The following is a 72,089-nucleotide window of genomic DNA, read 5'->3' on the forward strand; positions in this document are numbered from 1 at the left end:
TAGTTTTGCTCCAGTGCAGCTACCATAGCCGCGTTCACACCGCAGGACTTTCCCTGGTACTTTAGTTCTTTAGTTCCGTTAGTACCAATAATGTCGCCGGGACTACTCAGTGCCGGGAACTCTTTTGGAACTCTTTTGGTACTTTTTAGTCCCTGCTAGAGAGGTGGTACGAACCTGGTGACAAAAGAGTGCCAATTTCTATTCTATTTCTATTGGCTGGGCGAATTGCAAACCACGCCCCGTTAGACTCTGAATTTGTTTTGTTAGGCAGCCATTTTTTTCCTCGCTACAAAACCACATCCACACCTGAGCGAGTAGTTTTTTTGTACTTTAAAGCAGTTATGACCACACGTACTACAACACCGGAGCGGTGGAATGATGAGGAAGTGTCGGCGCTTCTGGCAATTTACTCCAAGGACGGGATGCAGCAGCTTCTACAGAAAGCAGTTCCCAACTCCAAATGTTTTGAGCGATGTTAAAGATAAAGTCCATTGTTATAATGGGGTATTTTATTTGTAAATTACCCTTATGAACTCCATCATGTCAGAGGTCGGAAAGTAAACAAACGCCTCATACAGCGGATGGGCTTTATACCCCCTCCCCCCCCCTGTGTAGTTCTTCTTCTCTCGTTTTTTTGTTGTACTCGCCGTGAAGTGGTTTTGCGGCCTGCCAGTAAACCCAGAGAAGAAGAAGACGAAGTGACGTCAGCGAAATCGTGCCTCAGGGAAAGTACTGCGGTGTGAATGCGATTGGCACTATCCCCCTGGCGGATTTAGTGCCGTGGTACTTTAGTGGTACTTTAGTGCCGCAAGTCCTGCGGTGTGAAAGCGGCTAATAAAAGATGCCAATTAACACCACACATTTGCTCTAAATGTTACCATGTCCATTGGGGGAGGTTGCTTCCTGGTTCAGCAAAGGGTGTGGCCGAGCGCTGAGGACTCATAAATACTGCAAGGAGCCAATTGGGACAGATTGGGACAAACCACCTGCTTCCATGTCAAAGGGGGGATTTGGTTTTGTCAGTGTCCTTTGTATGATGTGACTCTTAATTATCCCTTGAGTTCAACTTGGTTTGACCAAGCCACTATATAGGTTCCTTGGTTTTTCATTGTAGGAGGTCCGTTTGTTGAGTTAACACCTGTTATGTTTCTTTGAGGTATTTTCTGTTGACCTCTTTTATAGGCCTTTTATGATGTTTTGTGGATTTTTGGGTAAATAAAAACCCTAATTTATTTAAACCACTCCTGTGTCCTGTTGTCTTACTGCTTGGTCCCTGACAGACATGTTAGAATAACACACGCCGTATTTTTCAAAAGCCTTTTGCTTTAAAAAGAGAAGACCCTGATTCTTCATTATTTGTTGTTTATCATGACCAACCCAGATAATTGTCACCTGCAATCTGCAGTTCACTTCCAATTTCTGAAGTGGAACATTCATGGTCAAGTAAAAAAAAACCGTTTTGTTGTTTTGAGGTGGAGGCCGAAATCTCAGACAGATATCCCAAAACCTGAGCAGATAAAAACAAAACTGTTTTTGTTTTCTCATACTGTGCTGCAGCACCTCTTTTCACCCTCTGTCTGAAACCAGAGCCCAGCCTGCTCTGATTGGTTAGCTGGCCAGCTCTGTTCTTATTAGTCAACTGCTTAGAGATTTAACGAAAATGTCCCGCACCCTTAGCATATCATGTACTATGTGTTGGAGAGCTAGCCAATAAGAGGACAAGTGTTATATAGTGATGTCACTATGTTCCCGGGAGTAAACAAAGGAGTCCAATGGTTGAGTGTGTGAGAAAGAAACTCCCTCTGGAAGGAACACAGGGATTTTAGCCTTTGCAGACCATTTAGACGCACACAAATCTATATCACACTACAGGGAAAGGGAAAAGCCTATCAAACATAACTGGGCCTCTTTAATTGTCTAGCTGTGATACAATGTATCACATTCTCGGACATTTGCCATTATAACTTTAATGCCATTTCTTTAAGCACCCAACTATCTTGATCTGCATCAAAATTATCTCCAGTTGGAGCTCTCTGCTGGCTGATATTTTGCAGATGTATATCTGATGTATATTGCTGTTAAAAAGCTTCTCTCAGAGGCAGAATTGTTCTGTTCCATCTGCCTTTGGCTTCACTCCTATAACAGCCTGGCTTTCATTTTCCCTCCAGTCCTGTGACTGTCCTTTCCTGTTACACTCCTATCTGCTTTGTAATTGGCAAGAGTGCCCCGCCACCTGAGACTCCCTTTAACCTCCCCCGAAAAAAACAACAAAAAGAGTGAAAGGAAGGGGGATTATATTTTCCCTCCAAAAATCAGCTTGTTGAAAAGTAGGCCACTGAGCCAGCTGACACTTTTGTGATTATGGGACCCACATACAGTTACCAGGTATTACTTAGTGTATATTGCAATTTCAATTCAATTAAGAAAACATATTACTGTATATGTCTGATCTAATGTTTTCTTGTCATGAATATATACGAATATATAGTATTCGTTTATTAGTGTCGGCTTGACTCGGTTTGCATTCATAAAGAATGCACAAAATGTGTTTAATCGCACGGGGTGGGCCCCTGCTGAAAAGGAAACCCCCCCCGCAGGACTTGAAACGCCCCCTTGATAAATACATTTAATTATAATGAAACCAGCTGCAATGGATCATGGATCCACTAGGGGGAGCCGTGAAAAGCTGCCACACTGGAACTCATGTGAAATAAACAGCTGATCTACAGGTATCTGATATAGCGGATATTTGTTAAGATCCATATGTCACGGATAGGATCATATTCTGTGCTAAATAAGAGACATGTAATCCTTTACTAAACATCACCATGTTTTTATTTAACAAAATAATGTTTAATTCACGTTGGCGTAAGTACAAAACCATCGCTATGTTTTTAGAACAGGAAATGCATCCAGGCTCAAATAAACGATTTTCAATCATCATCCTCACAATCATTTAATGTATCATATGTTCGCGAGTTGAAATGAATGCATTACATTTAATCTTCAAGTTTAATCTCCATAGCCGGGGTAAAATGAACTAAACTTTAGTTATCTCACGAAAAGTAAATGACTTGAGAAAAATAATATAAAGATGTAAAGCAACATTCTGGTAGTATAAATGTGCTGCAAAATGAAAATAAATAGAAAAAGAGTGTTTTTATGTCCTGCACCTGAGTGTACAGAGAAAAATGTAAACAAGAAGCGCACTGTTCAGGGTGTGCGCTGTAGGTGTAAGAAGAAAAGAAGATTATATTGCTTTAAGAATCCATTCTTAAATGGTATTGCTGGTATGTTAAGATATGTTTGTGACCTTGTATAAACCCTATGCCCCGTCCTGCGCCTCGAGACCCTCAGAGGCATCACTGCTGGTCGTAAAGACCTGCCTGAGGAGATCAGGGTTGCAAAATCTGTTTTTTTAGGTCAATGTTGTATTATTTGTTTAATTTATTCTTAAATCTATGTATTGTATGGTAATAATGAATAAAAACGTAATGTATTGAACACATTCCGAAACAAAGCAGATAAGACAGAACTAGACTCAGACATAATACTAATTGTTGTTGAAACCTTTTGCGCTGTTGCTGCAAAATGGAAACTTTGTTGATTATCTATTCCAACTGGCCACTGGAATCAGATAATTAATATAAGTTGAAGTTCAATTACAGTTTTAAAAATAGTTTATTCTCGTATTTATTTCTCGTATCAATCAATTGGTCTCCATAGACATTACTAAAATTAAAATAGTTGTTAAACTACAGACAAGTTTTCTGAAACCGAGCTTATGAACAACAGAGTAAAGGTCGCTGGTTAAGCCAGGATCAATATATTTGTTGAAGTTTTTATTGTGTGCATAATAAATGTGTTAAATTAATTGAGTAATTCTTTAAAAAGTATAATGTTGCAATCTCTTTAAAATAAGTAATTACAGTAAAATAGATGCTGTTTTCCATGGACCTCTGTTTCACAGGCCCACACTTTGAATCATGACACTTCCAAGTCCTACAGAGATCAGTATCACTTTTGTGTTGCAAGCCAAATCCAGGGGCTCTACTCGAGCCCAATTTTAAATACCATAAAGAAAAGTATTGAACCCAGCTCGAGCTAAATGTCAAATGTATTTAATTCATGTGCAAGTGTTTTGATTTATTTAAAATGTTCTAGTCTAGCTTCCTTCGAGTTTAGTCTAAGCAACATATTGGTTCTCATAATATTCTCACTGCTGTGCTGCCCCAAATGTTTTAAACCCCTTGGGCAGACAAGCACACACACACACACACACACACACACACACACACACACACACACACACACACACACACACACACACACACACACACACACACACACACACACACACACACACACACACACACACACTTTGGATAAGTATTCATCTTATCCAAATTGTAAATTGTTGCCTTCTTTAAAGTTATTAGTAATTCAAGATTAATTATTAAATTAAATGTGGGACATAACATAGAATAAATAAAATAACTTTGACTTGATAATTTTGTTCACAACATTAGACCTTGTCCTCTAATCTCTACTAGAATAAGATACGTGTGCATGTTTGGGTGTGTTAACACTCCTGTAATGTACCTAATCTTGTTATCCTTTTCATTACAGAGCTGGGAAAATGGTGTTTTGCTTAGATTCTGATCCGTGCAAGTCCAATTTTGACTGACTTTAGTTCTAATGTTAATGTTAATTTGATTTCAACCCATAAGTAATTATTTAGATTAACTCATTATTTCACATGATGGATTAGTGTTCCACATTTTTTTTTTCACTCATTTGTTGTGCAATTAGGCCAATGGTAAAGAGAGACATTGATGACCTTGTGTCCCTTTTGTTGGTACGTGGTTCCATTTTGTCTATGGCCTTGGACGGCTTCACTAAGAGTCACCCAGTTCTGCCCTGCTACAGTCCGGCTGAGTGCAGTCACAGAGATGCTATGGCTGCTCTACATGACATTAATGGTCTGGTCCAAGAATGGACACCATGTCCTGCTCCCAGAGAGAATGACGCTCCTCAAACTGAACATTACAGCCGTTGATACTGTCTCACGTGGGTCTGCTCCCCCCCACCGAGCCATGAACTGAAAGCTTGACATCTGCTTTGAACACCTGGAAGCCTCCCTGTCACACCAGCACCGACCCTTGGGTCAGTCAGATGAGACTAACGGCTTCACTTAGGGCATTTGGTTCAGATACATGACTCTCGTTACCGCAGAGTGGGTTGTTTTTTTAAGGCTATTCATACTGCTATGCAGAGGATGCCTGTAAGTTGGCAAGCTGTTAAAAGCCCCTACTATTTTTAAAATAGGCCTAATGTCAGGGGCCTCTTAGTTCTACATGTATTCACATTATATGGACCATGTTTCCACCTGGTAAAACTAGAGGCTGCACGAAACTCAGGCTACAATACGACCATTCCTTGCCTACAAGGATACTGGACAAGCATTTTCAATCACCTTACTGAGGCGTTGGATGTGGTATTGACACCATGTGCAGAAACTGCCATTTCTGGAGTAATACCTGGTCACCGAATGTTGAAGAGGAAAACTAAGGACAGTATAGCCTTTGCATCTCTTTTAGCACGAAGAAGAATACTCCTAGAATGGAAATCTTCTATACCACCTAAAGCATCTCAATGGCTTAAAGATCTAATGTTGTACCTGAACTTGGAGAAGATTAAATATAACCTGAGGGGCTCCTCAAAACTATTTTAATCTGTCTGGGGCTCTATGATAGCCTACATAGCTGAACTTAAGACACTACATTAAGGAGAAAGAGGGGGAACTACGAATGTATGTTTTTTTTTTCTTTGTTTTTTTTTTCTTGTGTCTCTTTTTATATTAATTTTTTATTTATTTATTTTTATTTATTTGTTCTGTCTTTGTATACATGTATGTATGTAGGTAGGTACGTGTATGTATGTGCATGTGTACATGTGGGTATACATATGAGTATATGGGTACAAGTATTACTGTTACTATTCTTTATTCCCTTATCTATACATTTTCTTTTAATATTATCTTCTATGTTACTTTACTTTTACCTATACAGGTATCTATCTTATTTATTTAGTTAGTTATTTATTTTTACTAGCTAGGACCGGGAGGGAGGGAAAGGGGAAAAATAAATAAAAATATTGACTGTATAAATGTAAACTCATTGTGCCTGACTCAATAAAATAAAAGTTAAAAAAAAACAATACGACCATTCTGTTCTGCTCTAACGATTCAATTGATAGCTTCTACATCAAAACAATTAGTTGTTATTGTTTCCAATGATAACGTCACTTTAGGTGGAGGAATGCAAAACTGTTTTCAAATGTAAGGTTTTGAATTTGTTTGACGTTTCTCAGTAATAACACCCTCAGACACCCAATTCCATTCATGCTATGCCATCAGTAATAACTCAGATGTTAAGGGGGATGAAGCTTTTCCTCCCAAATCAGATATGCTTTGTTTTTCAACAAATGTATACATTTCCTGCATAATATATGTTTCTCACAATTGTTTTTTTGTAAGCTGCACACAGGTGATACTGAGTCTTCTTGAGTAATAGATTATAAACTACACCATGCTTAAATAGACTCCTAAGTTATTATTTCATATGTGACATATGTAAGAAAAGGGAGGGAAGAGTCAATTATATTGTGTAATTCTATGATATCTCTCCTTTTCCGTAGGATTTATATGTTTATGTATATATTTAACATTGATGTATGTTAATGTTATAAGGCAAATTTTAGGAATGATAAAAAGTAGTCTAAATCCTATAGGCTAAATGTCTTTCCCTGATATATCTGGTTTAAATATAAGAACAATAATAGACTTTATAAAGCAAATTTGACTAAATGCTGTGTATGTATTTTGAATTTATGGTTTAATTTTAACTAATGTTTGATTTGTTCAGTCAAAAATGCTGTCATGCAAGCCTGTTGGCTCACAGTAGGCCTATCGCCATGTTAATTCAAAGATTAACTAAATATAAAGATAAATGCATTAAGAATGATAAAGATGGTTTTATTATTATATATATATTATATAAAAATAATTATATTAAATCTTGTTTTTTGCTTTAATCTATGGTCTGTGTCCTTTCGTTCATCCATTTACACCTATAGGGCCCATTCTATGTGTCAGTTTGAAGACCTTGCTGCACTAGCAACCTGTTAGGGGCTGGTGACAGAAGAGGTTACCAGCCCCTAATAGTCAAATAACCAACTTGTATCATAAGATAACACTCTTTGGTACATATAAATAATTTTTTTTGGGGATTGGTCTCCTAACTTTAATAATGACAGAAAAGTATAAACATACCTTTTGGATTTTTCCTTTCAAATGTCCTTTCCGCCTAAATTGTATCAGTGTTTGATTGTATATCTTACAAAGATGGACAAAGATATTGGTACAAAATGTGCTTTAGTGTATGCTTTGCCTCACCCTGAACATATAAACCAAAGTTGGTGACATTCTGATCCTTATTTCCAGATATACACGTGATAAGGTTGACATGGCCCCCTTCAGAGGAGCCTACCCATTCTCTTAGTATCACAGTTTTCTTTCTCCTAAATCCTAATGAATTCCCCTTCACATCTTTCCTTAAAGGCCCTGTCACACTGTCCCGAAATTGACACCCGATGGACACATGATAAAGGAAATGTTCAAATTCGGCTCTGATCGTAGCAACATCGGGCCATTCGTGAGGGCATCTTAATCCATCGTATGACCGCCGGTGGAGTTTTTCAGGCTCCGGCAGCAACTTCATGAGCGGCAACTTCGTAAGGCACTCGTGAGGGCATCTTGTCAAATCGTGTTATCTTCGTGTTATCATCGGTGCATTCACATTCACTCTGATCGGGGCGAATGCCCGATGGCACCGAGGATAACAAGATGCCCTCACGATGGCCTTACGAAGGGCAAAATGGACACACGAATTCAACACGAAAATGAACCTTCGCAAGGTCCTTCGGCAATTTTTTGGCATGCCAAAGATTTTGCCTCCGCTCACGAAGTTGCTGCCGGAGCCTGAGAAACTCCGCCAGCGGTCATACGATGGCTTAAGATGCCCTCACGAATGGCCCGATGTTGCTACGATCACAGCCGAATTTGAACATTTCCTTTATCGTGTGTCCATCGGGTTGTTTTATTGCACAACAAAATCATGTAAACATATTATGTAAATAACCCAATTTGTGTTCTGTGAAACTAAAAAGGATATAATATATTATTTTGAAGGACAGTTGACAGGAAGTTGTTGTTGTTATGGAAACAACATTACGGAGAAAACGTAATATTTTCTACATATAAAGAAGGAGAAAGTAAAGAACAAAGTCTGAACATATCAGTACAGTATCATAGTACTGTAACATAATTGTTTTTGGTACTTTCATTGCAGTTGTATGTCTTAAATGTAATGTAAATGTTGCCTTCGTGTGTGGCTCGGGGCCATCTTCGTGCGAAATTCACAATTCCATATTCGTGTGTCCATCGGGTGTCAATTTCGGGACAGTGTGACAGGGCCTTAACCCAATTATGTTTTTCCCAAGGTTAAGGAAAAGACACAGGACTATTTCTCTCACTATTCAACTGCAGCCAGAAGCTTTCACAAAAACGTGCCTCTAGATCAGGGGTGGCCAACCAGTCAGAGGTTAAGAGCCACATTTGTTCTATGTTACTGCAAAGAGCCACATCAAACACACAGTCACTGATACCGCTTGTTTCAGTTTTTTGTTTTCTGGAGACAAGATTTCAACCAAGTCACTGATGCATTTTTGTGGCATTGGGATATATATTTTTTAAATCCTCTGGAGCAGAGAGAGGAGATTATTGTTATTGATTATTGAACATCAGTGTTTCTTTGGGTCAAAAACACTAAACTCACAACTTAAAATGAAAGCGTTTAGTTTATTTAAGAAAAGAGCACATGTTCAATGTGAAAAGTGACAGTAGTTATAGATTATTTGCAATTTGGTGCTATATATATTTAAAAAAAAAAAAATATTTAAATTTTTTTTTTTTTAAACACCGTGAATTTCAGGGGGGGCGCGGGGTTCCCTTAGCGGGGCGCAGCGCCCCTCCAAGACAATGGTAGGGGAAACACTGAATAGTGTTTAATCAACGATAGGTTTCCCCCCCCTCAAAGGTGATTGGTTCACTGCATCGCAGGTATTATTGTGATTGGTTCTTGGGCCACATCAAAATTAGACGCGCTGTCATTCTCTCATACTGACTAAATATCAGGTTTAACTGTCAGGAGTAGTGTTGTCACGGTACCAACATTTTGGTTTCGATACCAAGTCAAGAATTGCGATTCCGATTATTTTTCGATACTTTTCTTAAAAAAAGGGAAACAGTCTTAAATGTAATTATTGTGCTTTATTTCACACCAGAACCATAACCATAACACAAACTTTTAAACAATGAGAACAATAAATGAAATAAATGACAATAATACGTATTAAATAAAATTAATACATTTCTCACAGACAGGCCTCGTGGTGTCCGTAGGCTTGCCCTCACTGTCAGAGATATCGCTAAAATACTTCCAAATTTCGCTTCTGACGTCTTTTTTGTCAACAAGCCGAGGCGCAGTGGCAGTTGCACTCCCACTTGCAGCCATGCTTCTCGTTTTCTCACATGCTCTGGCAGCTAGCGCGTGTACGAGAGAGGGGAGGCACTTGAGCGTGCTTGAGAGGGGCGGGACTGGAGGCACGGCTGCAGTGCAGGGAGTGGAAGCAGAGCGCTGAACACACACAGCTCTTATTAAAACGGCGCTTTCTGACCGGAGTACTTTCCCCCGTCATTCTTAAAGTACCGATACTAATGAAACGGAGGAATCGTAACGTTTTTAACGGCAGGGTATCGCGGTACCTTTCAAGTATCGGTACACCGTGCAACACTAGTCAAGAGTCAGTGTCTCTCCCCCAAACTCACACATATACAATTCGATATGAACTGAAGAGCCGCATAAAACTAGGCAAAGAGCCGCATGCGGCTCGAGAGCCGCGGGTTGGCCACCCCTGCTCTAGATGTTTTCTACACTAAGTATGTATTTTCTAGAAATGTTGAATGTTCTTATGTGAATTATTTTTGTAAATATGTACATCTTGGCTACTGCGTATCGGTTTGCCTGAGCTGGGAGGAAGACAGTGGCACGCGTCTCTTCCAGGGAGGTAACAAGTTAGACATTATTGTCAGCCGTAAATCGCATTTGAATTACTACCTGAGGGGGGATTAGTTTATTAGGAAGAGAAGCTCTGACATTCAGCAATGACAGAGTGAGAGACTGACATGCAGACTGACATGCTCCCTCTCACGTGTTCACATTTATGCAGCATTAATATGCACACACACACACACACACACACACACACACACACACACACACACACACACACACACACACACACACGGACAAACAAGCTCTCACTGGAAATGCACACACACACACACACACACACACACACACACACACACACACACACACACACACACACACACACACACACACACACACACACACACACACACACACACACACACACATACCCCGGACACGGACAAACAAGCTCTCACTGGAAATGCACTTCATCAACCTTGAAATAGATTGTCCATTTCCCCAAATGAGAGGCATTAGAGCTGTGAGTCATTACGGGAGCTCACAATCAGCTGGAGAGAGCGGACATCATCAGTGGTGGGAAACGTGGAGGAGATGAGATAACTGGGGTCTGGGGGGGAGGGATTATAAGAGGACAAGCTCATCGGGAGTGGCCAACCATCTCGACACAAAGCAGATGGCTGAAGGTGGACTGGATGTGATGAGCCGTGTCCACTTCAGGGAGCTGAACAGTGGAGACGAAGGGTGTCTGTGTGTGAGGAGGGTAGTGTGTCCATTGTATGTCTACAGATAATTAAGACATAGTGGGAAACAAAGAAAGTTAATGACCTCACTAAAAGATGACGATGTTTTGGGAAATGTGGGTACATTAAATGCAACATTCAAACTAAGTTATAATAAGAAGACAATCATTATTTGTCCTACAAGGGGAAATTCACACTGCAATAAATGCAACATTTGAATCAAATATACATGAAAGAAGAGGACATTGTTTATTAATCCTATAAGGTGACATTTACTATGTTTAAGTTTATATAGTACATTTTGGTGCAATAAATGACAAATGTGATAAACATTGTAAGAAAACATTCTTATAATATATCTAAATACACACATGCATTTTGAGGAGAGTGTTAGAGCAAATGGGCTGGCATGTTTCGGTGTCAGGGGGCAGTAGGGGTTTCGGTGCCTTGCTCAAGGACACCTCTGCAGTACCCAGGAGTGTCACAGTCTGCTCCAGTAGTTTTCCATTCACCTGTCTCACCCACGTCTTTGCTCACTCTATTTCTCTTCTGCACCCATTAGCTTCACAGCCAGTATTTAAACCCTCACCAGACACACACCCGTTGCCAGATCGTACTTTGCCTTCATGCTAGTCTTTCACACGTTTGTCATCAGATTGCCTACCCGGTTCCGACCCTGCCTGTCCCCGACCTGCCTGCTCTGCCTGATCCCTGATCCTGCCTGTCCTTGGACTATCCTGCCTTGCCTGCTGTCTGACCCTGCCTGTACGTACGCTGACCGCCTCGCCTGCTGTCTGACCCTCTGCCTGGCCCTGACTCACCTTCTGCCCGCTGTCCTCCGGTTTGTTTGCCTGTACATCATCCGGTATTCCTCTGCTCTGGTATTATTACCAATAAAGTACATTACCAATACTCCGTGGTTTCTCGAGTGCTGCATTTGGGTCCTTCATAAGATTGTGACAAGGAGTTGAACTGGCAATACTCCAGTTACCAGTCCACAACGGCTTATAAAGCCTTATAACCGCGGTATGGCCAATTATGTTCGCACACTTGAATGTTATCATGCTATATATATCGCGTATGTATAGTGCTACTATCATCAGCTTTATTTAAAGAGACTCTAGTCCATTATTATATTAGTTTGACATTATCTTTTCAACATGAACACCTACTGGAAGATTCTTGCTCTCACACTTTTAATGAATGAGCTTCACCGCTCAATCTGACAGCTGTAGAGCGAGCAGGATGATCTGCGTACAGGAACAATGACAACTCACTGCCAACAGAGTCCCCCTGGCCAATCTGCTCCAACAAAGGGGGTTTTCGTTCATGAACAAGCCTTTCATCCAATGTCTGTTTCGTCATTGTCAATTTTTTGAACAGTTAAAATGTTTTAATCTAAAAGTGCTCAGAGATGCCTGAAAAAAAGATAGAGCTCTCAGAACAAAATGCTGGGTGTGACGTTTCTTTTCGATGTGGCCGTATGTGACGACATTACTCTGCTCATTGGAATACATTGCAAAAAGACAAAGGCACTAGGTGGGAATGGGCTCTTGTGCATTTTAGCAGATACATCCTATAAAAAAAAGCATCATTAACTTTAGCATAATTAACTTAGAAAACAATCACACGTTGACTCCGAAAATACCAAAACTCCACAGCTACAATAAGGACATGGGAATGTGCAGCTTTAGCACAAAACCCATGACAGCCTTGCCATTCTTAATGCATACTTGGTGCTTTACTGTTCTGTATGTGAATGTTCATGTGAGGCGGGTCTATTTATTGCTTTACGTGTGTGTGTGTGTGTGTGTGTGTGTGTGTGTGTGTGTGTGTGTGTGTGTGTGTGTGTGTGTGTGTGTGTGTGTGTGTGTGTGTGTGTGGTGTGTGTGTGTGTGTGTGTGTGTGTGTGTGTGTGTGTGTGTGTGTGTGTGTGTGTGTGTGTGTGTGTGTGTGTGTGTGTGTGTGTGTGTGTGTGTGTGTGTGTGTGTGTGTGTGTGTGTGTGTGTGTACGGCATGTATACTGTCAGTGGAGAAGGAGCAATTATGTAAATTGCTGCATTTGAGGAGTGAGAGGAATGAGTCGGCTGCCAGCATCTGTCACAGTCTAGCTGGAGCTCCGACTTATTCACAGACATTAATAAACAAAGACAGAGACGGGCCGAGGGAATGCAGAGAGAGAAGGAATTGGAGAAAAGATGGAGAGGAGGGGAGGACAGGAAGTGACACCTGTGAATTTATCTTCTTGCGTACACATTCAGAAGCACATTTTCACAGCCTGTGAGCAGGGCCGCCTTAATGCACGGGCTGACCTGGGCTAAAGCCCAGGGGCCTACGGAGATCAGGGGCCTATCATGAGCCAATACAAAAGTTAAAAAAAAAAAAAAGTATTTTATTTCGGATGTTTTTAAAAAACATTTAAATAAACAAAGTCTTGGCTTTCAGAATATGAAACTTTTATTTCCAAAATCACACGATAAATACATTTTTGAAGCTTGTAAAGGGAAGATGACAGCTCTCACTCGCCACTCACTCCCCCTCCCTCCGGCTGACATTATGAATGTAAGGCGTATAGTAATCATAGATAACACGGCAGGGTCCGTTACAGTTTGTTTTCATCTGGTTTCAAATAAACAAAGTCTTGGCTTTCAGAATATTAAAATTGTTTCGGCAAATTCAGATGATAAATACAACGTTGAAGCTTCGGCATAAATACAAGCGGAGAACGGAGTAACTTGACGTCACAGCAGGCATAACAACAGCCTGTGTTTCTCGTTCCCCGGGAAACAAACACAATACACACAAACGCAAAATTACACAAACACACACACGTATACACACACACTCGCGAGCTTCCCCCAGACCAGTAATCCAAACGAAAATATCTTCCCTCCGTAGTATTTTGATCATTTGCTCCGCTAATCAATCAGATCGATGGATTCCAGAGATTTTTCTCAAACATGATGACTCCGTAACAGTCACTTGGCACCACTTAACAGCCAATCAGAATGAGAATATGTTTCACATGTGACTTATTCAAATTGCGAGTGATTGAGTGACAGATGAAGGTTGTTTAGGAGAAAAAGTTTGAGAAAAAAAAGTTTGAGAGTGGTGCTCGGGAAAGGAAATTGTTGAGGGAAAAGGAGTTTCGAGACAAGCAGCTATTACAAAAAATGCCGAAGCTTACAGGTTATTTTAAACCTGTAGGCCAGGATGAGGAGGAAGGACAGATTAGTTCTGTACCGAGCGGTAGCGGTGCCGGCCGCGGGGCCTCGGAGCCAAGTAGGCCGTCTGGTTCTGATAGCGATGGAGTAGCGGGAGAGGAAAAACAGACAGGAGGGACATTATCTGTTGGAGGAGATGGAGAGGACGAAGAGGACTTGCTACGTGGAGGGGAGCCAACGGCAACCGGACAGATACATGAGGGAGGCCCGATACGTCACTCATCTGGAGGAGAGGACCAGGCGCGCGTAGAGCAGAGTGGAGAAGTGCGATCACAGAGCCTGCCGAGGCTATAAATGACTTTCATTTGTTGTTTAAATAGGGGGCCCCAGCCCCAGGGCCTGATGGCAGGTTAAGGCGGGCCTGCCTGTGAGGCCTGTCAGGCGCCTTTAGGCTGCTTCCACACGAGGACGAAAACGGTCATTCGCGTTACTGTTTAGTGTCATATAGACCGTTCGGCCACACGAGGACGACCGAATACGGCACTAAACGACTGAGGAAACGATAACGGGTCCCAAGGTGGATAGAACGGCATACGCAACGCTCTGGGGGGTCCAACGGCTCCGTGTGTACACCCTATACGATCATTTTCTGATAATGATGAGGCAATAGCCCCGCCTCTCCCCACCTCTGCTGCTCACCCCCGCGTCAAAGTAAACTGCACACTGAATTCAGATTATTTATCTTTCTCTCGATATGGACCTAAACGTGAGTGAAGTCTAATCTGACAGGACGGAGACACGCAGCTCTGCTCACCTGCAGCTCCTCCCGCTGTAGCAAAACACACACTTCAAGTCAGATCATCACCCTTAGCTATTTTAATTACCTCTCAAACTCCCTAAACTAGTTATACATATGTTTATTTTTACTGTCGGCCGGGTCACTGATTACTGGATCAGCTGCTGCATGAGACAGACACCGACGCTGAGAGAGAGGGAGGAAAAAGAGAGGCTCCGTGTATTTTATTATTATAATATATAGAGTCGTTATTCATTTGTTTTAAAGCTCAATAAATAACAAAGAAGAAAGACATTTTATAATTTTGTCGGAAGATTTAAACTTTTCAATACACGTTGACTGGCGAAAAACTCTGCCCGGTTCCCTCGGCCCCCACCGCGGAGAATAAACAGAAGGGCAACCATGACAACCATGCTTCTTCGCTGCTTTTGTGGAGGAAGTTACAGCGCCACGTAGAGGCTCCTGCATATGTACTGCAGCTTCTCCAGCGGTTGGAGCTAAACGGAGCGGTCTCGTGTGGGCAGACACTATCCGGATAACTATTGCGTGTGGACGGAAGCTTGTTTGCGTCCTATGCGTTTAGCCGTTTTCGTCCTCGTGTGGCCGCAGCCTTAATCAAACAAACAGATTTCTTTATATTTATGGTGGAAATCTGTTCTGCAAATCGCACCCCAGAAGGCAGGTAGCGTATGATAATTCAATCACCTAAATGAAACTTGAGGTATTATACAGCCACATAAACTATGCATTTTATTCAAATGAGCCTTTAAGATATGAAAGAAAAAATATCTAGAATACTGCCATACATTAGACTATAAAATATGTCTGCTTTCTCTGTAATCCACTTTTTCATGTATTTTATACATACTCATGTGTCCCTTCTGTGTAAAGAGATTATCTCCCTTTTTGTCCTGATCCATTTATATAAAATCCTGTCTGAAAATGAGCTGATCAGATTTTGGCCACTTTATGATGTCATGATGATTTTTTCGCTTGTGTAAACATTAGGTACTTTCATGGGAGAAAAAGGTTCCCATTTCTGATTGGCTGGATGGATTGCGGCCAGTGAAACTCCCAAAAAGTTTTGTGAGGCCGCCATTTTATTTTCCTCGCATTCGCATTATTAGCATTAGCATTAGCCCAGCACACAAACGCAGAGAGACTAACTTATGGCAACACAAAAGAAAACATGGGAGCGGTGGAGTGATGAGGAGGTGTCGGCATTTCAGGCGATTTACTCGGAAGTCCCTGGAGTTGGGGACTGGCTTCAATAGAAGCTGCTGGGACTTCCGGCCGGGGACTTCGGGTGGCAGTATACGCCGTGAAGTTTGAAGAAACACACTCCTCAATGTCAGTCTTGGTACTTTAATGACAAAGATGACGACACCCTGAAACAGAGCAATGCCGCAGGATAAGCTGACAAAGTATTACATACATGCATATCATGACCAATACACATATATTCAATTACATATATTAAAGACACACTAAACAGTAGTGGAAACAGTCTTACATGAGTGAGTGGATGAACGTCTCAACTCGAGGCGGAGTGAATGAACAACATGTGAACTAAAATGGCCGCTAGGCACTACCGGGTCAAAGCACGGCATATACGGGCAGCGACAGCAGTGACGCTGCCCTCTAGTGGCCGGCGATAAACTCTTCAAAGTTGTTTGCGGCTTCATTTGCCTAATCCTCCCTCAGGGACTTATTCCGGTGTGAACGCGATCTGTACTTAGTTCATCAGAACTCTTTAGTTCTGATGAACTAAGTTCTGATGAACTAAGTACGGCAAAGTACTTGGTGTGAAAGCGCCTATTGTTTCTTTTTAACCAAATATCTCTAAGAGGGGTGTGGGTAGTGGCTCCTTATTTTCATCGTAACAGACAGAGAAACAGAGGGGATTATGGGATGCTGAATGCATGATCTGTTTGCCAAACACTTCAGAGACATGTTTTGTATATATCTGAAAACTATAATATATTGATGAAAAACAGAATAATAGGGACCTTTAAGTTGGGAAGTGCAATACTATACTGAAAAAGGGGTATCTGAAAACACTTGGTTATGCTTTGGGAAAGATTGGGGTTAGAGTAAAAAAAGGTTAAGCGTTAATTGCAGGACTTGAATGAACGGACTTCAGTCTCCGGCAAAAAAGTCAGACCTCAACACCCTTAGTTTCCACATGTGATAAATGCTCACTACTTCCTGCATTGACACTGAAACACCTCCCTACCCCTAACCATTGGGTGAAAATCACGAAAAGCTAAATTGTTGAATATAAACCCAATTTTGATGGAAGCTAGGCTAGTATTAAGAGCATTTTCATTAGCATTGACAACCCCACAACAGTATGTCAGTTTAAGATTTATTTCAGGGGCTCTTGGTTGTTACGCACTGATGGTTTTGAGGAGAAGAGGGTGTAGAAGGATGAGTGATGCATCTGTCAGGCTGGTCTGGAGGACGGACCGAAGTCGAGGCAGAGGTCGAGGTTCTGTCTCATGTGTTTCTACCCGATCTGAACACAAGCACCAAGACGGTACCTAAAATGAGATTAAAAGTACGCATCTGCATTTAAAATAAATAGATAAGGTGACACAGGGAAGGAGGGGGAAATGAAGGGATGTAGGGAGGGAGGGAGGAATGAAAGGCATGTAGGGAGGGATGAAGGGATGTAGGAAGGGAAGTAAAGAGGAATGAAGGGATATGGGATAAGGAGGGTGGATTATTAAATCAGAGACAAACGATGCCGGATGTGTGGGCATGGTTAAAGTCGGAGGTGATTGAGGCGTGTCCCTGCTCCCAAACCTCAGTTCACTTCATATATAGGCATATTAATGATAAATAAATGTATATAACTTCTTGCAGTTTATGTAAAATAGAGCACCAATAATGGATGACCACCTGAACAATAAGCACCGTAACTTACATTAGTTGGGGCTGTTTCTGTGAACTGCTTAATGGTGCGTCACTTTAATGTAGCGGGTGTAGAAGGCATTATCTCTTTTCCTTTTGTTAAGGATTTTGTAAAGGATCCAGTGTATCCTTTTAAAAGGGGATAAGAAAAGAAGCATGCATTTACAGAATTGTAACGGCTCTTATCATGGCTGCCTCTTAGGTACTTTCAGCTCACTTAACTATGCGATGAACCATCCTAATCGACCACAAGCCCTTATTCAGAACATGGCGCTATCACCCTGAAATGAACATTGTTGGGGCATTTAGTAATTCAACGGATTTTTTCTTTCTACCATGTGTTAGACGGGCTATATTCTGCTCATTTTCAGGTTCATATTTGTATTTAGTGTCTCCACTGGGACATGTCTCCATGCTTTAATGTTCAAAAAGCTCTTTCTTTTTCTCATACTGCCTGTGCTGCAGCACCTCTTTTCACCCTGTGTCTGAAACCAGAGCCTGGTCTACTCTGATTGGTTAGCGAGCCGGCACTGTTGTGATGGATCAACCACTTACAGATGTCCCCCCCCTTAGGAAATCACGTGGAATGTGTTGAAGTACTAGCCAATAAAAGTGTGAGGGTTAGTGATGTCATTATGTCAGGGAACTCAACAAAGGAGTCCAATGGAGGCGTTTCAGGCAGGGGGGGAGTGTGTGGGAGAGAAACTCCCTGTGCGGATCATTTACATGCACAAAAACATATTACAGGTAAAGGGAAACCCAACATAGCATAAAAAGGCTCCTTTAATAAGGGCTTCTGTAAAGCAGAGTGCTTCTGATCTTCCTATGAAGAAGAATTTAAACGTATGAAAAATCCAATCACACATCTGAAAAAGGCTGATGATAGCCGATTGAGAAAGTGATCACTCTCCTATGGAACATGCTTTGACCTCAGCGCCTTCTCCTCTGACAATATTTACCGTGAGCCGGCTACGCTAACCAGCCCTGCCGCGGTGAGAAGATGAAACATCTCCAATATCAATCTCTCTGTCTGAATTGCCTCACACTTCCATGTCAGGGCCCTGCAAGGTCACCACGTGTGATGAGAATCAATGGCACCGCCTGTCCTTGGAGTTTTTCATATGTCGCTCTGGGGTGCGGGGGGAGGGGAGCGTTGGCCCTGGCCCTCGGCAAGATATTCCAGAGAGTGATCCTCCACGAGGTAGCAGGATCAAACCGTCCGTATCTATCCTGTAGACACTGCCATTCACTACTGATTACCCCTCGCCCTGTGGGAGTCATGTGACACAGAGACAGAGCATACATCACTGATATGAATTATGGTTGGACGCTTGGAAGAATGTAGAGGGGGGTGAGATCGACCGACCGTATTGTAGAGCTTCAATGGGGTACATCAGCTTTAAAATGCTGCACTGATGTGGGTGTGTGCGCGTGTGTGTGTGTGTGTGTGTGTGTGTGTGTGTGTGTGCGTGCGTGCGTGCGTGCATGTGTGTGTGCGTGCGTGCGTGTGTGTGTGTGTGTGCGTGTGCGTGTGTGTGTGTGTGTGTGTGTGTGTGTGAAATGGGTTGGTGCGGGTCAGAAGAAGGGGTAAGGCAAGGCGGTAAGAATGATGACTTCGGGGACAAACGTTTGCAGTTCTCCGACAGCCTACTAAGTCACACATCCCCATGTCACTGTCACTCTCTCACACACACACACACACACACACACACACACACACACACACACACACACACACACACACACACACACTATACTACAGCATGTAGCAGAGGAAATTACTGATGGCCATCACAATGTGCCGAACATCCTCAGACAGGCAAATACAAGCTGGAGATAACAGCCATCACTCTCAGGACAGTGTGGGTGTTAACTAGCCTCACGCTGTCACACCCTCATGGATGCATGTGTCTCTCTGTGCCTGATTGAAAGCTGTCCATCCTGACCCGACACCAGCAGATCGTCCCTGGGAGCAATTGCACAGAGGTGGTAACTGTCAGCAGTCGGCTCATGTTTTGGGTCAAGCAGTTACTGTGGTGTCTTTCTGATTCTAACAGCTTTTCCTTCTTCAAACTTAATCTCATTTTGATTTTAAATCCTCTCTCCGTCTCCCCTGTTTATACTTCCCTCTGCTTCTACATTTACTCATTTACTTGTTTCGCAGACACACACATATCCCTTTGTGCTATTGACAGAATTGTTAGTTGTTAATGTGGTTTGTGCCACAACCCTTAAACGGATAGAACAGCTGTACAAGAGAGCGATCAAGGTGTTTGACGGAAAGCCAGATTCATACCATCCTTGAGAAACACCATTTCTTGAGTTTTGACAATTGTAAGTCTAAGTATTGTTTTTATAAATGTTTACATTTACCCTTAGGGGAATTCATCCACACACAAAAAACTGGACGCTGCAGAGGAATGGTAAATGGACTGTACTTATATAGCGCTTTATCCAGTCTTTAAGACCCCTCAAAGCGCTTTACATACATGTCGTTCACCCATTCACACAGAGCAGTGTATGTTACTCTAGGACCTAACATGCACACACACACGACGGCCATGCCATCGGGAGCAACTCAGGGCCCAAGGATACATCGACATGTTGACTGCATGGGCTGGGATCGAACCCACAACCTTCTGGTTGAAAGACGACCGCACTCCCTCGCAGCCACAGTCGCCCTGTGGAGGAGACTGTGGTCCACTGCAGACAGACCACTTTTGGACAAAATGTCCTCTCGATTAAAGGCAGCTCGTCGTGGAATAGCCTCCCAACTGAGATATGGGATCGTCCCGCTCTCAATAGCTTTAAAGGTCAACTCAAAGAATGGCTGAGAAACAACCAGACGTGCGATCAGCGCTAAATGCACTTTAACACAGGGGCATCTCCTCGTGCACTTTATGCAGCTCTTTTATCTCCTCCTGCACTTTATATGTCGTAGCTGCTACATTGTACTGCCTTGCTGCTCATGCTCTTTCTGCATAGCATGTATTTCTGTTTGCCATGTATATAAATGTTTTGTTCATAAATGTTGCATGTGACGGGACTACGGATGGAAATTAGCTCAAAGCTAAAATCTGGCTCATTTACATTTCAAAGCATTATTTTGTTTAAAATGTTCATTAATGTGCATTGTCCGGGTTCTAATAAACGGTTAAATGATGTTTCTTGACTGTATGCAAGACATTTGTTTTATTTAAGGTATTTTTGATTGTGCTATAACCCTCCCACATTTTAAAACTTAACTAGGCACACCATGGGGACCATCATCATATCTGTATTATCCTAGAAGGAATATAACATTCTAACTAATAAATTCAAATGGTCAGAGAGAGGTCGAGTGGGTCAATGTACCCCCAGAACAACAGCTCAGGGAAAAGCCTGCCTCCAGTCCCTCAACACAAGAGAACATAATGCTCTCAGGTGTGCAGTATCCGTCAGCATAATGAGGTAATATATGAAAGTGTTTGCCTTGTTGTCAAATATTCATTCTGCACATATTTGCCAAAAGTTCAAAGACTTTGGAATGTTCTAATGTGTTCGTATTTGTTAATAGAGCATGTTAGGAAAACACTGCGTAAGGTTTATAGTTTTATTTATTCCTACTCGGTTCTGTATTATTGGGGCAATGGTAATAAATAAGCCCCTCTTTCTTACTATTACTTTCCATTGTAATTCTCTAGATTAAAAGTAATGATTTAAACTGATTCAAATCTGGACCATTCTATTTTATCTATCTCTTTAAAGTCCCCCAGCTTTATAGAAAGGCGATACTAAATAATGTATGTGGCCCCTTAAAGAGAGGCGTGTGTGAGGGGGTGTGTGAGGTGAGTATCGGGGGTGGCAGCCTACAAAAGGGGAATCAGCAGCGGTGGAGGAGCAGATGTGAGACACACATCGCAGGGGCCAGACCATAATTAGCCGCGGATATACTGCCGGGAATAACCGGATTATTAAAATTTGAGGAGGGATCGAGAGAATTCGGTGGCATACAAGGCTAAGGGATTAAGTTACGCGTTGTCACTCCTCCGGTCGCCGTTATGGGGATAGACCGACGCCGGAGAGCATCTATGGCTCTCACCTTGAACTTCCTGGCTTTGTTCCTGGCGGTGTCGGCTCTCACCACCAGCTACTGGTGCGAAGGGACGCGCAAAGTGGTGAAGCCGTTCTGCACTGGCCCGTTCACCGCCACCAGGCAGTCGTTCTGCATCAGGTTCAACAGCTCCAACCTCAACGACACCAGGCTGGTGCAGTACATCTGGGAGACCGGGGAGGATAAGTACGTGATGAGGAAGTTTCACACCGGGATCTGGTTCTCCTGCGAGCAGAACATTAACATGACCGGTGAGTTTTTGAAAAGAAACCAGCAGCGAGGATGAGTGGGTGCACATCTGGTTTAACACAGATTAGATTTAGTTATCGATCCCAGAAATGTATTTAAAAGTGAAATGTATAATACCATCAGAAACGCACAGCACTATCCATTTGTGCTGAACTGAGAATAAGGATTGTAGGTCTATAAATGTGTCAGAAAGGTACATTTAAAAATGTACAATATTCAAGTTAACATATTGGAGTTGCTTAATAATTGAATAATAATCCAAAAACTAAAAGGTTTTTAGTGCAATATTAAAATTCAGGAAGAGGAAAAACTGTTACTTTTCACATTTAAGAAGATTACACTTTGACACATTGTTTTGCCATTTTGATTGAACGAAACCTCTCACATGCATTGCTGATTTCACTTTCTGTCAGATCTTTTTCAATGTATCGGGAAAATATGGAAATAATCTTACTGTCTCATTTCAAGGTTGATGTTTTATTCTCTGAGCTACATCTTTTAGTGTTGTGTGTGAAAGCTGCTGGTCCCATGGCCCCACCACACTACATGCTGGATTTACGGCTGTTGAGCTTGTTTTCGCACAAGTTGTTGAGCTTGTTTTCGCACAACACAAAGGAAATCCGTTCACAGATTGGATTAAATATTGATTTTGTTTTTGACATCTCAGCTCTATCTGTGGATAGAGCTAGACTTTCTATCTCAATCTGATAATACAGTAATACACGATGGATTTCCTGTCTCACTTATCAGCATGTTGCATAGTGCTTATACACCAACTGTCAATTAAATGTCAAATTATTGTTTTCTAGGTGAAAACTGCAGAAGTTTCCTTAATGTCGCACCTTCAAATGAAAGAGGTAAGCATATTCATAAAATGTTATCACTCACACGCACATAATTCATACATCCTTAGGTCCCCGATTCAAGTAAATGTACGTACCATACGCAGTGTGGACCGGTACCTTGAGAGGTGCCAGTTGGTCCACTGGTTAAACAACCCAGTCTCACGGCATTTTGTGTTATAGTCACGAAATACATTTAATCTATTGATTCGTGTTCACCAACACCATTTTTTTTTCGTGTCACACAGAACGATTTTAAAGGCAATGTATTTCTATTGGTAGTATGTTTCTGCACCACGTCTTTTTGTCCGGTCGGGTCTTGGTTCATAAAAACATTTTCTTACTCAATCAAGCCACGATTATTGTCAGAATACTGAAACCTGTATTTTTTTATTCTTTTGTTCCTTCTAATTTGTTATTATTTGGTGCAGGCACGAAACATACTACCAATAGAAATACATTGCGTTTAAAATCGTTCTGTGTCAGAATACTGACATTGAAATGGAATTGAACATCTTTTGTCACTGTGATGAAATACTGGCAATGCTTGCACCACTGAGACAGTTGTTAGAACATCTGTTGGCTGCCATACTTCTTTCATCTGTGAGCCTACATTAAATCTGAAGCTTTATAAGTAGGCTAACTGTTGATTATTAATAGAATGAATGACTATAGCACGGAGTTAGCTCTGCAGTAGTTAACCCCGGTCTCAAACAAATACATCTTCCTTTTTATCTACATCGATGTTCAAATGTAATACCAAGGCTAAAACAATGTCTCTCGTGTTGTTGTTTTGTTGATCTCTATTAAGAAGTGCGTGATGAGGGGCTAAACCTTTACATTCGTTAGCATTTTTGTCATTCAACTCCTCCTGTTAACAAAATCTTAAAAGATATTTACATTTTGTTCTATGATTTAAAATACGTCTGAGCTTTGAGGTGTCTTGAAAACGGCGGTTACTAACAAGCGACCAAATGAGACCAAACTTCATCACGTCGAACATTAGCCACCTTTAGCTTAGCGGTGGTGATGCGCAGCCATGCAGCATAACGTCCGCTTCTTACTGCCGATTGCTTTTACGTTTGAAAAATCGAAAAACGAATCCAGGCGACCTTTCACCTCCACTTAATTCAATGCATGGTTGCAAGATAAAAATGTGAGTTAATTGATTTAGATACACATTTGAAGTTGCAAACATTAATTTAAAAGTTGTGTTGACGTAATAATGTTGGTAATTACATCAACTTAATATTGTGTGTAATTTGAACTCTGATTTCTGCGTTAAGTGACTTAAAACTAAATTCAAGTTGTAGTAAGTAATGCAATTGGCTTGATAACTTAATTGTTCTACACCTTGAGTTAAGGATTTCAAGTCCACTCCCACTTAACATGCCGGGACAAGTTCCCACAGTTAAGACAAATAGAAATACAAAGGACATTTTAAGGTGAGTGTCATCTGTTGTCATTCAGATACAGCAGATAGCCTTGTAGTTGCACTGTAGGCAAATTGCTGTTTGACCAAAATTAGCAGCCTTTGAACTGTGGATAGTTCTGTGAGAGGATACAAAGTATAGAGGCTACTGTGAGAGTACAAATACTTTGGTTTCTATTGTGCTATCGCTTTTTATTCAAAATGAATCTCGTGAAGCAGATCAAGGATGCTTCTTGAGGTAGGATCGTTATTTAGAGTTGTCATTGAAATGCAAGTTGTTGGCAGTCACCCATTCAGAATATATTCCTTTAGGTCATTTCTCTTTTTTTCCTTTTTCAAAAATAGCACAATACAATTGAAGTACGCAGAGAACTAGCCATCCGCTGCCTTGTCGTGTGCCTTGGAGAAAAGGAAGAGGACCTTTTCAAGGAGTTTAGCGACGTCATTACAAATCTTGAAATCAAATAAAATCCACGGCACAGTGACACAGGACAAAAGCACTGCTCTCTGTCAGCTACATTCTGAAGCATATTGCACTTTTGGCCACACCCCAATCAATAATATCTTAGCAACGTTCAGCGTGGATAGGTGTTGACAGCGATGGCATGGGAAAAGGGATTGTGTAACATGTGAGAAGTGGCTTCTGCTCTTCACCTAACCAGTTCACATGTCGTATGGAACCTGCAAAACAGATGAGAAGGGACACTAAAACTTGCACGGTTGTGATTGACAAAATCTGTCCACATGCATTTAAACACTAGTCAACATATTCAAAAGCACCTCTGTGTGTCTTCAGGACCACATTGCCATGACGACACACACATGCAGACTCAATAGGTGAACACAATAGCAGCGTTGCTTTAGCAGCTGGTAATAATGGCTCTGAATTCGCTAACAGTGACAGTTTAAAAAGTATGCAGTTACCTAATTCATTATCTCTTATGCGCTAACCTATGATTTAATGTGCTTCAAAAGGACATGAATATCGCCTTCATCAGAGACCGGTCCACCCAGGGTCTGACCACACGATGCAGCCATCGTGGTCGAGGGAAACACATGAATGAGCATTCTGCGTTAAATGTGTTCATACTGTTTGAAATGACGACTGTCGGCAGTGCAAACATCTTTGTTACATCTTTTGTGAAATGGATGTGAGATCTGCAGACTGGCGGCCATTGAGAGTTTGTTTCTGTAGTTTTACAAAGACTTTACAGATGTTACATATTTGGCGCTGGTTTTAAAAATGCAAAGGCCTCTAACTTCATGTGATGGCAGCATGTATTAGCTGTGTCCCCGTGTCCCATGGTAATACGGCTAATGTGTTTATTTATTATTTATGGGTCAATTTAAATTTGTGTTATTTATCTTTTTTTTCAAATTGAAATGAAGCTCAGCGCAAGTTCTTTCAGGAAGACGGGGTGTGTATACATTCACTCCGCAGCTGAATATAATCAGCTCATCACAGGCGTTCTCTTTAACCTATTACATTTCACCTCGTTCTCCAGCAGCCAATCAGCGAGCTGCAGCCACATTATAAAACGGTTCTCCTCTCTCCTGCAGTCAGCTGTGAGTTCAGGTGTTCATGCACCTTATCATACTGTGTGGCTTGTGTCAATACATGTTCAAACTAAATGAATTCTCTCCTGATGGAAACATCAGGTGTTGAAATAAACGACTGCAGTTCAAAATAAAAAGTGAATTGCCTAATAGTTTTGTTGTGGAATCAATTAATCTCTTTCTTTCAAGGCAAAAACATGAAAAAGCTAAGAAAAAAACTACACTATTTAATACAATATATTTGGAGCAACTTAATTTATAAATGGTTATCAACTTAAAAACGTGTGTTCACAATGATGGTAATTAAGTACATACAACTTAAAATTCCTTTTAAATCATATGGTAAAACTAGTCGGAAAAACTTCATCTTTTGAGTACTCAACTTCAAAACTTGTGTTTATGCTACCAATTATGAAGTAAGTGGTAATTAAAAACACCTCTGACTGTAGAGGAAAAGCCTTCTCCCCTAACTCAAATAACTTTGTTGCTTTAAGACAATTTCATTAGAAGTTGTCTTAACTCAATAAACATCGATGCAAACTGTTGCGTTGATTTTCTTTGTTGAGCCAAGGCATCTGTTTTTAGAGTGTGGTGTTCAAATGTTGAGATTCTTCGAGTATCATACACATTTGTTCGTCATCGAGTTAGCTTTCCAAATGCAATGGTAAGTCGTTGCCGTTGTCAAAGGAGCCCTTGCGATGCTAACTTCCTTGTTGGCCGACAAAACGTCATCCCTGCAACAAAAACCTTTTTTGTCTACATCAAATTAAGTGTGTACACTTATCCATATTACTTATATATTTCCAGTACTAACAATAGAAATTAATTGAACTCAGAAGAGGTTGACGAGGATTCATTGTAAGGTTATTAAGTTATAACCCAATATACTGTATACAATAGTAAACCCTACATGTGGGCAGCAATGTAAAGGTCTGTAACAGGGCAACTACGTAAGTGATTGCCTCTCCTCAAGAAAACCAAACACTGACCCTGAAAACAAAGAGATCTTCAGACAGCTTAGATGCCAGTGCATTCAGAGGGTATTACGTTCTGTTATCACTGGTCCCCTTATGCTTCACATTCACTTGAGAGCATTTGTCTTTTCTGCCGGTATGATTAAAGTTTTACTTGTATCAAAATGAAAAGATATACTTTAACCAAATGCTTTCAAGACTAGTCTAATAAAATGTTCCTTAATCCCCTCTGCCCTAATTATATGCATTTAATAAAGACATCTGTGTGTGGAATTCAATTGAGAGCAGTTAAAAATAAATCTTTAGCTCAGGGATGAACATTTAAAATTCACTCTAAATGATTCTGAGTAACAGGCACAGTACAGTAGTCCACGTTGTGATTAATTGAGACACATCAGTACCTGCCCTTGGGTGATTCATGCAATTACACCGCTGTGTACATTTATCGGTTTCTAAATCCGCTGATATTTAGTCTCCTCGCTCTCAGACCTGAGCTCCGGATGCTGTCCCTCCCTTGGAGGATGATATATCCTCTCCGTGACTGTGAAGGTTAATGATATGGGTCACTTGTCAACCTCACTCGTCTCCTTCTCGTCCCCATCCTCCTTCTCCTCCAGTCTCTTTCCTCTCCTCTCTTCACCCCTACTTACCCATATTATTGTCCAAGTCCCCATCCCCCATCGCTCCTTTCTCCATTCCTGTCACTACACCCCCTCCGTCATTCCCTCAACCGTGTTCACCCCTGCACCCACAATTTGAATAGGTTTCTCCTCTTTGCTATTCCTTTGCCCTAATCCATTGTATCCACAGGAGTGCTGTGGCTGTGCATTGTTGCTGAGTGCCTATACATCCTCCTGTTGGCCACCGGAGGCCTCCTCATGTCCATAGAGGTGTGTCACTTGGGCAATGTCATCGACGGCCTCAAGCTCAACGCCTTCGCTGCCATATTCACTGTGCTCTCAGGTGAGTAGCTTCATTATTTGTCATATTTGCCATAAAATGAACCACAGTTATAGGATTCAAATCTAAATGTTGAATATACAGCAGATGGTTGCAGTTAACATACACTTACTGAAGTGAGTGAAAACTTAATTTCTTTAGAAGTAGAAATATGTTTTCTTATGTTTCTGAAAGAAACATACTCGTTGTCTTCTGTAGTGTTCTACTAATTGAGATCCCTTCATAGCCAAAATATGACGCAACCTTTTTCAAAGTGCACACATTGTTTAACAACTTTTAGTGATGTGTTGTCTATACATTAAGCATGCTGTTGAGTTTGTATTCCACTCGGAAAGATTAAGCTAGCCACCCAGCTGTATGCGTACTAGCTTCCACCCAGGAATTGGTGGCGAGTTTCCTTTCGTCCATGCTATTTCATCTGAAGCTTCTGCACACTCATTGCCATGTTGTTGTCTTCACTATGGTGCATTCGCACTGGAATTGGGGCTACGTTTCACCTCGTGTTACAGTACTTGAATGTGTGACCAAGGCATCATCCGTTTACTGGAGTCGCTGAAACTAGATGCACCAGAGAGGAGTCGGGGCTGATCTCTATTTACATACTTACAGTAGATACCAACCAAGCCATTGCTGAAATCCTTATCTTGCTGCTATGTGCATGTTGTGAAAGTCCCAGATATGTCGGGAAAGCAAAAAGCTTTGTTTCTGGGTTCATAACATCATCCAAAGACACTCATTGAATTCCACAGAAGTGTATTCACTGCCTCTGGCAAGTAACAAGTCTGCTGAATCAATTGTGTATAATACAGGGGTATGAACCCAAAATGTACATATTTTGCCATCCTTTTATGACAATAAACATATCAGAGAGATTCCAAAATAAATCAAAACATAAAATTCCAAACTACGTAATGATACTGATTAAGCCTGGAGGCTGGAGTAATTATGTTTCAGGTCTTTTCACATGATGGCAAGCAAACCCCTTATAAAATGATTGTTTTGTGAATGGAGCTAGGCTAGGCTAAGCCACCTTGCTCCGTAAACAGTCAAAAATAAGATCCTGTAACATAAATAAACATGAACATCGATATTCCTCCTGTCTCACTCGCTTCATACGCGCCGCTAAATCTGGGTCATTGCACTGCACGTGTCCAGTTTGTCCCTTTAGAACGAGTTGTTCTAGCTAGCGTTAGCTATCACTATCGATACATATCACTAGCTATATTTTATGGGTCCAGATGTAAAATCAATCAATCAATCAATGTTTATTTATATAGCCCAATATCACAAATGTTACATTTGTCTCAGTGGTCTTCACAGTGTGTACAGAATATCAGTATGACAATACGACACCCTCTGTCCTTAGACCCTCTGTCCTTAGACCCTCTGTCCTTAGACCCTCACATCATACAAGGAAAAACTTCCAGAGAAAACCCAGTTTAAAGGGAACATGGAGAAACCTCAGGGAGAGCAGCAGAGGAGGGATCCCTCTCCCAGGACGGACAGACGTGCAATAGATGCCGTGTGTAAATTGAAAAGATAATACATTTGCAACATAGGTAGTCCAAATGTTTGGAAATGCATGTGTGTATAATAGGAAGATGAATCTACGAGGATATCCATCCAGGACCTATGATCCAGGACCACAGCCACGACTCAAGATCCAGCGCTCGCGATCCAGGACACAGGACCGCAGGATCATCCATGACTCCGGATCCCAGCGTATATAGACACCAAAAAGAAAGACATTTGATTTTCAAAACAAACAAGCAGCACATACTCCTGTAACCGCTGCACGCGTACCTACCCGGTGATTCGAGCCACAACACAGAGTAATGTAAAAGGTCACGTAGTAATGTAGGGAGTGCTATACAGAACGTAATGCCTGACAATAATTGGTTTCCAGCTGCTTAACTGTATGGATTTAGGTGTTACAAATGTATTTCTTGCCTACACATATTTCATCATAAGCAGCGCAGGCTTAAGCCCCAAATGTGTTTAGCAAAGCCCCTTATACACAAATCTTTCAACAAACAGGATGGGTATACTGTAAACTTGTAATTTCAGTTAGACTTTCAAACAATTTAGACCTTTGTTCTGTTTCAATGATGGAATATGACCAAAACATATGAGCCCCTTTCAGCCCCTGAGAAGACATCCAGCCAGTTTCCAGTCGGCCTTCTCTCTTGGTGGAGGATTTAACAATGACCTTCTCTCTATAGTATAGTATAGTCTATACTAATCCACTCTGTGAAAACGATCCTGACAACCACAATCTAGACAGTGAATAAGCAGCGAAATATACTCTGCTCAACGGCAACAACTCAAAGCATTTCGCTGACTTTAACATATCAGGCCATTGGGTGAGGAATAGTACACCTGGCTCCAAACTTCAAACATGTTCTTTGATGTGAAAAGTTTGTAACATATTTATTGTTTCGAAACAACCAGGTAGTACAAGTAAAATAGCCTTTAGCCCTAGAGTAGCCTGAATTCTAGGGTGAAAGGAGAGAATCTCACTGTGTTCATCTTGAACCTTAAAACTGAAGTTTCAAAAGATGCAACAATCAGACTGGTCATGGGTAGAGCCTCACATTTGAACTGATGCAGCGATAAAGAGTTTCCTGAAGATGAAGACAGCATTCAAGTTGAAATGTTAAGATGTGATCACCACAACTCATCTCTCTATTAAATTAAACTCCACATTTTGGGAAATGCGCTTATTAGCTTTGTTCAATTAATAAGATAAGTAGATCTATACCACTCCTGTCTATGCGTAGCGATAAATCTGTCTTGACATTTTTTATTACGTCAGACTTCATCTATGATTGACGTTGTCGGCATCTTGGCATCCAGGCTAATCTAAACCCTAACCCTAACCCTAACCCTAACCCACAGCTAGCAGTTAGCAACCTGATATGACACCTATGACCCTAAAAATACATAGCTTTAAGGCATAACAATATATAAACATATTAGTTACAAAAACCAGGCTCTATACTTGTATATGTTTGCTGTTGAGTTGGGCATTTTAACATCGTGGTCTGCAGAGATTGACTCCCTTTTAGAGCCAGCACCAAGTTTTCATTTGAAATAATGCTTTGGGCCTTTGTTGGCGCTGCTCAGCCCGGTAGTTTGTTGCTTGGTCATGACACAATTTAGCTTCCACCTTGTTGTTCAGATTTAGGAGACACAGAGTCTGGCAAGTTTGATAAGGACAAGGAGGACAGATGTTCCTACTTTAATAAAATGGTGTGTTGTGTCCTCATGCGCAAGCACGGGACAAACTCAAATGCGACCCACTAATAGAAAAATTGCACCATAGCACCATTAGAGTTCTTGAACACCACAGGGAGCCTTTTAGCAGCAGCAGAGAGGTTTTCTGTTGAATTGTTTAATCTTGAAGCATCCAGCACGAAGTCTATAAAGGAATGCCCAACACAGTTAAGATAATCTTGTGTTCAACACTTGACAAACTGTAAAGAAACCTTTTTAGAACATTGGATATGTAAACCTTTCTGAGCCCGAGGCTGCATATTGATCAGCTTCGAGTGGAGATGGGATTCTCCTGGTCTGACTTATGCTTTGATTTTGGGCTGAGCGCAGTCAGCTTAGTCCCCTTTGATCTGTTTGACATGTGAAGCAACGAAGAGACTGTTCCTTACTGGTTAAATATCCTTCAAACGTTGGGTTACTTTCTTGTTGCATCATTAGTTTCATGTGACATCTGTTCTGGTTGTACACTTTATTCAGAAATCACATTTCTACTTTATAGCTTTAGGGAACAATAGCGTAGAGTTGTTAGCCTACTTGGAAACAAGTAAGAATCAAATCAGGAATTCTTAGTCAAACTCACACACACCATCCTGCTGACGTAAATACTCAAAAGTACACTACATGTTTATTCATCCGCAGCTGAAAATAGTTGCCAGGCATCTCTGTAGAAGAAACATTTCTTAAAATAGTTTTGTAGCCTAGCAACCTTGTAAAAATCCCAAGAACATTTGCCAGAACTTATTCGGATGTAGGTGCGTTTTACATCTGCCAGTTTCATCGGTTCATGGAGTTGACACAAACTTTTGCATCACAACAGAAATGCACTTCTGCCCATATTTCAGTCATCTAGTCATGGTGTCCTCATCTTTTCATGTTCAGCTGACAGGAGTCAAGCCCAGCATGCTCTCCTGCTTCTGAAGCCTTACAAACTCAAGTTTGAGTGAGTTGTGTTTTCATGGCCTCGCCCTTGCGTTTTGCCCGTTCTCACTTTCAGTGGAAATCTAACTGAACCTCTCAACCTATGCATGACTCACTCTCTGAAGAAGTGCGCTGTGTGTGTAAGGTGAGAGGTGAACCATGTCAAGTTCATACTTTTTATACTTTCAAAAAATATGTTCATTTTGACATTTTCTGTACAGAATCTGTCGCAGCCTGTTGGTTTATTTACAGCTTCCCAAGCCTAGCAGAAATGGTATGGTGCTTTAAAATGTTCAATAGTAAGGCATTTAAAAGTTGTTTCAACATACTTACCCTAACCCTCATTTGTGACGGACTGGGCTTCAAGTGCATGAAAGTAAGCCAATAAGAAAGTGTTTTTAATAGCCACCAAGGATGCACAGTATTTTAACGTTTTGTACGTCAGTTATATTGACAATGAGCTCATTTTAAAATATTCTGTAGAATCTGTAGCAGCCTGTTGGTTTATTTACAGCTTCTCGAGCCTAGCAAAACATGGTGTAGTGTGTTAAAATGTGGAATATTGAGGCATTTAAAAGTTGTTTTTGATAAACAATTTAGATACTACCCAACCCTAACCCTAATTTTAACAGTCTGGGCTTCAAGTGCTCAAAAGCGAGACCATTTCAAAGCTTTCTTTTAGTTGTACTGTATTGGAATGTTTTGTACTTCAGTAATCATCAATCAATCAATGTTTATTTATATAGCCCAATATCACAAATGTTACATTTGTCTCAGTGGACTTTTGTTTGTTGTTTGTTTGTACAGAATATCAGTATGACAATACGACACCCTCTGTCCTTAGACCCTCACATCGTACAAGGAAAAACTTCCAAAGAAAACCCAGTTTAAAGGGAACATGGGAGAAACCTCAGGGAGAGCAACAGAGGAGGGATCCCTCTCCCAGGACGGACACACGTGCAATAGATGCCGTGTGTAAATCGAAGAAATAATACATTTTACAGCGTAGGTAGACCAAATGTTTGGAAATGCATGTGACTATAATAAGAAGATGAATCCACGAGGATGTCAGCAATCTTGTGGGAGCCATCAGGGAAGTAGTATGGTGAGAGTCTGGCAGGACCGCAGGGACAGGTTCAGCCACGACTCGAAGTCCAGGACTCAGATCCAGTGCTCAGGATAGAGGATCCAGGACACACGACCACAGCAACAGGATTAGCCTCGACTCAGGATCCCGGCGTATATATATATGGACACAAAACAGAGATTTGGGGGAAGCTGGGTTAATCGCAACATGAGAGTACACAGGTACAAACAGACAGAAAGGCGAAGTAAGGTCCCCCCCCCGACAGTCCAAGCCTATAGCAGCTAAACTAACGTGTCTACATACATGCACTCCCTTAGGATAGGTAGAGGGAAAAGGCTAGCAAGTAAGAAGTAAGAAACAGAGGTGGAGAGGCACACACAGGGAAAGAGGTCCCCACTGGAACCTTAATTGGAATTGGTGAGAGGTGAGGAGTAGGTCTGTGACTACGTTCCACACTCCCCGGCCGGGATAGGCCTCTCTGCAATCTGTTACCCTCTATTAGAACCTCGAGAGGTCCGAGAGGGGAAAGGTTTTGGATAAAGTTTTAAATATAAGATCTAAGTTTTTAGGATGTAAGTGAAAGAGTAAGAACTAAAATGTATAGGTGAAGAGGCACAACGTATCTACGTCAATGCACTCTTATTAGATTATTTTATTTTATCACTATAAGCTTTATCAAAAAGGAAGGTCTTAAGCGCACTCTTAAAAACGGATAGGGTGTCTGCCGCCCGAACACAAACTGGAAGCTGATTCCTCAAATGTGGAGCTTGATAAGAAAAGGCTCTGGCTCCCATTGTACTTTTAGAGATTCTAGGAACAACCAACAACCCTGCATTCTTGGAACGCAATGCCCTAGTAGGACAGTAGGGTATAATGAGTTCTTTAAGGTAAGATGGCGCCTGCCCATTAAGGGCTTTGTAGGCGAGAAGAAGAATTTTAAATTCCATCCTGTGTTCTATAGGGAGCCAGTGTAAGGCAGCCAGAACAGGAGTAATGTGGTCCCTTTTCCTAACTCTGGTTAGTACACGAGCTGCAGCATTTTGAATCAGCTGAAGCGACTTAACTGACTTCTTGGTACTCCCTGATAATAAAGAGTTACAATGATCCAGCCTAGAAGTAACAAATGCATGGACTAGTTTCTCTGCATCGTTTTGAGGCAAAATATGCCTAATTTTGGCAATGTTGCGTAGATGAAAGAAGGTGGTCCTTGAGATTGATTTTATGTGGGCGTTAAAAGATAAATCCTGATCAAATATAACACCAAGGTTCCTTACAGTCTCACTGGAGGCCAAATGAATGCCATCCATAGTTAGTATATCTTTAAATAATTTGTTTCGTAGATTCTTCGGGCCAAGTACAATAACTTCACGTGGATGACTTCACTTCAAGGTCATCCACGTTTTTAAGTCCTTGAGGCAGTCTTGCATTTTATTTAGGTGATTGGTTTCATCAGGCTTGATGGATAAATATAGTTTGATATAGAGTATCATCCGCATAACAGTGGACATTTACAGAATGATTCCTTATAATATTGGAAGCATATATAGTGTGAACAAAATAGGTCCAAGCACTGAGCCCTGTGGCACTCCATGGCTAACTTTGGTTTGCATGGAAGATTCATGGTTGACACGTACCAACTGGGAGCATTCAGATAGATAGGACCTAAACCAGCCTAAAACAGTTCCCTTTATGCCAACTAAGTGCTCTAGTCTTTGCAATAGGATATCATGGTCGATAGTATCAAATGCAGCACTGAGATCGAGCAAGACAAGAATAGAGACAAGTCCCTTGTCTGAGGCGGTCATTTGTGACTTTAACCAGAGCTGTCTCTGTGCTATGATGTGTTCTAAAGCCAGACTGAAAATCTTCAAATAAATCATTGTTTTTTTAAGTAATCACACAACTGTTTTGCAACCGCTTTCTCAAGAATTTTTGAGAGGAACGGGAGATTAGAAATAGGTCTATAATTGGCTAAAACCTCTGGATCGAGGTTGTGCTTTTTAAGAAGAGGTTTTATTACTGCTACTTTAAATTATTGTGGAACATAGCCTGATAATAAAGACATATTAATAATATTTAATAAAGAAGTGCTAATTAATGGAAAAACTTCCTTTAACAGCTTAGTTGGAATTGGGTCTAATGCTGCGGACGCGGACAGACGCAAACTCACTCCGACAGCAAGCATGAAGCGGTGGACGCGGCGCGAATCACGCGATTGAGGCGATTGAACGGTGCCGCGTAAAACGCGACTGTTCGTTTTTTTTAACTCGAGCGTCAAATTCACGTGACGCGTTCTCGCGGAAGCCAATCAGCGGTGAGGATCTCAGACTGCCTTCACTGACGTTCAACCAGAAAACATCAGCCGTTAGCTGTTAGCAGTTAGCACACAGAGATCACAGCTCATATCTGTTCAGAAACTGGACAAAAGTTAAACAAGTACAAACCACAGACTTTCTGTGTCATGGCGAACAAAGTCGCTGGTTTATTTATGTCTGTAGGCCGTTGTTTTGAGTATGGAATGAGCATATATAACGTTAGCTTAGCCTGGTCGACCCAATCTCCATTCAGAAAACAAGCATTTTAAAAGGTTTTTCGCCTGCCGTCTTATCTGCAGACTTGTCAAAGCATTAATTCATGGTTTTTACTAACCGGTATCAGTATGTTGTTACTTCGGCATAATTTAGAAACGTGTATTATAATTTAATCACGGTAAAATACGTTAATGTTGTTGTAGTTGTAGCTCCCGAGCCAGCGCGTCTTGTTTGAATGATGCGAGTAAACACAGCTGGCAGCCGCGGTGAAACTCGAGCGTTTAGAGCGAAGCGAATATTTGCATCACGTCCGGTATGAACGCACCATTAGACTAAAGCGATGCGATAGGAGCGATTAGAGCGAAGCGATTAGAGCGGAGCGATTAGAGCGGAGCGATTAGAGCGGAGCGATTAGAGCGAAGCGAATATTCACATCGCTAAAATTGAAATCTATTTTGACTGTGGGTTACAGTCATGTTGGCTCCTGTTCGCTTAACCTCCTGATACTCGAAGCAGATTAGATCAATGTTTGGCCATCGTTGAGTTTCTGTCGGCTCAAGTTTTTGCAGTGTTTCCTAAAAAGTCAACACTTTATAGTTCAGCCTTTGAATTGGAGGCGAACACTGTCTGTAAAAGAAATCAATTGGTGCATAACAAATAATAGACGTGAGGAAAAGTAATGACTATGACCAACAGCGCACACACACAGTCTATTTTCATTTTTCTTCTCATCTGGTCATTCATATACTTAGATATTTTTTGGACGAGTAAGAGTTTTGTGATAATTTCACGCAAACATTTTGTTTTAATGTGTGTATTTCAACAATTGCTTGTACATCTAGAGTTCTATGTTTCTACGGTTTACCTTTTTTGAAGATAGAATACTGACCCTCTACACAGCACAGAGGGAACGTGCTATTTTGGCTGTTGGCTGGAGTCTACCATGTTTATTCCGATATGACTTATATGAATGAATTGGCCAAGACGCAGACAGAGTGAGGCAATGCAACAGTCCGCTCTGGGGCGCTACTTCTTTGATGTCTGTTTGGTGTGTCAGGGCCATTTAAACATTTACACTGAGCGACAAAAGTTGGCAGTTCAGAGAGAATGGTAAAATATTTTGGTTGCAACCCAAAAATATCCCTGTGAGATACTGCTGCGAAGAGCCTTACCTACAAACCTTCTGTAAATCCAAAGGTCCTGACTAATTTCCTGATTATAGGACTTCTTTCTGCACTGTAAAAAGATAAGGAGGACTGTTAGCCTCCACATATGTTATTACATCTTGAGTAGCAATAGGGGGAAGTGCAGTTTCTATGATGGGGAGGGGTTAGCTAATCAACTCAAATTCCATTTGATTGGATTTACAACCTGGCCTGACCTGCAACCCGGCCTGAGGATGCACTTGCTCAGCTTCAGGACTGCTTTGAACACACCCAGTGGGATGTATTTGAACACCAACACCAGGTCCTGGCAACCTACACAGAGACGGTATACTGTCCTACATTAAATACTGTATCGACAACGTCACTGTGGTAAAAAGCATCAGGATTTTCCCAAACCAGAAACCCTGGAGGACTGGCCGGGTCCGCATGCTGCTCAAGGCCCGTGACTCAGCCTTCGGGTCAGGGGACAGAGCTCTCTACAGTGCTGCTCGAGCCGACCTGAGGAGAGGAATTACAAAAGCCAAGACAGACTACAAAATAAGGATTGAGGACCACCTCACAAGCAACAACCCTAGGCAGGTGTGGGAGGGCATTAAGAACATAACCAACTACAGGGGGTGTGACACGGCTAGGGTTGCCAACTTCCAGAAATGGAGAAACGGGACACATGCATGTGTCCCCCGCGCGCGCGAAGATTTTCGGGTTTCTGGTGGATTTAGTTACTTTTTTTTGTTACTTTATTTCGGTTTTAGGGTTAGGGTTATGTTATTTAATTATTTGGGGGGAGCCAGCCCCTAGGGTTCGAAAATGTTTTTGGGGGTCAAACCCCCCAAAACCCTCAAAATGCATAGAAAACTATGCATACCTATAACACAATACAAACACAATGATCTTACACCTGCATTAGGCTACTACATCACATTGTACATCAGCATGTTCAAATCGGATAGGTGGGCACTAGGGACATCTGGGCACCTCGATGTACAATTGGCTATTTTGTCCAAAATGTTAAAAAATAAATATTTGAAAAATGGTATTAAGTAATGCAAAGTATACATGATGTGAACATGCACGGTACATCATTATTAGACTTAATGTTATCCTTCAACCAACCATTTTCCCATCAATCAGCTGACTGACTCTCTCTCACTCTCTCTCTCTCACACACACACACACACACACACACACACACACACACACACACACACACACACACACACACACACACACACACACCCAGTGGCGGCTGGTGGAAAATATTTTTGGTGGGGCTATTGATAGAGTGAGTAAAACATTTTTTTTTGGGACAAATGACCCCTTAAATTAGGACTTCTGGTGATGTAATGGCGCGTTTCCAGTGCAGCGTGGAGCTCGCTTTAATGCTGCGTTCAGACCGGACGCGATGCGAATATTCGCTTCGCTCTAAACGCTCCTATCGCATCGCTCTAGTCGCTCGAGTTTCACCGCAGCTGTCAGCTGTGTTTACTCGCATCATTCAAACAAGACGCGCTGGCTCGGGAGCTACAACAACATGAACATATTTTACCGTGATTAAATTGTAATACACGTTTCTAAATGATGCCGACGTAACAACATACTGATACCGGTTAGTAAAAACCATGAATTAATGCTTTTGACAAGTCTGCAGACAGACGGCAGGCGAAAAACCTTTTAGAATGCTTGTTCCCTGAATGGAGCTTGGCTAAGCTAACGCTATATATGCTCCGACCGTACACACTCACAACAACGGCCTATACAGACATAAATAAACCAGCGACTGTATTCTCCATGACACAGACAGTCTGTGGTTTGTACTTGTTTAACTTTTGTCTAGTTTCTGAACAGATCGTATCTGTCCCCGGCTGTTTGAAGAGCAAGCATGTGAAACAAAAGATAGCATTTACCTGTTTGCATCCAGCTAGCCATGTGAGAAGCCTTGTTGATACGTTTTGTCTTTTTCACGAGCCTGCTGTGATATATACAAATCGGGTTGGTCCGGTCCAAGGTCTTTAAGTATCAATTTATCTCTCAAACTTCTCCTTTCAAAAGGATTGGAGAGTAGCTCTTGGGCGGACCGAGGCTCCGGCGACTCCACCTGCACACCATTCTCATCCAAATACTGCGTCACCTTGGTTACTCACGAGTCTAAAAAACAAATCACGTCAACGCACGTAAGCAACATGGGCGCCAACATGAGCGCCCACGTGACCAACATATTTGACGGCGCTGATTGGCTGAAATTATGTTTCGGCGGCACAGTTTACTATTGACACTTTTGCAACGTGCTAGTGGCTGCTGTTTGGCTCGGGGGCTCTGCCCCGTAATGATAAACTAATGCCATGGGCAAGGCCAGGCAGGAAACAGGTGATTTATCAGTAACTTTAGACATCGTAACACCATTTTAAACGAGATTGTATTGTAGATTATACATTTTTGTGATACTAATTGTATGATATTTACCTTGTTCATTAAAAATTTAAATATAAAATATATTTTTTTTTTAAATATATATTTTTTTATTTAATATTTATTTTTATTTTGTATCTGGCAAGAGGTGGGGCGGCGCCCCTAGCGCCCCTATGGGCCGGCCGCCACTGCACACACACACACACACACACACACACACACACACACACACACACACACACACACACACACACACACACACACACACACACACACACACACACACACACACACACGCAGAAGACCCGAGACAGATCTCCACTCACAGGCTTTACCCAACTGTGTTTTTCTTCCACTGTTTGTTGTAAGACACAAGTATTTTCTTTTTAGAAGGGCCCAGAACCGCATCCTCTCTCTCTTCTCCTCTTTCATTATCACCTCCTCCACCGGCAGCGCTAATTTTCCCACACGACTGAACAGGCTGACATGCCACACAAACAATGATGCGGCGCCCACGGCTCACACACTCGTGCGAGCATTGTGCCTGCCCTGTCAACTGAGCGGTCCTAGTGCCCTTCCCATACAGCACACAAACACACAGGCACGCAGCCAGACACACTGCATTGCGCGCAAACAGAAACATATTTTTTATTTTTCCCTTTACACGGGAATCTGGGACAAACAATGTCCCGTACGGGACTCGCCCCTTTTGGCACAAATACGGGACGTCCCGGCCAGGCCAGGCTCCAGGATGAAATGACTGAGGGGGCTGTTAAAAAATCAGAGGGGGCGACTTTTTTTCACAAAGTTCTGTCACGGCCTGGCTCTTGGCCAAAAACGTGAAACGGACGCGATGTAAGGAAATATATTTATTATTACCATTAAACTAAACAGAGCTACCACAATGGGATGTGTTAATCAGTAAGATCAGTAGTGTGTGTGTGCGGGTGTGTGAACATGGTGTGGTCGTGCAAAGTGTTGAATGCCAAACTAAGGTGAAGGGAAACAAAATCATAAGTCAGGTATGCTCTCCAAAACAAATCCTCCAACAGAGAGAGCAAGCAAGTCTCTGGCTCGGGCCTTTCACTCCTCATGGCCGTACCGACAGCCAGGTGCCCTCAATCAGTGCTGAACGTTAAAGGGACACACACACACACACACACACACACACACACACACACACACACACACACACACACACACACACACACACACACACACACACACACACACACACACACACACACACACACATCAGTTATCAGTTGCACATTTCCAATTACAGAAGCCGGTTTGTGTGAAGGCTTTGTCTGCATTAGCACTACACCCTATGTTAAACTTTCTACATGGAAAGCAAAATGCAGCATCAGCCACAACTGAATATTCCAGCCACTTTCTTCCATTAAACCTATTATTGGTAAAGGTGGGTTTTGGCCATTAATTATTGGGACAGGGTAGGACTACAGGATAACCTGGGCTGGCCCCTCTGTCCCAAGATCGTCAGGCGCAGTGGCATTAGAAGGTGGAGCTGGAGGCGGCTGTTGACCCGTTCAGTGCTTATTGTGGAACAAGATGCTCTGGCCGCCGCCGGGACATCTTCTCTGGCTGGTGGAGTTAACTCGCTCTGAACTAAATCCCTCTCTGGAAGCTCGGCCTCCACAATATCTTTGCTGCTGCCAGAACTACCAGCCTTCTTGTTGGACAACCACTTTCGGATATCCATCCTGACCTAAACGTGTCTTCTCTTTCTTCCTTTCCTTCTCACAGCTCTATAATCTCTTTGCTTCTTTATTCTGGATTTACCCCTCTCATTCTGTTCTTTTCCTCTGATCTTTAATTACAGATAGTACATTATTAGATGGCTGCACTTTGGTTAATAGACTAACTTTGATTTCCTCAATTCATAAATTGACAGGCTCTGTAATTATACCATAACCTTTTCTCCTCTATCCCTTAACTCGTCTTCCTATACAGATTGACTTACTTAATTACTATCTACTCTAGTCACGTCAGGATTAAAGGAAAATGAATCATTAATCATCATTAAATGGTTGATTTTTTATTTTCAGAATTGAATGTTCAAACCAAGACCTATAACTGGCATGTCATAATAAAGTGACTAATATATAAACCAAATGTAATATTGGATAAAATACTACACCAAATGGACAGACACAGATTCAAAGCAAAGCCCCCTGGTTTGTCTCTAGAGTCTAACTGCCATGAGAAAAATCGGTACCACTTTACATTAAGACTACCCTTATAAAGGGTTTACGAATAGTTTGTAATTCATTTATTAATTAAGTTGTGAAAACTTTATAAATCATTAGTAAGCTTTTATAAGATTTGAGATAAACAGGGCAACTGTGCCAAATAGTGAGCCCACATGTATCTGTACTGCTAAGCCTTATTAGAAATGTTAGTAACTCATTAATAATGGGAATGTGTTTTACACTTTACAATAAGGCTCCCTTTTGGCAGTTATAAATGTTAGTAACTCATAAATAAATGGTCATAAAGAGATGTCAAGAAACATCAAGATGGAAGGGGTCTAAGGACAGAGGGTGTCGTATTGTCATACTGATATGCTGTACACACTGAGTCCACTGAGACAAATGTAACATTTGTGATATTGGGTTATATAAATACACATTGATTGATTGATTGATTGATTGATTGATTGATTGATTGATTGATTGATTGATTGATTGATTGAATAAACTCACTGAACAACAGATACCAAGGATGCTGGCTGATGAAGAAGACGAAGTAAGCTAGCCAATATAAGGCTTAGTCATCTTGCCAAATAGTGAGCCTGTGTTGAGCCTGTTAGAACTGGTTTATAAATGGTTCTTAATGATTAATAAAGTGTTTACAACTTAATTAATAACCTAATTATTTACGAAATCTTTATAAGGGTAGTCTTATTGTAAAGTGGTACCGAAAAATCGAATCAATGTTCCACAATCCGTCACTAGTCAGTCATTGTACCAATACGGTTTATATCATATAGAAACATATTATTATTATTATTATTATTATTATTATTATTATTATAGTAAAAATCTAATTTAGACTAATGTAATATTCAATCCCACACTTGACGATTGAGAACATAAATTCGTAATTTACCTCGTTTAAAGCTTTGTTGTTGCACTATGTCAATATTTATAATATATTTCGCGGGCAGGTAGCCTACATTGAATTACAAGTAGAAGAAGAAGAAGTAGAGGTAGAAGAAAAAGTACTAGAAGAAGAAATACGCTAACGCTACAAACAGGCACAACTCTGCTCTGTTTTTACCATAGACTTGTTTTTACTGACATCATGTAACATTTTATTTCACCTTGCTTTATGTTTTTTAATGCACATTCCGGAGTTTCAACCGGGTACCGGCCACCGAAGACTTTGCCCGGAAAACGGAGACGTTTTGGTCTGTGGACTGTGTTTACAGCTAAGCACAACGCTAACTACAAGCTCACTTGGGGTTGAGACTTTTTGACACGTTGCTTGACTGCCTGCCCACATATCTGATCCAAACATAGTAACGTATATTGGGGGAAATAATTATTTAAAGTTATTTAATAATTGTGACATTTATCATACTTTTTGATGGATGAATGATGCTCAAAGTGAGGGGGCAAAGAATACAACTGAGGGGGCAATGCCCCCTTTTGCCCCCTCGTGGCGCCGGGTCCGGTCCCGGCTAATACGGGACGGTTGACAACCCTAGACACGGCAACTGGGGACTCAAGCATGTCGCTAGCAGAGGAACTGAACTTCTTCTTTGCTCGCTTCGAGACACCACAGCAGCAATCAGTGACTCCACCCCAGCCCCCAACCGCCTCCAGCACCCCGCCACTTACTGTGGAGGAGCATGATGTGAGACGGGTGCTCAAAGCAGTGAACCCCAGGAAGGCTGCTGGTCCAGATGGAGTACCTGGGAAGGTGCTCAGAGCGTGTGCCAACCAGCTCTCACAGGTCTTCACCAGCATTTGTAATCTCTCCCTGAAACTCGCTGTTATCCCACCTTGCCTTAAAACTGCCACTATCATCCCTGTTCCTAAGAAAGCAACCATGAGAGCCTTAATGACTACCGCCCCATTGCACTCACACCTGTGATCATGAAGTGTTTGAGAAGCTGGTGTTACATCACATAAAGGCCTGCCTTCCCCCCACACTCGACCCACACCAGTTTGCCTACAGAGCAAATAGATCCACTGAAGACGCCATAGCTCTCCACTCTGCCCTGAGCCACCTGGAGCATCGTGGGAGCTACGTCAGATTGCTCTTTATTGACTACAGCTCAGCGTTCAACACAATCATCCCGGACATTCTAGTTTGCAAACTGTCAAACCTAGGCCTTCCCCCACCCACCTGTTCCTGGATCAAAGATGTCCTCACTATCCGCCCCCAGCGTGTGAGACTTGGCCCCCATCACTCCTCCACCCGCACTCGCAGCACCGGCTCTCCTCAGGGCTGTGTGCTGAGCCTCTCCTGTACTCGCTCTACACCCACGACTGCAGGCCAGTCCACCCAGAGAACATCATCGTCAAGTTTGCTGACGACACCTCTGTGGTGGGGCTCGTCTCAGGAGGAGACGAGTCGGCCTACAGGAGTGAGGTACGGAAGCTCTCAGCGTGGTGTTCAGTGAACAATCCGGCACTGAACCCCACGAAAACCAAAGAGATCATCGTAGACTTCAGGAGCAATACTACCGACCTCGCTCCCCTCGACATTAACGGCGAGTGTGTGGAGAGGGTCCACTCCTTCCAAGAGCCATCATTGCTCTTAACACCTGAAATCATGTGAATCAATGTGACTCTGTACATATATACATATATATCATCATTACTATTATTATTATTATTATTATTATTATTATTATTTATTACATTACAGATTTTATTTTTATACTCCTGGAAATAATTACTGCACTTTATTCCTTATTCCTAAGTATGTATGCTGTGTGTATTTTGTTGTCTTATGTTGTGATGTTTTTATTTTGATGGCAGCCTTGAAAGGGAGAGGCATTTATCATTATCGCATTGTACATGTATGATGACATTAAACGATTATATTCTATTCTATTATTCTATGTATTGGAATTTAAAATATCTACACATTAAACAAGGACTTGGCAATAATTATTTTTTTAGTTTTCCATTTCCATTGTAGTGTTACATTTAACAAGGCAACAATCACACAGTCTTGGTGTGAGGAGGAGATGCATGAGGTAGCTTCTAGTTTGGTCAAACCAACAGTAAGAGCTCGATAGTATCTAAGCAACGGGGAAACCCAAGACCAAAAGCTTTACTCATTTTCATCTTCTGCACATAAATTGTGAAGATAATTGAATCAAAACAGTTTTAAAAAAGGATGGGTACACACTGTAAAATAATGTCTATTTCTGATGCCTTGTTAGTAACATGTGGTCGTGACAAGTTCAGGGATTTCTAGTTGTCAAGATTAAAAGTCATTAACAAAGCAGAAATGTGGTTTTGTTTTCTGCCTACTTATCCTGTTAATTATCAATCATCTTTATGTTGAGGCCACAAGTGTTGGTCCTGATCACAGAATGGTGAATATTCTCTCAACTAGTCTAGTAAATCTTAATTGTCAAACAATACAAAAAATACAAAATAACCACCGGTTAAGCCTGCTACCCTACAATATCAACCTTTACTGACAACACTTGATTACTTTTCTTTCTCTAACAGAGCTAAACACAGCATGTCATGTCTAATCTATGTATGTCTTTCTTAAGTGCTTTGGCACTAGACATAAACAACCTGTTTGACACTTATTGACTCCATATAGAACCACCTGACCTTGCGAGCAGAGCATGAATAATTTCACCATCGCAGAACGTGCCAGGACTCAGATATGTTCCACTCATCCTGACACAGAGCTGCCTGTGAGCTGCATGTCATTATGATAATATTGCCCTGGGATATCTTGAGGAATAAACATGAGCATTGAGAGGGATGACATGGGATTTTAGGTGTTTGAATCTATGCGCTCTCGTTCAGTCCAGGGATTTGGGGGGGCTTAAGTGGTAATCGGATTGGTGGGCTACACATGCTGGTTTTCATTCCTGCTCTACTTTGTAAGCATTGATGATTCCAGTGTGAGAGAGCCAGAGCTGGTGCTTCAGCCGTCAGAAACTGGCACCAAGCGGAGGCAAAGAAAGGGGGGAAAGACAAGTGAACAGGAGAAGGGGGAACGGTTAAAAGATGGAACAACATGGAGAAGGGTACTTGAAAGGATTTTACTCCACTACATTCATTAAACAGCTTAAGCTACTTCTAACAAAATGCATCCCTAAAAATGTAACTAGACGACTAACTGTTTAAGTCACAAAAGGGTCAAATAATTTAAATATTTTACAAAAAGTTAATCAGAACTGAGTTCACTTGATGCAACAATATTATCCAGAAATGTCACATATATAAATATAATTATATACACACATAAAAGCAATTTACTGCATAATGATTACTCTTACTTCTTATAATTTAAGGCGAGACACGGCAGGCAACAACATCGTTTTTCAAGTAGCCTACTGGTCAATTTTGAGATGTTGTGCTATTTTGATTCTATAACATGTTTTCTTTCAGGCTTTTGGAAGGAAAACGTACAAAATACACATTTAAGTGTTTATTTTACTATAGTTTGTCTCTTTGCGTCTGTAGATTTCTCCTAAATTCACCAAAAGTTAGCATTCTAGTAACATAAAGTACCGCGACCGCTGTGTGCACCATGTCATCAGAGATATCGTTGGAAAGCTCCGTCTCTCCTGCACAATCTCATCGGATCCAAATATGGTCATTTCCTTTGTATCAGCAACCAATCGTGAAAGCACAAAGGGGTCTTAAACCAAGAAACGAAATCTCATTGGCTGGTGTCAATTTCTGACAACGTGATTCGTTCAGATGCGTCACGTGGTGTGATAAAACACTTCCTGGTTAGCTTTCCGCTAGAAATTGAAATCTCAAAATGGCAAAAGAACGGCGAAAAAAACGTTCACAGAGAAGACGACAACAATTGTCACTTGCACGAAGCAAGGTTATACAAAAAACAAATGACCCCGAACATGAAATACCTTCACGGAGTGCGTCGAGGCGCAAGCTATCATCCAAAGAACAGGAGGGTTTAGCTAGCGCCTCACTGCAATCTCTAAAGGTCGTTTTCTCAAAATGAGTTTTTTCTCCTACTCTGAGTTCGAAATGTCCACTTCAGTAGCACGTAGATACACCAAACCTTCCAGTTATATTCCTATCAATATTATGAAGGCTTTTACAGAAGGGTTTGTTCATATATCATTCATAGCCTGAATTATACAACATTGTACACCTAAAAACATGGCGAAAATTGATATTTTAGGGCTGTTTACACTATTTTCTGATTTATGGAGTGATAAAAAGAGATATCCAATATTCCTTTTGTAAAAGCCTTAGATACTAATATGACTACAAAATGAAACAAGACTTTTGAACCTGGCTTTATCCAAAGTTCAGATTTCGATTCCTGAAATGTGTTCAAATATGTGCATATTTAATGAGATAATGGTTCATTTGCATATTTAAACATGCTATTTCAGAGAATTTGTAATACAAAAAACAATTGCCTTATTGTAAGTAATTAACTGGAGAAATTTCTAGCTGATACCTTTAAGTTAAAAAAATTACCCTATTCACCTGTCCTTCATGCTGATAACACTTGCACTTTTACATAAGTAAGGTTTTGAATGCAGGACTTTTAATTGTAATGAAGTATTTTGACAATAATTTATTGGTACTTTTACTCAAGTAAAGCATCTGAATACTTTTTCCACCTCTGGTGAGTAGCTCTAATTGGAAGAGAGGAGATGCACAGACAGAGCAGAGTTGCAGCATTCTTAAATTAGCTTAGCTGTGTCGTCAATGATGGCAGACCTGTCGACTTTTGGATTTCTTTACGAAAAGATTGTGTGCATGGGGCTGTCCGGCGTAGTCTAACATGTCCTGCCTCAGTTTCATACTGAACTGAAATTATGTTTACACTTTATAACGAGCAGGCTGGGTGGTCCTTTGCCGCCAAGTTGCAGTCTGTCACTAGACCTGTAGGCCAATTAGTGTGAACGTAGTCAGGTTCCTGTATTTTTTTTAAATTATATTTCTCGGGACCGAGTTCAAAGAGAAATGTATTTGTGGATAAAAAGGGATTTATGGTGTACCTGGTCAGTTTGCAGAGGTGTGAGATCATGCTGTAAAGCAGGGGTGTCAAACTAAATTTAAACTCGGGCCGCATTAGCATCATGGTTGCACTCAAAGGGCCAGTTTTATATATAAGACTACATAAGAATAAATATATAAAATATTTAATATATATAAAATAATGTATTATATTACATTATTGCCTCTGCATTGGATTATTATCGGATAGGGTAATAACTTCATAATTAACTACGTCTGAAAGCAGAAGTCTAGGGCAAACAAGTGCAAGTCTCTTCAGTGAGAATGTCACAATATGATTTGAAAAGAAAAGCCAAATTCTGGAAAAACAAAAAAAAACAAGTGACATTTTCAAAAAAAATTAAAATAAAAAGTCAAATTCCGAGAAAAAAGTCTAATTTGAGATGCATTGTGGGACATGTAGTTTATGGGCAATGTGTTTCTGTAAATCGGCATGTAACCGTATAATAAACATGTTATATTCTTTGCAAGCTCTTGCGGGGCCACATGAAATGAAGTCGCGGGCCGGATTTGGCCCCCGGGCCTTGAGTTTGACACCCCTGCTGTAAAGGGTCCCGTTTATGGACTGCCAGCTCTATGACGTGAGCCCCAGTCTGTATTTTTGACACTTTCTATCTCACAAACAAGAACAAAGAGATTGGATATATTACCATACGTATCCCTATGGGTCTTCCATTGCATTGATCATATTTGTAGGTCATTGGGGAGGCTAGGAGTCATGAGTAATATGATTATTATCCAAACTGTTATGTTTTCAGCTGAATTTGCTGCTAGATTTATTCTCCTAATTCTATAAGAACGTCCTAAACTGGCTGTTTAACTGCACATGATGTGAGTCAGAGAGTTATCCTGATGCAATAAGCTTCTTGTGTAGCCTTAGGTCTGACTCACCGTTACTCACCATACAGTATAAATGGTGGATCATTTTTCTGCTTCATTGATATGGATGTCGGATTATGGTCAGGTGATCAGGCTCAAACAGGAAACCAAACAATAAAAGCACCATGTATGTGACTCAGTTACAAGCCTCGGAAATAGCTGCAAATGTGAGTATAATGCACATAGCGCTCAATAAGCAGTGAATGGAGAAGCACACTCTACTTTGGTAAGCATATCAACACAATGTTAATATACTCTATTACAACTAAGTCCTGAACATTTCAAGTACTAAAGAACTTGAATAAATTAAATGAGTCGCTCTTCCTCACTGGAAATAAGTGAGCTCATTATGTTTTGTTAAATAGCAGTAAAGGTCACACAAACATATTTGTTCTCCTGTCAGAAAAAAGGTATTTGTGATGTTTTGTTCACTAGTTTCCAGAGGTGGTCAGCAATCAGGTTGTTAGTGCAGTAAAAGTAGCAATTGAAAGACCTGCATTTGAAATCTTACTTAAAGGTCCCATGTCACGGCCATTTCTACTGATCATAATTCCATTGTTGAGGTCTACTCGAATAGATTTACATTGTTCAATGTTCCAAAATCACATTGGTTTCTCACAGCATCTCTGTATAGTATGTGTATTCACACTCTGCCCCCCCCCCCTATGAGCCCACTGTGCACTGATGTGTGTTTATGTGTGACAATGGCGTTTGTTAGCAACCAGAAAATGACACCAGTAATGACAAACAGATGAGAATGCTGCGTGGGGTCTGGGTGCCGTGTTGGCGTGACGATGCGGGGCTCGCTGCTCCGCCCTTTGAGGCTCGGGGAGCGGACAGTGTGAGCTGGATTACTGATGTCGTTTCCTGGTTGCTGCGTGGGGTCTGCGAGACAGCGAGACACTGCGGAACGCAGCCTGAGGAGCTCCACGGATTGGTCCATTTGGACCTGGGCATGGTCACGTCACCATACTCAGTCAGGAAGAAAAAAATGGAAAAAGACAAATGTCCAACGAGGCGTCCTGGGGCAGCATAGACAGTGTTAGAGTTTTACTCGCTACAGGGTGTACTTTGAGGGTTTGTGACTCTGCAGACGTTTACATGCAGAACAACCTTCATAACACACAAGGGGAGGGTAATAACTGGAAAAGCATGACATGGGCCCTTTAAATAAAAGTACAAAAGTATTGGCATCAAACTTAAAGTAAAAGTAATAGTATTTCAGAATTGCATATCATAAAAAATACTGGATAATAATCACTGCTACTAAAGAAGGAGCTCATTTTAATTTATTTGTATATAGCTGCTGGATATCTTAATTTGTATGTCAATGCTTATTCATTAGTCCATTTATATTTTGTATTAGCTGAAAATCTGAATCCGTAAAGTAACTAAAGCTGTCAGATAAATGTAGTGCATTAAAAAGTACAACATTGGCTTTTTTAAATGTGGTAGAGTGGAAGAAATAAGAAATACTTGAATATACAGCGTTACAACAGCAAAGCTACAGTGCAGCTAATAATACAAAAATAGTAGATGTCAAGGAGGCAATCACACTCTGATCAAAATAAAATCATATTGTCATGATCTTTCTGTTTTCTTGTTTTATTTTGAAGAGTGCTGACCCCCTGTGTCACTTCCTGTCTGATTACCTGATCGTGTTCACCTGGAGCCCCTCTGCCCTCCACTTTTTATAGTCCTGGGTTGCGTTCCAAGAGTCCATTTATCTTAGGAACCTTCCTAACCAAGTGAAATGACCCGGAAGTCCCTCAGTGGCAGTGGACCCGTTCAAATCCAGTTTTGGACAGTCTGCCGTGGTTCCATCCCATTTCAAGTGCTGTTCAAGGCTCGGCGTAACCCTCGGAGCACACTCTCCAATCACAGAGCTTGAGGACTATCACGGGGTTTGTCAAACAGAGAACCTGGGCTGAAGTCGAATAGTCCATTTAGCTTAGGAACCTTCCTAAAGGAGTGAAATGACCCGGAAGTCCCTCAGTGGCAGCCATGATAAGTGCCGTTCGAATTCTCTAGAATGATGAGAATGATAGGAAAGGAGGTTTCAAACTTCCTTTATAACCTCCTTTAGCTTAGGAACCACTGGACCTCCCTAACCGACAGGAGAAGCGAAAATGCTGCCCCACAATGCCTTGCAGCCGCAGCATTTGCCGTCACTCAACAGTCGGCCGTTCACGGAAACAACCGATTATGAGAGTTACGGTGCTTATTAAGCATTTTAAAACATAGGTGGTAAGTTGCCAAAGTGCTTTGTTCTGAACGTTCATCAGTATTATAATCAAAAAGAGAAATATGAACGTTAGTTTTTACTAAAATGATCAAATAAAGTCAACATTTCAGTCTTTACTGAGCTGTGTGGGGTTTGTTAAACTTTTAAAAGATGTTTGAATGGTGATATACCCAGTGATAGATGTTAAGGACTAACGTTTATAATAAATACATCTGTATTGATTTTAAGATCTTTAGTTCATACAATCATACGTATTGGGATCATTGGTATTAATGTGGACCGGAGGGAGAGGGTGACGAGCATAAGTTTCACTTTCCTTTTTTATTTCAATTCCAACTTTGGTCATGAATAATATGTTTCTCTGTTGTCCCCGTTCATAAAGCAAAGCAGCAGCATCAGAGCACGGAGCAGAGTCTCTAGATGAGTTCACAGTAGTCCCTCCTTCTTATTGAACATCCATGTTGTAGTCCGCTGTATAGAAAACTGTGGTTTCCATGGTTTCCCCACAGCAGCAGACGCACACAATGACGTCCGCTGGCGCATCATAAACACGTCGGATAGTGAAAGTGCATTCGGATTCTCTAAAGCAGTGGTTCCCAAACTTTTTGTGCCCAAGGCACACCAAAGGACAAGTAAAAATCTCAAGGCACACCTATTGTGCAAAATAGCCCTTATAACACGTGTTATCACTCATATCATGTAAAATATCTGTAAATGTGCATAATTATTTACTAATGCCAAATAAAATGTGACAAAGACAACTATATTACTCATGAAATATTTATTAACGAAATATTTCAGAAATTAATTTGAAACGTTATCAAATTAGGCTTCATCAAAGCAGCAACACACTCATTTAAACCAGACAGGTCACAACATTAAAAATGAGACAAAGGAAATTCAGCACAGAGAACTGTCAATGCAAGGAAGCTGCATTGTCCATGGTCCTGAACTACAAATTATAAATGTAACATTTCAGCAGAGATGGGGTCGTTACTAAAAAAAAGTAATATATTACATATTACTTTAAAAAAGTAAAAAAAGTAATATATTACACTACTTCGTTACTCTCTACATAAAGTAACTCGTTACTTTACTCGCAGGGCCGGCCCGCCCCTCCCTGCAGGCAGATCACGCAGACTGCTAAAGTTTCAAATGTTCTCTTTAGTTCAGTTTCCATTGAAGACTGATCCAGATCCTGAATGCTTTCCTATCTGACCGTGGCTGTCCTCTGTCTCCTGCTATCTGACTGTGGCTGTCCTCTGTCTCCTGCTATCTGACCGTGGCTGTCCTCTGTCTCCTGCTATCTGACCGTGGCTGTCCTCTGTCTCCTGCTATCTGACGTGGCTGTCCTCTGTCTCCTGCTATCTGACCGTGGCTGTCCTCTGTCTCCTGCTATCTGACCGTGGCTGTTCTCTGTCTCCTGCTATCTGACCGTGGCTGTCCTCTGTCTCCTGCTATCTGACTGTGGCTGTCCTCTGTCTCCTGCTATCTGACCGTGGCTGTCCTCTGTCTCCTGCTATCTGACCGTGGCTGTCCTCTGTCTCCTGCTATCTGACCGTGGCTGTCCTCTGTCTCCTGCTATCTGTATATTTTGCGCAGTCTATCTCTGCTCACGCTGTTGCGTCGGCGTGTTCTCCTGCGTGTTGGCCATGTGTTGCACTGGAACCAGACACCGCAAAGACTTCAGCCGAGCACGTACGAACTGCGCATGCGTGAGTGGCAATAACTCTCCTTACCAGCAGGCGGCGGTAGTGTGTATTCATCATTCAAAACAGGCAACAACCGGAAGACAGAGAAGAAGAACAGACTGTGATATAAACAAACAACAAATAGCGTGTGCGGTAGCTCCACCTTAGCATGTGTTCTTTGCATGTGCTTGTTGAGGTTTGACGTGGTGTTTCCAGCAGTGGATAACAGCTTCTGGCCTGGACACAGTTTGCACCTCACCGTCACATTCCTGTCTATTCTTCGGACGAACTCAAAATAATGGGCAGACCTCCACCCCTCGAGAGTTATCGCTGACTCAGCCATGTTTATGCAGCACTGCATGTGGAGATGTGGACGCGCAAATCGCGCAGATTACGTACATATAAACCTACAAAGTACTGATATAGTAAATTAATTTATTTTTATTTTTGTGTAGTTGTATATTGCAATAATAAGGTATGGTTGTCACAAAATCCCACGGCACACCCGGACTTGCCTCACGGCACACCAGTGTGCCGCGGCACACCGTTTGGGAACCACTGCTCTAAAGTACCGCAGTCTCTTCTCCTAAGTCCTTTTGAATTCTCCTATCCACTATCCCTTAACCCCGTGACGTTTCACTCAGAGGTCAAGGAATAGACGATAGGGTTAGACGTTAGGAGCTGATTTTTAAACTATCCGACTGCAGCCCTGGTGTAGTCCAAACGATAGCTGGGGATTCTGGGTAGTGTAGTGTCTTCTGCCATCCTTTACTCCGAACAAATATTTGTTTCTCCGAATCGAAGGGGAAAAATACAAAAGCATTGCACACAATTTAAACCAATCAATGTTGTGTAATTAACAAGGATAATCTGGTGTTTTTTAGTCGATGAGTAGTGCAGATATCACTGTCAAATCAATCGACAGTAAGAGGAATACTTACTTCCGGGTGTACAATTCTCCGTTATCCAATGGGAATGGACGCTCACATTGCCTTTAAGGGCAGCCGACACAAACGGATGCCGTGCTTCCATGAGCGTCAAATCCCGACGCAGATGGGAATACATCAACAATCAGTTGAAAGCTATTTGCGTCCCTTTATGACGCTGAAGGAGCCTAGGAGCGTCACAACTGCACGCCACGGGACCCTGACCAAACGTCGCTCCTGGACGATTATGGAGTGAGAGTGTGTTGGGACCGGAGGGAGAGGGTGATGAGCATAAGTTTCACTTTCCTTTTTTATTTCAATTCCAACTTTGGTCATGAACAATATGTTTCTCTGTTGTCCCCGTTCATAAAGCAAAGCAGCATCAGAGCACGGTGCAGAGTCTCTAGATGAGTTCACAGTAGTCCCTCGTTCTTATTAAACATCCATGTTTGTAGTCCGCTGTATAGAAAACTGTAGTTTCCATAGTTCCCCCACAGCAGCAGACGCACATTCATGACGTTGCATCATAAACACGTCGGATAGTGAAATTGCATTCGGATTCTCTAAAGTACCGCAGTCTCTTCTCCTAAGTCCTTTTGAATTCTCCAATCCACTATCCCTTAACCCTGTGACGTTTCAGGTCAAGGAATAGGAGATAGGGTTAGAATTTAGGAGTTGATTTTTGGATTATCGGAACGCAACCATGGGTTGCGTTCCGATAATCGTTCCGATAATCCATGGGGCAGCATTTTCTCCTCTCCTTTCGTCAAGGGAGGTCCAGTGGTTCCTAAGCTAAAGGAGGTTATAAAGGAAGTTTGAAACCTCCTTTCCTTTCGTTTGGAGAATTGGAACAGCACTTAACACGGACCCGGCGCCACGAGGGGGCAAAAGGGGGCATTGCTCCTCAGTTGTATTCTTTGCCCCCTCACTTTGAGCATCATTCATCCATCAAAAAGTACGATAAATGTCACAATTATTAAATAACTTTAAATAATTATTTCCCCCAATATACGTTACTATGTTTGGATCAGATATGTGGGCAGGCAGTCAAGCAACGTGTCAAAAAGTCTCAACCCCAAGTGAGCTTGTAGTTAGCGTTGTGCTTAGCTGTAAACACAGTCCACAGACCAAAACGTCTCCGTTTTCCGGGCAAAGTCTTCGGTGGCCGGTACCCGGTTGAAACTCCGGAATGTGCATTAAAAAACATAAAGCAAGGTGAAATAAAATGTTACATGATGTCAGTAAAAACAAGTCTATGGTAAAAACAGAGCAGAGTTGTGCCTGTTTGTAGCGTTAGCGTATTTCTTCTTCTACTACTTTTTCTTCTACCTCTACTTCTTCTTCTTCTACTTGTAATTCAATGTAGGCTACCTGCCCGCAAAATATATTATAAATATTGACATAGTGCAACAACAAAGCTTTAAACGAGGTAAATTACGAATTTATGTTCTCAATCGTCAAGTGTGGGATTGAATATTACATTAGTCTAGATTAGATTTGTACTATAATAATAATAATAATAATAATAATAATAATAATAATAATAATAATAATAATAATAATAATATGTTTCTATATGATATAAACCGTATTGGTACAATGAGTGACTAGTGACGGATTGTGGAACATTGATTCGATTTTTCGGTACCACTTTACAATAAGACTACCCTTATAAAGATTTCATAAATAATTAGGTTATTAATTAAGTTGTAAACACTTTATTAATCATTAAGAACCATTTATAAACCAGTTCTAACAGTTTTCATAAGTCAACACAGGCTCACTATTTGGCAAGATGACTAAGCCTTATATTGGCTAGCTTACTTAGTCTTCTTCATCAGCCAGCATCCTTGGTATCTGTTGTTCAGTGAGTTTATTCAATCAATCAATCAATCAATCAATCAATCAATCAATCAATCAATCAATCAATGTGTATTTATATAGCCCAATATCACAAATGTTATATTTGTCTCAGTGGACTCAGTGTGTACAGCATATCAGTATGACAATACGACACCCTCTGTCCTTAGACCCCTTCCATCTTGATGTTTCTTGACATCTCTTTATGACCATTTATTTATGAGTTACTAACATTTATAACTGCCAAAAGGGAGCCTTATTGTAAAGTGTAAAACACATTCCCATTATTAATGAGTTACTAACATTTCTAATAAGGCTTAGCAGTACAGATACATGTGGGCTCACTATTTGGCACAGTTGCCCTGTTTATCTCAAATCTTATAAAAGCTTACTAATGATTTATAAAGTTTTCACAACTTAATTAATAAATGAATTACAAACTATTCGTAAACCCTTTATAAGGGTAGTCTTATTGTAAAGTGGTACCGATTTTTCTCATGGCAGTTAGACTCTAGAGACAAACCAGGGGGCTTTGCTTTGAATCTGTGTCTGTCCATTTGGTGTAGTATTTTATCCAATATTACATTTGGTTTATATATTAGTCACTTTATTATGACATGCCAGTTATAGGTCTTGGTTTGAACATTCAATTCTGAAAATAAAAAATCAACCATTTAATGATGATTAATGATTCATTTTCCTTTAATCCTGACGTGACTAGAGTAGATAGTAATTAAGTAAATCAATCTGTATAGGAAGACGAGTTAAGGGATAGAGGAGAAAAGGTTATGGTATAATTACAGAGCCTGTCAATTTATGAATTGAGGAAATCAAAGTTAGTCTATTAACCAAAGTGCAGCCATCTAATAATGTACTATCTGTAATTAAAGATCAGAGGAAAAGAACAGAATGAGAGGGGTAAATCCGGAATAAAGAGGCAAAGAGATTATAGAGCTGTGAGAAGGAAAGGAAGAAAGAGAAGACACGTTTAGGTCAGGATGGATATCCGAAAGTGGTTGTCCAACAAGAAGGCTGGTAGTTCTGGCAGCAGCAAAGATATTGTGGAGGCCGAGCTTCCAGAGAGGGATTTAGTTCAGAGCGAGTTAACTCCACCAGCCAGAGAAGATGTCCCGGCGGCGGCCAGAGCATCTTGTTCCACAATAAGCACTGAACGGGTCAACAGCCGCCTCCAGCTCCACCTTCTAATGCCACTGCGCCTGACGGTCTTGGGACAGAGGGGCCAGCCCAGGTTATCCTGTAGTCCTACCCTGTCCCAATAATTAATGGCCAAAACGCACCTTTACCAAGAATAGGTTTAATGGAAGAAAGTGGCTGGAATATTCAGTTGTGGCTGATGCTGCATTTTGCTTTCCATGTAGAAAGTTTAACATAGGGTGTAGTGCTAATGCAGACAAAGCCTTCACACAAACCGGCTTCTGTAATTGGAAATGTGCAACTGATAACTGATGGTGGATCCTAATGGAATAATAATTAATCGTAATTGCAAAAAGCCTTTCCCCGGTTCTTGATGCATTTTTAATATTGACCCGTCTGCCTCACCTCACATTCCATATTGATTGGGCTTTTACAAGGAGATCAAGCGTTGTTATATATTTTCCACACAGTTTTGTGCTATTAACATTTATTATTGTACAGCTTTGTACAATGCCCCCCATCAAGCACACACACACAAACACAGCAGCCAACATCACTGAATTTCACCAGGTTTGTGTCCCGGCACTCAGAGTGTGTGTGTGTGTGTGTGTGTGTGTGTGTGTGTGTGTGTGTGTGTGTGTGTGTGTGTGTGTGTGTGTGTGTGTGTGTGTGTGTGTGTGTGTGTGTGTGTGTGTGTGTGTGTGTGTGTGTGTGTGTGTGTGTGTGTGTGTGTGTGTGTGTGTGTGTGTGTGTGTGTGTGTGTGTGTGTGTGTCCCTTTAACGTTCAGCACTGATTGAGGGCACCTGGCTGTCGGTACGGCCATGAGGAGTGAAAGGCCCGAGCCAGAGACTTGCTTGCTCTCTCTGTTGGAGGATTTGTTTTGGAGAGCATACCTGACTTATGATTTTGTTTCCCTTCACCTTAGTTTGGCATTCAACACTTTGCACGACCACACCATGTTCACACACCCGCACACACACACTACTGATCTTACTGATTAACACATCCCATTGTGGTAGCTCTGTTTAGTTTAATGGTAATAATAAATATATTTCCTTACATCGCGTCCGTTTCACGTTTTTGGCCAAGAGCCAGGCCGTGACAGTTGTGAAAAAAAGTCGCCCCCTCTGATTTTTTAACAGCCCCCTCAGTCATTTCATCCTGGAGCCTGGCCGGACTTATCATGGCTGCCACTGACGTACTTCCGGGTCATTTCACTTGGTTAGGAAGGCTCCTAAGCTAGATGGACTATTGGAACGCAACCATGAGCAGTGTTTTTGCAGTGTTACATTTTGTATCAGTGTTGTTTATGTAGCATCAAATGATAATACTCAGGTAAAGTACTAGTATTTTAGAATTCTACCTAACCCTTTTTTCTTATGTTTGGTCAATAGACCTCTTTTACACAAAATCAACCCTTATTTCTCGGTTAAAAAAGGAAAAGTTATTGAATTATTGACCTAAATTGACCACACAAGACCACAGATGCATAACATCCAAAACCTAATGAAAGTGATCATAATTATTTTCTTGGGAATAACGTAGTATGCAAGTAAACATGTTGTTTTATAAACATAAAATAAACCTTTATACCGACATAAAATCAAATGAGAACAGGTCAGATTTGACCCAAGGACAACAGGAAGGTAACATACACAACTAGAGCATGTACTTTATTACTACAGTCAAATGCATTCACGTGTAACATCCACTCAAAGCAAGGCTTACTTTGCTGCTCCAATAGGTACTCAGTCTAACATGATAAAACACTGCCACCAAGTGGTGACTGCAGAGAAGTGCAGTGATTGGCCAGTAGGATGTCAGGACAGGATGACCCGACACACTCTCTCCCAGTCCCTACCCACAGCAGTCTGCATCTGCCTTTACCTCACCTGTTCTACACCTTCGCCAGTTCCTTTTTCTGTCGTAGATAGAGAAGTTCATTCCGAAGCTTACCACTGTATTTACACCCTCCACCTTAGAAAGCAAAACCTCATTCAGCTCAGATTGAGACTACAGACGGAGTTCATTCTGTCACAGAGTGCTCGGGGGTCGGAATGGAACTGGGCCAGTGTGATTTCCTCTCTCATCTCTGGTCACTCTCTGTCTACAGGTCTGCTGGGCATGGTGGCCCACATGATGTTCACCACAGCCTTCCAGCTGACTGTCAGCCTGGGCCCAGAGGACTGGAAGCCTCAGACCTGGGACTACAGCTGGTCCTACATGTGAGTCCCCAGTCATTCACATCACATCCATTCATTATTCAGTCTTGAGAATGAGAAAGGCCATAAAAAAAGGTGTGATATATCATTTGAAAGTACTGTATGTTTAATTATAATAACAAGCTGTGTTCCCCTGTCACACAATATGTATGTGTTGATTATGAAAAAAAGGGTGAATAAGTATTTCATATTTCAAGATAATAGCACATACTTATTTATTTTTATTTCACAAAAACAAGATTTTCCTGTCAGGTTCTGAATTATCCTTTCATATTATTTTGTATTGTTGATTAGTATTTGTCTATTATCTTCTCTCCCCGTCTTCCTGTTCTACTAACACCTTCTTATGATACGAAGTCCCTATATTCAGCCCGTTGTATGATGGTTTATCACTTCTTGAGTAGTTAATAAAATATAAAATAATTGATAAATAAGTAGAAAGGATCTCAAACTGTGTGTCTCTTTCTCTCAGTTTGGCATGGAGCTCCTTCACAGCCTGCATGGCATCCTCCGTCACCACCATCAACCGCTATACCAAAACCATCCTGGAGTTCAAGCACAAGCGCAGGAACATCGAGAAGAACCTGAAGATCAAGCAGAAGCTGCTGGAGCTGGACTCCCCGGAGCAGGTGTGGGACATGTACATCAGCTCTGTGCCGAGCAACGCCGACGAGCTGCTGGATCTGTCGCCCAACGTCCGCAAACTCTCCAACACCTCCCTCTTCCTGGACCTCAACGACCTGCCCGACTCGCAGCACGAGGAGTACTGCTGAGGAGAGCGGGTGGCAGCTGATACATCAGCAGGTCATTGGCTGCTCAGTGTGGAACAATAATATAATTACCGTAAACAGCATGAGACCGAGGTGCTTGGTTACCCACAAACTTCCAATCGTCAAACGGATAAGAGACGCTGTAAAGTTATCGAGGGCTTGTTAGCAAACAGTTTCAAAATATAGCACCTTTCATTTGGAGTTCTGTTTCTGGCCAAATGTAAAACTCAAACATCAAATCTAATTAATAATGATTACCGTGTCTTAAGCTTCCTACATGTCTACCTATGTCCACTAAGCATTTTAGTACATTTGTGTTACAATTTGAACTTTACATTTTGTTGGAAATAAGACATGGAAAATATTCTCCAAGCTCCAATGTAGTAAATAAAATGGCTTCCAATATGATATGGTCATTAGTGGACACCAAAATAATAGGGTATAAAAAGACATGTTTAACCATCAACACGGTGTCCTCAAGCTTTTTTATGGACCACAGATTTATGTTAAAAGATACAATTGGATATAATGTTAGGTAGCTAGCTTAAAACAGTAATAGGAACGCAACATGCACAGGTGGCAGTTTTATTTTGCTGACAATGTAACTTACCGTAGTTTCAAATCTAAATCCTGACGGGAGTGAGGAGGAGGTAATTGGCATACCGGATCAGCAGAAATACCCAAGAAAGTATTATCATATAATTGTTATTAAGCCAAAACCTTATTTTTACCAGCAAATATTTTGTGGCACGGTTCCACCCATCTGCCGAGAGTTAAGGGTTGAATGATTAGGGTTTCTACTTTCTTTCCCAGCATGTCTGTTTTGTAACATTAACATCAAATCAGACCTTTTGGTTAGGATCAAATTGTCTGCCCACTGGTAGTTTGAAACCAAACCAGGCAAACGTTTTCTCATGGGTCGAGACCTGTTGGGAGAGGATTTCCCCAGCAGCCTGGAACCTTCTCCGTCCCTCACAGTTACCAGAAACCCTTGTGTTCCTGCAGCTGCAAAGCACTCCAACAGATTCCCCACTAAGTCCAATCTAAATTGCAGGATAAAGGTCCAGCAGCGGTCTCGGTTGTTTACAGAAACGATGCTAATGTCTCAGAATGGAGTTGGTGATGACGTGTGGATGTTACGTGTAGCACCTGTGAGGAGCAGTGTTGAACCGGACACCGTATAATCGGCTTTATGATTGCGTCAGTGTGTGTAAACTAACTGTATGCCTCTTCCCAAGCAATATGAAGGGTCACTGCTTAAACCCTGTGAGTTAGAAGGAGGGTGAAGCTCAGGGGATATACACTGAGATAACGCTCTATGGTGATGACTAGCCGCAACAACGGTCCTTCAGCTCTTCCATTCTAAACAAGCACACTCTTAAGACTCTCAAGCCTCTCGGTTAGCTGTCCTTTGGATTTTATTCATTGAGGAAGAAGTGTGTCCATTCCTCTCTGTGGCTCACTCAGCTAAAGACACACATTGTTCAATAAGGAGCTCCTCACATTGATTCTAATAAGGAATAATGATGCACTGCCTCCAACACCAAATGTGAACCAAATAGCATTCAGTAGCTTGAAACACCTCATCAGGTGTTCATCTCTCGATCACACTGGCACTTGTCTTGCCATGGAAGGAATGAACAGAAGGTGGACCTGAGGACTGTAGCTCAGAGTCCTGCACGGGTCTGATTTTCAAGACCCGCTCCCGCCCCGCACCCGCGACGTGCAATACCGAACCCGCCCCGCATAGCCTAGCCTATATATGCAACCCAGTCTCATGGCATTTCGTGTTCACCAACACGATTTTTAATCTATTGATTCGTGTTCACCAGCACGATTTTCCCCTTTTTTTCGTGTTGCACAGCACGATTTTAAAAGCAATGTATTTCTACTGGTAATGTGTTTCGTGCCTGCAGGCTGCAGCACGTCTTTTTCTCCGGTCGGGTCGTGGAAGACCGGAAGCTGTGTGGTTCATAAAGACATGTTCTTACTCAATATCAAGCCACAATTATTGCTTTTATTTTAAATCGTATAATTTCTGACTTTTGTTGCCGCTGGGAGGAAAAGAAATGGGGCTCAGAGCCTCAGGATACTGAAATCTGTATTTTTAAATATTTTTTTCCTTCTAATTTGTTATTCTTTTCAAAATAACACACTGTTATTTACTCACCAATAACACACAATTATCCTTGCTTTTATTTATTGGTTTAATTCCATAATCTCGGGCTTTTTTGGCGTCCGTCAGGAACTGAATTTCAAAATAAAAATAACCGGAAACAGACGTAGGCCTATAAGGGACATTTCGAGCATCATTGCGATTGTCAACATTTCTGAGTTTAGGATGGCCGAAGACACTACACTACCCATAATCCCCAGCTATCGTTTAGGACTACAGTCCCCGTAAGGCAGAGCGTCAAACAGCTGTGTGAAATGGAACGAAACCACGCCAGACTATCCAAAACTGGAATCGAACGCCCCCCCAGAACTACACATGCTGGCTATTGTGTTTCGCAAAATGTTCTATGGGACACAATTAGAAGTTATTAAACACATTGGTGTTATCAAATGTAAAACATATAATTAATAAATGGGTGAAAATCGCTTGTGTCCATAATGCGCAGCATTAATATATACCCACATGACAGCTCATTGTTACTTTGTAATTCTACTCCACTACAATTCAGAGGTTAACCTGGTATTTTTACTCCACTACATTTATTTGAGTTACTTTGCAGATTCTGATTAATGATGTGAAATATAAACAACCCTTAAATCAGACTTTAGTTACACCTGAGTAAAATTCAGGGAAGGTGATTGTCAAGTGCCAACAATCAGGAGAGATATTTGATAGTTGGTACTTGAGAAGACTAAACATGTATCTGCAATTGACATGAATGGAAACGAGTAATAAAGTATATTCATTACTCGTTATTCTCTACTAATAGTTCATTAAAGACTGTATATTATGGCTATTTTGCACATCCCTTTCAAGATTTTCAAAGGTTTATTGACATATCATACACAACTACGGTGTAGTTATGCAATGAATGAAACACTTGGGTCACAGGTTCCTCAACAGTGCATTACAAGACATCTATCAATATGTGTGTACCTCCACCATTAAACTGTCATATTCTGCACATTTCTTATTCTATCTACATACATGAGAGTATAATTAATGTGTATAATATCAGTTAAAATAAGTGCTTCAACATAGTTAACATTGCAGGAAAGCAATATATTAGACGTTAAGTACTTTGTCAGGTTTAATATTTATCTGTAGATAACCCCCAAAGTTTTTTTCTTATTTAAAAGAAGACCTTAATCTGTTATTTAATGTTTAAATAAAGGTTAATTCGTTTTTCTGTTTTGCACCTGCTCCTATTAATATCTTTGTACATCCTGCACTAAACTGTTTTATTGTAGAGATCACTTATAGTATCTTCTTGATTTTTTATATTCTATATTTCTATATTTATACTTTCCCCCTATGAAATTATGTACTCTTAATATTTTTTTAATCAAATATAACACATAAAAACAATAATTCAATAACGTGCTTTAACCACTAGGCGGTGCACACAAGGTACACACAGCCATAATAACTTTGTATTATTAGTGTGTATTGTACAACATCTGAAGATGTATAGTTTTATGCATGCTTTCACATAATTGTACAGCATATTGCTATACTATTTCAGACTCAGTATTTACATTCTTACATTCAAAGAAAATCAGTAATATCTTTAGAAACTACAGTCCTTTTCTATCAGCTGTGCACCGTTATGGTGTAAATATAACCTATCTATGAATTAGATCAAATGTAAAAGTCAGCCGAATTAGTGTTGATACTGCAAGGAGACGTATTGTGTGAAGAGAAATTGAAGATGTTGTTTAATTGTTGATATATTTATGATCCACGTCAAGTATTCAGTTTCTGCGGCATTTCTTCAGTTTTTCCAAAGGTCTTCTCATCAGGGCTCTCTAAATAAAGAACTACGGCAGATCTGTAATATGTAATGCAGCCGAACTGTGTATTACAATGCCGTTATGTGATGACTTTCAAAGAGAAAAGCAAGAGCACTCGGAATTAAGTATTATTTTATACTTTTAAAATGTTTTCCGGATTTCATATCATATAAACACCAAATCCCAGCATGCATTGCGGCTAAAACATCCAATCAGTGAGCTTAAAACCATAGCTGAGGATCCTGGGTAATCGCTTGAAATGCCTACGTCTGTTTCCGGTTATATTTATTTTGAAATTCAGTTCCTGACGGACGCCAAAAAAGCCCGAGATTATGGAATTAAACCAATAAATAAAAGCAAGGATAATTGTGTATTATTGGTGAGTAAATAACAGTGTGTTATTTTGAAAAGAATAACAAATTAGAAGGAAATGTTGTTTAAAAAATATAGATTTCAGTATTCTGAGGCTCTGAGCCCCATTTATTTTCCTCACAGACGGCAACAAAAGTCCGAAATTATACGATTTAAAATAAAAGCAATAATTGTGGCTTGATATTGAGTAAGAACATGTTTTTATGAACCACACAGCTTCCGCTCTTCCACGACCCGACCCGAGAAAAAGACGTGCTGCAGGCAGTAGGCACGAAACACATTAGGCTTGTTTGAGACACGTTGCGGCTCGCCTCGAAAGTAGACGAGAATAGCCGATCGCAGCCGGGGGAGGTCTCAAAAAGCTCGCCTGAAGTCAGACAGCTTCTTCTTCTTCTTCTTCTTCTTCTTCTTCTTCTTCTTCTTCTTCTTCTTCTTCTTCTTCTTCTTCTCTCGGTTTTTTGGGGGATTGCAAACAACTTTAAGGTGCATACTGCCACTTCCGGAGTCGGCTTGACTCGGTTTTCATTTATAAATAATGTGTTTAATCGTTAATGTCAGATATGTACTAAGTAAATACATTAGTTCCTGCTCAAGATTAGATTCAACTTTATTGTTATTGCAAATATTACAGGTACTGAGACAACGAAATGCAGTTTAGCTTCTAACCAGGTGCAACAAGCAGTGAAGTGAAAAGTAATGTCCACAATAGACAGGATAAAAAACAAACTTTTGCCAGCCAATTGGTGAGTTTCATCAGCAGCACGTGGTAAAAACCACCAATGAGCGCTCAGCTCGAGATACCAGCGAGCCGTTTCCCATCAAGCATTTCGCTTCCGCAGCCCGTGGAGAGGAACTGCGCCGCCTCGCCGCGCCTCGCTCTCAAGGCTCCGGGCGTCTTTGTCCCGTGAGATTTCAACGTCTCATGTGGGCGAGCCTCCAGAGCAAGTCATGCAAATGACTAACCATCATGCAACGCACTAGCAAGACGTTGATCGAAATTGCGCTGGTTTGCGCAGGTTTGCGCAGGTCTCGCTTGTCTCAAACAAGCCTATTACCAGTAGAAATACATTGCTTTTAAAATCGTGCTGTGCAACACGAAAAAAAGGGGCAAATCGTGTTGGTGAACACGAATCAATAGATTAAAAATCGTGTTGGTGAACACGAAATGCCGTGATATGGGTTGATATATGAGCAGTGAAAACGTGCAATTATTAACACACGCAGTTGCATATTTGTCTCAAAAAGCGTGGGATGTTGGTTATTTCCTCCATCTAGGATGATGACACCAAAAGCCTCCAGACGTTGGATTTCGCTCTTGAGGAAGTGTTATTGAAAATGCTGTATTCTCCGCTAGAGATCTTCACCTCAGCCATTTCGAATGTGGCGCGCACAGCAGCATATTGATGCGCTGCAGAGGTTATGATTATGCACGGTCCCGCGGGGGAGAAGTCTGAGGATTTAAACATGAACTATTATTATTTTAATATATTTATTATGCAATACCCGCGACCCGACCCGCATCATCTTTGTTTTACCCAGAACCGAACCCGGAAAAAAGCGTTTGAAAAAATACCACCCGCGAATCACCTTTTTTGCAGGTCACCCGTCATGCAGGACTCTGCTGTAGTGTAGCTCCACCCACATGAATATATAGCTGAGTGTAAAGTGTTACATGGGTGGGGGGTGCCTACAGGCCATGCTGAGTGCCTTTACCTACAGCAGCGTGCTTCTGATCCAACAGCATGTCACCGTTTGAAAAGGCGATGCTGTTCCTCCGACTAATAAGTGAGAGGTTTGAGAGGAAACAGCTGTCTGTGCAAACTGCCAAAACTCATCAGCGAGAGCCCACTCTTTTAAACCTCTTTACATGAAGGGGAACTTTTCTTATGTATATTTACACAAATAGTATTCATGAAAAACCAGACCTGGAATTTTGCAATTTACTGTATTTTAAGTGCATTTGAAAATGTATATTATGTTTATTTATATGTTCAACTCAAAGTGAAATGTATTGTAGACAGTTTAAAGATTTATTCTGATTCAGTTTATATTTGATCCTTTGTTGCAATATGCTGTCGCATGGATTGATCGGTCTTTTGTGTATGTCAGATTTGTTTACGGTGACACTTTTTGTGTAGTGTTTCTTTAGTCCATTTTTGTTTTTTTGCAACCTAATATTAATATGAATACATTTATATGAAAATATATTATTTAAAGGTGAAGGAGGAGAGAATATCATAATAAAGAAGCAGCTTGTTTTGAATGTGTTTTCTTCTAAACATGTCCTTGCATTCCTTCTGCTGTCCACCAGATGGCGGTGTTCTCTAACTCGAGACATTACAATAACTATTTTTGTCTTTAAGAATGCAGACTTACATTTTTGCTATGAAATTACATCTTTCTTGTTTTTATCTTAATATATGTATACACACAGGACTGCAAATACCAGAATGTTTTTTGTTACAGATTTAACTATTTCATTGTAATTTACCTCTTTTATATTAGAATCAGCCAAACAAATCAACAGTACAACTCTTAACTAAATACATTTCCTTGGTAATATAACAGGACCCACTTTGTTGCATCTTTTCAACAAGGCACTTTGTAGCAGTTGTGTAGAGTAGTAGAACATCTACTGAAGTACTGTACTTAAATATAATCTTTGGGTATTTTTAGGTCATTGAAATATCTACATTTTATACTATTTGTACCCCACTACATTTTGGAAGCCAACATTGTAATTTGTACTCCACTACAGTTATTGGACAGCTTTAGTTACTTTACAGATTCAGATTATTAGCTAATACAAAATATAAATCAACTAATAAACACACTTTTACATATATTTAAGATGGCAGCTGTGATGGAACTCATTAATGCATCAATAATCATGATTCAGTCAATTCAAATATATGATTCTGAAATGGAACTTAATAAGTACTTATACGTTTGGTACTTTAGGTATTTCTTTGTGCCACTACTTTTGTTCTTTTCGTTAAGATTTTGTAATGCAGGACGCAGTACTTTTACAATCTGAGTACTTCTTCCACCACTCGTTTGTAGGTCATTATCTATAAATCAAGCAGTTCTACCTTCGCAAAGCAAATACACTATAATATTGTTTGTATTTAGCATTAACCATACCCCACTCAGTAAAGCTCAATGAAACCTTATAACAACAGCATTTGATGGCAAACAATAAGAAAAATGGGAAATGTAAAAAAATCAACACAATAAATAAATTGTAGATCGTTTTTTGCTTGAAAATAATTTAATCAGTATGCTTTCAAACTAGTGCAAATACATGCAAACTGAAAACAGACAACCCTGTAGGCTTCTCACAGTCACACAGTGAGAAGATACAGGAAGACCTCGTGGCTGGACCTGCTCTTGTTGCGGTTGTTCTCCAGTGGTCCCTTTATTACACTCAAGGTACAGTGTGGGGGGTTTGCAGTTGGATGCTACTCTAAGTCTAGCACATAAAAGTGCCAATAGGCGAGGAAGCAAGTGATCTACACCCGCTCCCTGCATCCATCTATCACATTCATTATTCAGGAATACAAAACCACTCAGTCACAGCTCCTATGAAGACTCTCTCTCACCCCTCTGCTGCTCGCTACATTAAAGATTCATCCCCCGTTTTAGGACAAATGCTTGGAGTATTATACTTAAAGTGTATGCATTGACTGCCCTGTTCTTCTTAACCAACGAGACTGGAAACAAAGGAGAAAAAGAAAGTTGGAAATTCAGGAATGTGAAAATGCATCATTGTGCCACTACCAACTTGTTCATGCAGGGTTAAACTGCAAACCAGATACGCTAATGCTACACTGCGTATTCCACTAGTCACCTTGCTACAGGTGTAAGCTACAGCAGCCATGTGTCATGACCAACTTTGCACAGACACGTCTTTTGAACCACCTGGGATAGAAATAAGTAGCCTAAAGCTGCATTGACATGAAACGCTATGTGTTCCCCACTCACCCTGAGGTGGGGCACAGAGCATTGCTGTGAAAATAAATTAAGTTAAGATTTGTTTCTATGGTTACAACCCCTGCTAGCTTGCGTCGCTTCATTCAGCTGTAATCTGATTGGTTGCGCGTCGAAAGGTCAGCATTAACGGGGTCAAAGTCGAAATAATCTGAATTGTGAGCGCAGTTAGATTGGTGCGCAACTCCAAAAGTATCTTCCGCCTGGTCAGGCAACACCGCTCTCTTCATAGAAACACAACTGCAACGTCAACGAAGAGACGGTTTATCGTGGATCAATGCTGCTCAACAAACCAAAAAGTTGTGAAGGAAAAACTTTGTTCAATTCCACAAAAGCACATCTGAACATCTATCATAGACAAATGACTGCTGTCTTTCAAACACTTGGACGAGATGATGGATTGATTGATTGGTAGAGGTGAGCATTGACAAAGGGCTTTCGTAGTAAAGTCCCTGAGAAGTCTCTCTGCTGGTCAAAGCGTTCAAGTGGTTTCGTTCTCTGAATCTTTTGCACTCCATCTGTTTCCGTAAATTGCTCAGGCTTCTAACCAAAGCCAACACAACTCTTGATTCCAAACCATCATGGGTCACTGCCATCCAAAGTCCTGACCGGCCATCTGATAGAAGCGCTGGTTGTGGGGCTTGTAGAACTCCCTAAGTCTCTGCAGCACCTCCCGGTCGATGGAGGCGTGCATCCTCCCTTTGGTCTTCCCCAGGCAGTGAGGTTTACTGCTGCCCTCCGGCTTCTTCAGGCAGGGGAAGCCTTTGGTTTTGTTAAAGTAGAAGTGCTTGTCTGTGACAATCCTCTGGAGACCCAGAAAGTCTTGGACCTTGCCCAGTTCCCCGGCCGGGTCAGAGATTAGCCTCTCCCCGCTGACCAGATGGATCTGGGTCCTGGGGAACCAGGCCAGCCAGCGCTCCAGGTGCTGGGCGTACAGACCGATCCACAGCGGGCTCCACAGAGAGTCGATCTCACCTGGAGACAAGACAGAGACACCAAGGCTCTTTATTCAAAATCATAATTTCCCCCATGCTCTCAAACCCTTACTAAATGCTGTATTTAACTAATGAGCGTTTTGCCTACAGTAGTACAGGGTTAGGGGTTTGCCCTCGAAAAGCCGGATTTGCCAGATTACATATCCAGCTTTTCCCCTACTTCTTGGGGATTTTCCATACACTTCGCAAAAGGTAAAATGTAGGATCACGCCCCATTTTATTTTATTTTATTATTTTATTTTTTATTCCAAAACAAACGAAGAAACACGAGTTATATATTTCTCTTCAAAATTCTACCAGGTGGTGTTATTGGACCATGTTTTAAAATGTCCTTTAAATACCTTCAACTACAGCATTATTAACCCTTAAATTCAATAAGACCTTACAATTGCTCCTTACCCAAAGCTCCAAGTGCTCGTTGAACATCCTGATGTGTAGGTTTATGTGACACTAGCCCTAACCAGAAAATGCCATATTGGTGAGAAGGAATTCAGGCATGTTTTTACAAAAGATGTTAGTGCACCTGAAATGGGCTGCACGATTTGCAAAAACAATTGTGTTTATTTTGGCTGATATTGCAATTGTGATTTTAGAGGGAATTATCACTATTGAAACAATATTTACATTTACTTTTCTGCAGCTCTACAATACTTAATTCAGAATGATATTGTGAATATATATTGCCTTTAAAATATCTTACAATTACCAGTACCGATTTGAATATTGCACTAGTCCATAGTTTCTTATTTAAATATTTGTATATTTAATATCAAATATTTATGAGCCTACATTTTAGTTTGATAAGGTTTGATAATTTCAGACCTGAGATCATCTCTGGTCTCTGTGCTGGCAGACCTCCGCAGCACTTGGCTGAGATGGAGGCTGGTCAGCTTGATCCTCTTCACCTGGGCTTCAGCTCTGAAGCTGCTCCATCTGCTCTCACTTCCTGAACGTGGCAGATAGATCATAGATTGCTAAATGTTGCCAAAAGGTTGTGGATTTCAATCAAAGGAACACCCTGTCACTCACCTCTCCCTTTCCAAGACTGCGGTAACATAACAACACACAGCAAGTGCAACATCATGGTATCGCCGTTGTGTCTTTCTGGACCTGTGCGTCTTTGAGCAGCCATCATTACCATTATAACACTCATTTAAGAGCAACACAATTCAGACAAGTGTACAAACATAGTGATGCAAAATGACAGACTCTGTGGAAGAGGGCTGGCTCCCATGTAGATATGATGAGGCGCGTTCACACTGCGGTACTTTTCCCACAAAGGTTCATGCGAACTTAGTTCATGCGAACTCTTTAGTTCTCATGAACTAAGTACAGATCGCGTTCACACCAGAAAAAGTCCCTGGGGGTGGATTAGGCAAATGAAGCCGCTGACGTCACTTCTTCTTCTTCTGCTGCTTTGGGTTTACTGGCAGGCCGCAACCCACTTCACGGCGTATACTGCCGCCCAAAGTCCCCGGCCGGAAGTCCCCGGAGTTGGGGAAGGCTTCAGTAGAAGCTGCTGGGAGTCCCAGCAGCTTCTACTGAAGCCTTCCGAGTAAATCGCCAGAACGCCGACACCTCCTCATCTCCACCGCTCCCATGTTTTATTTTGTGTTGCCATAAGTTAGTCTCTCTGCGTTTCTGCGCTGGGCTAATGCTAATGCTAATGATGCTAATGCGAGGATAATAAAATGGCGGCTTCACAAAACTTTTTGGGAGTTTTACGGGGCGTGGTTTGCAATCCGCCCAGCCAGTCAGGAATATAGCTCTTTTCTCACAAAAGAGCCGCTCGAAAGTCCCTGCTTTCTAGCAGGGACTTTCGAGGGGGTAAAAAGGTTCGCATGAACTACTTTTAGTACCGGCTCTTTTTGGTGTGAACGCGATCATGAACTAAGTTCGCATGAACCTTTGTGGGAAAAGTACCGCAGTGTGAACGTGGCTATTGTCTCACTCTAAGCTAATGTACAGTTTTTTTTGTTTCAGCTGATTAAAAAATTGTCTTTAAAATGATATTCTATTTCTGCTAATAGATTCCTCCACACTGGACCTCGTGTGTTCTAAATATAACCGTGTATGGACTCGCTTCTTGTCACATCCCCTGAGTCTGTTTTGTTAAACGCCTGTTGTCTCATGAAGCCGAGTTGTCTCGTGCTTCTTTCTTTAAACCTGCACTTGGGATTGTTTGCCGGTCAGTGCTATGTATTTGATGTTCTCGCCCACATAAAGTAGTTGCAGAAGAGAATTGTAGAGACTAAGAGGGAACAAACGGAGTGATGCATCTAAAAAGCTCAAGGGTCAATCGCCAGGAAGACCCCATGTTTGTCTGTTTGATGTGATGTCGTACGGAGTTCATGCTCCAAACAGCGGGATCAATACCGTTGGTGCGGTTCTTGAAGGCCAGGCTCTCGAAGGGGGGGATGTCAGGGGTCTTGGAGATGATCTGTGTGTAGTCAGATATGGCTCTGGTCACGGGGTCACGGACAACCACGATCAGCTTCACATCCTTCGACATGGCATGGACTCGTGCCGGCGTTTCCACGGTGACGAAGTAACGAGGCGTTTTCTCCATCACAATCTGACCGTCCAGGGCCTTGGGCATCATACTTCTGAAAACACAGAAAGGGAATATTGTAAAGAGAAACTGCTAGCAACATGTTAATTAGTAAGACAGAAGATGGTATTGATCTGGTTACGGTTGAAACAAAGGAATGATTTGTGGTCAAACGAGAAGATGTGGTTTTATTGGTGTACCCATGGTTACCATTATGTTGAGTTGTTGTACTCACAGGTAGCTTTGTTTGCCTACTGTCTCTTTTTGTTGTAAATCCTTATCTCTATTTTGAACATGCTTATTTTATTAGAGTCCTCCTTGTGTTTGTTCTTTAGTTTAACCTGCCTTTTGTTTAACTTGTTGTACAAATAAACCCTCGTAACTTTACCAATTCCATTCTGGTGTATGTTGCATTTCTCTTCCTCTAGACGGGACGTAGCCATTTCAAAGCCCATACTTCTTTACTTTTACTTCTACTTGAGAAAAGGATGTGTGTACTTTTGCCATCTCTGTAATTCACCATAGCTTAACTACATTCATGACGTTGCCAGCTGTGTACACTCTGACAGCAGTTAATTATCTAAAACAGTTTCCAAGCCTTTTGAGGAGCGGGATGAACGTGCATATTTTGAGTTGGTTAAACTTGCTAATGTGGTTTGCCTGAATGTGAAAACATATATATCCATGCACATGTGTAACGCGTTCGAAAGAGGACTGGAGGTCTATTCCGTGGTGCTCTGTTGCCTTAGATTTGTGGGCGGGGCATGACCGTGACGTCAACATACACATTTTAAGTTTTGCAAAACCAATTTATCATAAAGTTTAATAAAAGCAACTTTTAAATGATAGTAAACAAAAAAGTTTTTACTTCAGTGCAACCCAATGCACATTTAGAGCAAAATATACATTTGAAAATTAAGTTTGGTTTGGCAAGTGTATTAATAGCACAATGTATCCCAGACAGTTCAGTGCTCTAGTGCTGT

General features: G+C 41.2%; 2 protein-coding genes across 2 annotated transcripts in view; one reads left to right on the top strand and one right to left on the bottom strand.

Moving 5' to 3' along the window:
- The first annotated feature begins 21,680 nt into the window (after positions 1-21,680).
- gsg1l2b (gsg1-like 2b) lies at positions 21,681-59,287 on the top strand. The gene is made up of 5 exons (XM_034107926.1): positions 21,681-22,096; positions 22,904-22,951; positions 27,710-27,862; positions 58,351-58,462; positions 58,932-59,287. Exons 1-5 carry the CDS (start codon positions 21,793-21,795, stop codon positions 59,230-59,232), a joined length of 918 nt encoding a protein of 305 aa, XP_033963817.1. The 5' UTR covers positions 21,681-21,792; the 3' UTR covers positions 59,233-59,287.
- A 7,661-nt stretch (positions 59,288-66,948) lies between these two features.
- Positions 66,949-72,089, bottom strand: part of hs3st3l (heparan sulfate (glucosamine) 3-O-sulfotransferase 3-like) — a 23,557-nt gene continuing 18,416 nt past the window's right edge. The window contains exons 2-3 of the mRNA XM_034107807.1: positions 70,932-71,161; positions 66,949-68,535 (exon numbers count right to left, since the gene is read on the bottom strand). Of these exons, the coding sequence (XP_033963698.1) occupies positions 68,147-68,535; positions 70,932-71,161 (619 nt within the window). The 3' untranslated portion in view covers positions 66,949-68,146. The remainder of the gene's footprint in view (positions 68,536-70,931; positions 71,162-72,089) is intronic.

The sequence above is a fragment of the Pseudochaenichthys georgianus genome, chromosome 19, assembly GCF_902827115.2.
Source record: "Pseudochaenichthys georgianus chromosome 19, fPseGeo1.2, whole genome shotgun sequence".
NCBI classification, from domain to species: domain Eukaryota; kingdom Metazoa; phylum Chordata; class Actinopteri; order Perciformes; family Channichthyidae; genus Pseudochaenichthys; species Pseudochaenichthys georgianus.

What these genes read in the sequence shown, in the direction of transcription:
- gsg1l2b (XM_034107926.1), top strand. Translation starts at nt 21,793, where the DNA reads ATGGGGATAGACCGACGCCGGAGAGCATCTATGGCTCTCACCTTGAAC. An exon ending in CATATTCACTGTGCTCTCAG is followed by an intron (nt 27,863 to 58,350) that starts GTGAGTAGCTTC and finishes CTCTGTCTACAG; the next exon opens with GTCTGCTGGGCATGGTGGCC. An exon ending in GACTACAGCTGGTCCTACAT is followed by an intron (nt 58,463 to 58,931) that starts GTGAGTCCCCAG and finishes TCTTTCTCTCAG; the next exon opens with TTTGGCATGGAGCTCCTTCA.